Source organism: Elgaria multicarinata, chromosome 8 (genome assembly GCF_023053635.1).
Source record: "Elgaria multicarinata webbii isolate HBS135686 ecotype San Diego chromosome 8, rElgMul1.1.pri, whole genome shotgun sequence".
Classification (NCBI taxonomy): Eukaryota; Metazoa; Chordata; class Lepidosauria; order Squamata; family Anguidae; genus Elgaria; species Elgaria multicarinata.
The window spans coordinates 40,987,482-41,048,429 of record NC_086178.1 but is presented as its reverse complement, the minus strand read 5'-3'; the positions used below and the strand labels follow the sequence as shown (position 1 = coordinate 41,048,429).

The following is a 60,948-nucleotide window of genomic DNA, read 5'->3' as shown; positions in this document are numbered from 1 at the left end:
TACCTCTATATCCTGCTTGGTGTGGCTCCTGCTTTTTATATACTGCTTTCATAGTGCAATATCCTGCTTGGTGTAGATTAAGCCTATGTCTACTAGATCACCCCTGTCCACATGTTTACTGACACTCTCAAAGAACTCTAAAGGGTTACTGAGGCAAGGCTTACCTTTGTGGAAGCCATGCTAATTCTTTTTCAGCAGGGCTTGTCCTTCTATATGCTTACTAATTTTACCTTTAATAATGGATTTCAACCAATTTACCTGGCACAGACATTCCAGTCCTCTGGTACAGAGGCTGATCTTAGGAACATATTATATATTTTTGTAAGAAAACCAGCAGTTTCACATTTGACTTCTTTAATATCTCTAGGAAAGTACCATCTGGGTCAGGTGATTTATTAGCTTTCAGTCTGTCAATCCTTCTGCTCCAGATGAGGTCAGTAGAACCAGAAATTTCCTAATTTGGAGCTGTTAGGATTGAGGGGGGGTGTCTAATGGCAGATCCCCTTCATTACAAAGGTCTCTCCCCGCCCAAAAAAAGAATCATAATAGGCTGTCAGTAGTCAGGTTAAATTTGCTGTTACATCGTAGTTTGTTCAATTGCTTGGGGAGTTTCTAACCATTCCTGCTAAAGACCCCTCCCTTCAGTCCAGCTCTTGGAAAAAAATAAAAGGGGAATATTGGTGTAATGGAGCTATGGATCCCAGGATTGGAAGTACCAAAAAGCCCTGCACGTTTTTAGTTGCAATCAGTAGCTGAGAAAAAATGGATTCCCCAACAATATATTGTTGTCAGCTATCCTTGCGCTAGTGCAAAGTATTTTGGGGTAGCTTGGTCTTGAATGGACAATTAAGGCCCGTTTGCTATACAAAGAAAATAGAATAGGGGGTGGGAGAGAGGTGAATTAACACAGTTGCCACTACACCGCTGAAGAGGAAGCTTCCTTGGATTTACTTGGCCAAAGCACAGAAGGCAGAGGACTTAACATAACCTAGCAATCATGCTGGTTTGCACACGGGGAACATTTTAGTGAGAAATTTTCTTTTAAAACCATGCAGCTAAATGTTCAGCTATTTAGAGTGCAATCCTATGCAGGTTTAGGCAGAAAAAACCATCCTACAACTCTCAGCATTCCCCAGCTGGTATTACTAGGTAAGGAATGCTGGGAGTTGTAGGACTTTTCCCCCTGTCTAAACCTGCATAGGACTGCACCCTTAAAAAGCTTATTGAGGGAGGAGAGGAAAAATAAGAGGACGTAACAATCACACAGAGAGAATCCCAAATAAAAACCAATAGAGTCAAGCCTTTGAGAACATGTGTAGAGTACATTGCACAGAAAAGGGACTGTACTGTGCATCTTTGGAGTCCTAATTGGGTGTTACCAGGAAGACAAAGAACTAGTCCAATTCTCTAACAATACACAACACGGTCTCTCACTGCACCAGATAATAACTGCTAGGGTAAAACTAACTGTATACAAACAAGAATTGTAGTATTAAAAAATCTAATGGGATTTTACTTTCATCATTTGAAATAAAAATGTTGCTTAAACTAAGGAGAGAGAAATACAAAAATAACCCTAATCAAATACATTCACCAACTCTTTAGCTTAGTGATTCAGGCCTTTAATTTTATTCCTCTCCTTCTTAAAAGGTACAGGTTTTTGTTCTCTTTCAAACATGTGCAATTGTGGACCTTCCACTGAAGAAAATATCACAGAATTGGGCTTTCACAGCAGCACTTGGATGTTTCCATGCAGGAAAAACCTGCAGACACATGTTAGTTTGAGCGGTTTCCTTTGTCTATTCTACTTCTTGCTGCCAAACACACCCACAACCTCATTTGAGAGAGGGGTGATGTAAGGAGCAAAGAGCAAAGCTAAACAAAAGGAGAGGAAGGGAAGAGAAACAAGATCTACAAAATAGTATACATTGATAAGGGGGAAGGGAAAGTAACCATTCTCCCCATGCTGGCTGGAGATGGTTGGAGTTGTAGTCCAACACATCTGGAGAGCACCTGGTTGGGGATGAATGGTCTGATGTAGAATGGTCTTGTAACAGCAGATATATTCCTTAAAAAGCATCCAAACACGAGTTCAGAAAAATTGGAAAACATAATATTTAAAAAGTTAACATACAAAATTTAAAAACAATTTAAAACAGCTAAAATCAATTACAATGAGATACCAGGACCTGCTAAAACAACTGACATTAAAATCCAACCATATGCTGTCAAATGCCTGGGAGTAGAGGGCAGTTTTAAGCTGGTGCTGAACAGATGGTCATGTTGGCAACAGGTGAACCTCAGTGGGGCTATCATTCCATGGGAGGGGGGCTACCACTGATAAGGTCTTTTCCTAGTTATAAGAATAGTTCCATGATCTTGCAGAACTCCCATTCATTTCCCTGTGGGGCGTGGATAGTTTAACTTCCCAAGTGCAGTGACCATTTCATTTGAATGAGGCATGTACCCTGTCCAATGTGCCTCCTCCAAGACCCTTTCATTTGCTTTTGTCAACTGGACAGGCCCCTGGGGCTCAATTCTAGTTCATATTTAGTCAGATAACCAGAACATGGGTTACGATGAATGGCCCCTTTCTTTCTTTTCTGGCATGGGTGCTGTGCCTTTAATACCTGCAATGAGGAGCACAGATGTTTCAGACTTCAACTGCCATCAGCCCAGCCACCATGGCCCTTTGCCAGGAATTCTGGGAGCTGTCATCCAAAACATTTTGAAGGCACAAGGTTAAGGAAAGCTGATATAGAGTGAATGGGACCCAAACTCTATCTGTTGGATTTCTGCCTGTCGAGCAATTCTAGTTCTAGTGAGAATCCTGTTCCTGCTGTGGTACAATTCATCAAAAGAGTCGATTTGCTATGGTTTCAAAAAGGGCAACATATCTACCTTATCACTCAACAACAGTTTTGTGTGTGACAACTGTTAAGACAATCACCACTGTCTGTACTTTTTGCATTTCAATTTCCTCTGACAACAGAGTTCACATCCCTCCCCACTGCCACCTCCCCCACCATTCCGCTGCAATGTGTATATAAATTTGAGGTTAACATTTCATGCATCTGATGAAGGGGACAGTGTCCACAAAAGCTTATGCCAGCATCACAAGCTGTTTTGACTTTTGTTGAGCCGGTTTAAAGCAGTCTCATCAGAGCCACGCTTGCAACAAGCGAGAGGCTTCAAAGGAAAAAGAGAATACTTTGATTCGACACGTGATAACTAGGAAGCAAAGCAAGGTTGAAACGAGTGGGACCTCTTTTTGCGTTAAGTAATGCTACATAGCTAGTGCCAAAGGGAGGGGGGCAAGCCTCCTCCATAGCTAGATCCCTGCTAATGAAAGGAATGGTGTTTTTTTTTTCACTTACAAATTATAACTGGAAATTAAAATAAATAGGGCCATGGCAACTCGAAGCATGCTTATCAGAGAGTTAACATCACCAAAATCAGTGTAAGATTTACTTCAGAACTTCAGAGAAGAAAAGTTTAGAATGGTAGTGTTCGTAATTATTTAACTTTATTAAACACTTGTTAAAATATATTTTTGTCTAGGCATTTTACAATACTGATTTATTTTTTAAAAAAAATTCTAATAAAATCACCAATGTAAAATGAATAAATGTGCCAATGCATCACAAAATACAACATTACACTGCAAGGACTAAGATAATAAAGTGAAATGCACCGCTGTTTGTCTTTCAGAAATTTAACATTGGGGACAAAATTTGCCTTCCCTCCCAGTGCTCAAATGCACTTTTTTGTGTCTTTTTATTCCCATATATTGCGGCGCCCCTGCAGCTACTCTCCGATTCAGAGCTCAGGACCAGATCTACACCAATTATTATTATTATTATTATTTATTTATATAGCACCATCAATGTACATGGTGCTGCACAGAGTAAAACAGTAAATAGCAAGACCCTGCCGCATAGGCTTACATTCTAATAAACCAAGCCAGATATTGCACTATGAAAGCGGTATGTAAACGGCAGGAGCCACACTACTGCGTTATAGCGATATTGAAGTGCACTGACAACTGTTGGGGCCCATGACACATACCATATTCCGCTCTCATGGTGCTATATCCTGCTTGGTGTAGATCTGGCCCTGGTCTCTCCCTCCTCTCGCGGCTACGTCCAGCCAAGGGCCCCCACCCCGTCTCCAGTTAAAGAAAACCCACCCCTCTTAACGGGTTCGGTTAACGCGGCCGCCTCCACGTGGCCCCTTCTTCATCAGCGATCGCCTCGGCGCTTTGCATGAAAACGACCCGTTGCTTGCTCTCCCAGGGCTGATCCAGGGGGACTAGAAAAGTTGGCCTCGAGGAGTTCGCGACGGGGCGAACGCTGCGCGATGACTGAACAGAGTAGGAGGGGCAGCCGGGAGCTTCGCGGCGGTTTGATTGAATCCTCGTCCTGGGGGCTGGATGTCTCCAAACTTGGAAGGAGCAGCGCGCTCGGCTATCGCTCCCCGGCGTTGGGTAATGGAGTGGCCAACCGCTGGAGCACTAGGACCCCGCCTTGCTCTAGGAGGGAGGCGAGAAAGGTCTGCTTATTGCTTTTGCCCTTTCGGTGCCATCCCTCGTAAAACCTCGGTGGCCTTTTGCTTTCTGGCACAGTCCAAGGCAACATGAAGGTCGAATTTGCCCCGCTCAACATTCCCCTGGCGAGGAGAGGACAGACCGCCGCTGTGTTTCAATGGGTCTTCTCCTTCCTGCTATTAGGTAACCGAATATGCCTTAGGCGCGTTTGCTTTCGTTGTTTTTGCGGCCGATCTTAACCATGGGTGCTTGGAAGGAAATTCTACTGTTGAGTTCAGTGGGGACTTAACTTCCCAGCCATGAACGTAGTCATCCGCTTGAGGCTGGAGCAATCATGTACACACGTGCTTGGGAATAAGCCCAACTCAACCTAGTACAATTTATTTTTCCTAGTAAATATGTATAGCAGCTTTCCTCAACCTGGCGACTTCCAGGTGTGTTGGACTACAACTCCCAGTATCCCTAGCCAGCTGGCTGGGAGTTGTAGTTCAACACATCTGGAAACACCAGGTTAGTGAAAGTTCTCTTGGGGGAACCAGTATTAATGAGGTGATGTGGTCACTGTGGAGTTCTGAGTAATTCTGTTCACCTGAAAATGAATCTTTAGCTGGTACAGCCTTCCCCAACCCAATCCAGTGCCCTTCAGATGGGATGGACTGCAATTCCCATCAGTCCCAACCATCATGGCTATTGCTGCATGGCCAAGAGCTTGTACATTCTTGCTAGGACTTTTTAATACAGAAAACAATTCTAATATTGCAAGTTACAACAGGGAGAGGAACTGGAAGCTATGCAAGTACTGCTGAAGTTATCATGAGAGTATTTATTTATTATTTATTACATTTTTATACCACCCAATAGCCGAAGCTCTCTGTAGAATTGAATTCTATTATATGGACAGAGAAGAACAAAAATAAGTGTGGTTGTACCCTGACATAATGCTTCTATACAGCCCATTTTCCTATTCCTTGAATTTTTTAGATAGTTAGAAGTGGTACTGTGATTTGTGTATTTCCAAAACAAAAAAACAAATTCCATATTAAATTATTTTTATTCTTTGTTACTACTTCGCAGAGGCATAACCATGGCCTGCTCATTTCAACCACTTCATTGGTTATCTGAAATGAGCTGCTTCTAAGGCCTTAGCTAGACCTAAGGTTTATCCCGGGATCGTCCTGGGGTCATCCCTGTTCATGTAAATGACACACAGGATATCCCTGGAGCAGGCAGGGATGACCCCGGGACAATCCTGGGATAAACCTTAGGTCTAGCTAAGGCCCAAGTTCCTTCACTCTCTAGCCATTAAGCAATTTCTTACAGCTTCAATTTTCGAATCTAAATATTGGTTTGGCTTTTTTATCATGTTCTTTTCATCGTCTACATTCTAAATAATTGTTGATTAAGTCTTAACCACGATTGCTTGACTATAACCATAAAAGAAGTTTCTGCCTGCTGCTGAGATTTTTATTTGAATAAGGGTGTTTATCCAGATAGCGCTTTCCACCATATAGCATTGCTGAAAGCAAGGTAAATAGTTCCCATTCTACTGTTCGGACCAATATGGATTACACCACCCACATGTGACTTCTGGTGATTCAGGAAGCACGTCCTTTGATGTACAGTAAAACCATATTTTTCTATTGCTACAGTGTTGAATTGTAAACTAGCCTGAGCTTTGGAAAAGTCAAGGTAGAAATGCTTTAAACAAAGTCAACAAAAAGAAAGAGAGAGAGAGAAAATATACTTTGGTCATTCTTGACTGTCTGAACATCAGAGGTGTTATAGCTGATGAAAGGTTTCTTCTGTTGCAAAGTCTTATGTTTAAACCCCTGTCTTGATAGTTTTTTAAAGGCTGCCAAATGTACAGAACATTTTCATCATATCTGCTTGACGTCTGGGAAATCAGTCTTCATTGTGTGTGTACAGTTCCTTTTGTGAAGCCACAAGTGCTTAGCAATATGACTTCTCTCCTGTCTAGCTTTTCTATTTCCTGTTCTGAAAGCAGTCTAGTTCCACAATCCTAAATAAATTTACATGGAAGTAAGTCTCATTGATTTCAAAAAATAGTTCCAGGTAAATGTGTTTTGGGTTACTACCAGAGTCATTAAGATCTAAAATCATCCTGCATAAAGGAATCAGTCTAATCTCAGTAAATGGAAGTAAGTATGTGGAATAGCTTCTAGAGGGCAATCTAAACTCAAGTAATTCTATTAAACAATGTGCAAGAATCCCTGAGGAACAGCTCGCAGATTTGCATGTTGGTTAATGCTTAAAGCAAACTTTTTTAACTGCTGTGTTTTTTAGAACTGTATCATTTATGATAGCAAAGCTCTGTCTATGTACAGAGAGGCAGTAAGTCTATGTACACTGGTTGCTGGGGAACATGGAAGGCAAAAGGAAGAGGGGCTGACCAAGGGCAAGATGGATGGATGATATTCTGGAGGTGACGGACTTGACCTTGGGGGGGCTAGGGGGGTGCGACGGCTGACAGAAAGCTCTGGCGTGGGCTGGTCCATGAAGTCACGAAGAGTGGGAAGCGACTGAACGAATAAACAACAACAAAGTGTATAAATTAAGCAAAGCGGCAGTAATTGCAACTTGTCCTGTAAAGCATCCAAAGATCACTCTGATGGTGTGTACATTCTTTTGATTGCTGCTACCTGATTTATGAGGAGTCTTTGAGGCACTCCAATCAAGAATGAGTATACCATAGCACAGCCTCCCCAAATCTAACATCCAGTAGATGTATTGGACTGCAACTCCCATAATTCCCAGTCCGCATCGCCTTTGGGCATGCTGGCTGGGAATTATGGGAGCTGCAGTTTATTTTATTTATTTATTTATTGAATTTCTATACCACCCAATAACAGAAGCTCACTGGACGGTTCACAAAAATTAAAACCATGAAGTACAATTCAAAGTATATAACAAGCAACAGTATAAAAATACAATGTAAAAGTACAATATATAAAAGCACAACCAGGATAAGACCGAGCAGCAATGCAGAGATTTATACAGATTTAAAATACAGTTTTAAAACAGCAGGGTTAAAAGACTAAGATAATAAACTGTTAAAATACTGGGAAAATAACACATCTGGGGATGTGAGGTTGGGGGAGGCTGCCATGACACTCGGTAGTAAAATCTATGCATCAAATGCTTATAGACTAAGAGACTCACAGTTGTTTAGGGGTTCTTTAGATGATGACATGATGCTCCAGTTTCACTTCTCTTTCTTTCAGAGCAGTTTCTGGGTGGGGGGGTTAGAAAGGGGGAAATGAGGTATTATTTCTGAAAGCGCTGTTTGCACTTGCGTATTTGTGCTATTCCACTATAGCACAACACCACCTTGAGATTATGTAGTGGAAAAGCAGGAAAGGAAAAGCTCTTTGTGTAGATCTCAATTCTGCGATGAAACTGAAAGTAGATATAGCGATTAACAGCCTCATGTAGAAAAACTCTTAAGGCTGTAATCCTAGGGTGACCATATGAAAAGGAGGACAGGGCTCCTGTATCTTTAACAGTTGTATTGAAAAGGGAATTTCAGCAGGTGTCCTTTGTATATATGGAGAACCTGGTGAAATTTCCTCTTCATCACAACAGTTAAAGATGCAGGAGCCCTGCCCTCTTTTAAATCTGATCACTCTAGTATAGCTCCTGCAGCTTTAAGTGTTGTGATGAAGAGGGAATTTCACCAGGTTCTCCATATATACAAATGACACCTGCTGAAATTCCCTTTTCTATGCAGCTGTTAAAGATACAGGAACCCTGTCCTCCTTTCCATATGGTCACCCTAGTGATCCTAAAGCACACATATCTGGGAGTAAGTCCCTTTGAAGTCAGTAGGGCTTACTTCTGAGTAGACCTATATAATATTGTGCTGTGTTTCTACATACAGTTATGTGGTACATGTTTCACACATTTCAGGTATCTACACAGGGTGGTAACCTAGGTATACGATTGGGAGATGGGCTTGTGATCACCAGCTTTGTCATTGGAAGAGATCAATATAAATATACTTTATTGGAACATTTAATTTTGGTTCCTTTTTTCCCGACTTCCTGTTCAAATTTCTTTATTATGTACTGGAAAATGGAGATGGTGACTCCTAGAACACTGCAGAGAGGCAATTAGGCCTGTGGGGAAACTGGGGCTAAGCAGGGATTTCTACACACCTCTCAGCCCTTTTCCTCAAGAAAGAGGTGAAACTCAAAAGGTGCTAAGATAATTATTTATTTATAGAAGCGCTCCAACTTTTTGTCTAAAATTAGGAAAGAAATGGGAGTACTTCTGTAAATAAATAAATTTCTTCAGTACCTTTGTCTCCCTTTTCTTCTTTGTCCTAAAATTATTGTTTCCTTCCTGTGTTCTGAGTTTGGGGGTTGTATGCAATGGTAATCCTACTTACAGTAGATCCATTTGGCCAGTTCACATGACATGACACCCAACCATGGGTTGATTAACTCTCAGGTTACTGGGGCATGTGCCTTCTGCCATTATGAATATGTAACCCCAGTCAGGGGTTATTGTGGCTTGTGTCGTATGAACCAGGTTGGTGGGGGTTATTTGAGGGTTAAACAACCTTTGCATAACCTAAAAGACACCATGGGTTTTGCGAGGGCTATTCAACCCTCAAATAACTCCCACCACCCAGGTTTGGATGACATGACAAGCCATGGTAATCCCCGGGAAGGGTTGCATATTCATAATGGCAGAAGGTACATGCTGTGAGGGTTAATTAACCTATGGTGGGCTGTCATGTTGTCTGAACCAAGTCACTGAAATTAAAAATGTCATGACTAGCTTGAGACCCAATGTGTGGGGTAATAGAGTGTTGGACTGGGAGTTGAGATAACTGGGTTCTGGTCTCCACACAGCCATGGAAACTCACTGAATGACTTTGGGCCAGTCACAGATGCTCAACCTAACCTACCTCAAAAGGTGGTGGTTGTAAAGATAAAATGAAGAGGATGATGATTATGTACATCACTTTAAGTTCCTTGGAGGGAAGAAGGTGGGATATAAATAAAATAAATAAAAATAACTTAACTTATGGTAGACTCATTTATTTCAATGAGTCTACCATAAGTAAAATTATCATTGGAGATGATTTATTGTAGGTTTTCTATTCTTGCCCCTCAGATGTTCCTTCTTAAATTCAAAAATCCCAAAAAGTTAGTACCTGCTTGCCGTCAATACAAACAGTAATGAATGCTTTTCTTTCCATTCTGCACTCTGGTGTTTATCAGTGCTCATTTACTCAGAAGTGAGGTCTAATGATTTCAGTATGATTTATCATGTAACTGTACAAAGATTTTCCACCTGAGGGTGCCAGTGTTTCCTAGGAAATTTTGTCTTATTTCACAAACTAAAACAGATGTTTTCCAGTAGCAGGTAAGACAGGATTCAGCATATAGGTAGTAGGCACAGCAGGGTCAAATTCAGAAAACAACAACAATGCTATGTGCTTTCAGCCATATGGCAGATTGTCTTGTTTTGTTTTATTCTGTACAGTGCCATTAAAATTGATGGCGCTTTATAAATAAATAAATAAATAATAATAATGTGCAATGAATGCAAATGGAATTGTTCTATGGAAATCAAATCACTTGGAATGCAAACATAAAATAAAAGAAGTAATTTCTAAAAAGCTCTCAGTCCCATGGGATAAGGCTCTACCATTTTGTGCTGTCCTTGTTAGCCAATCCAAAAATGGTGATTGTAGGGTGACCATATGAAAAGGAGGACAGGGCTCCTGTATCTTTAACATGGCTTGCCGGGAGAGATTCGTCAACTTAATAGTCTTCCGGAATTTAAGAAAGCCATAAAGACTGATTTCTTCCGGCAGGCCTACCCACTTGAATTTTAAATTTGCCTTTTAATAATATGCTGCTTTTAACAATGTACTAGTTTTAAATGTTTTAATTAGTTATATGATGTTTGCATTTGTGTTGTACCCTGCCTCGATCCAGAGGGAGAGGCGGGTAACAAATAAAATTATTATTATTATTATTTGTATTGAAAAGGAAATTTCAGCAGGTATCATTTGTATATATGGAGAACCTAGTGAAATTTCCTCTTCATCACAACAGTTAAAGCTGCAGGTGCCCTACCCTCTTTTAAATCTGGTCACTCTAGTATAGCTCCTGCACCTTTAACTGTTGTGATGAAGAGGGAATTTCACCAGGTTCTCCATATATACAAGTGACACCTGCTGAAATTCTCTTTTCTATGCAACTGTTAAAGATACAGAAGCCCTGTCCTCCATTTCATATGGTCACCCTAGTGATCGCCTAATTCCTTCTCCTCCCATACCAAGAACCCCACCCACCCATGCGCTCAGCCTTTCCACCAGGGAAAGGCAAGTGGGGAATGTGCTGGTTTGGTTGCTACGTGATTTGGAAGCTATACTTCTATTAATGCAGCCCAAAATAGCATTTGCCTTTCTTGCAGCCATATCGCACTGTTGGCTCATATTCAGCTTGCAATCTACAACAATTCCAAGATCCTTCTCGTTTGTAGTATTGCTGAGCCAAGTATCCCCCATCTTGTAACTGTGCCTTTGGTTTCTATTTCCTAAATGTAGAACTTGGCATTTATCCCTATTAAATTTCATCCTGTTTTTTTCAGCCCAGCACTCCAGCCTATCAAGATCACTTTGAAGTTTGTTTCTGTCTTCCAGGGTATTAGCTATCCCACCCAATTTTGTGTCAACTGCAAATTTGATCAGCGTTCCCTGCACCTCCTCATCCAAATCATTAATAAAAATGTTGAAGAGCACTGGGCCCAGGACTGAGCCCTGAAGTACCCCACTCGTTGCCTCTCCCCAGTTTGAGAAGGTTCCATTGATAAGTACTCTTTGAGTCCGATTCTGTAGCCAACTGTGAATCCACCTAATAGTTGTTCCATCTAGCCCACTTTTAGCTAGTTTGTTAATCAGAATGTCATGTGGTACTTTGTCAAAAGCTTTGCTGAAGTCAAGATATATGACGTCCACAGCGTTCCCACGGTCCACAAGGGAGGTTACCTTATCAAAAAATGAGATCAAATTTGTCTGACAGGACTTGTTCTTGACAAATCCATGTTGGCTTCTAGTGATCACCGCATTGATTTCAAGGTGTTTACAGATTGACTTCTTTATAATCTGCTCCAGAATTTTCCCAGGGATGGATGTCAGACTGACTGGTCTGTAGTTCCTAGGTTCTTCCTTTTTGCCCTTTTTGAAGATAGGGACAACATTAGCCCTCCTCCAGTCATCCGGCACCTCACCCATCTTCCACGATTTTGCAAAGATAATAGACAAAGGTTCTGAGAGTTCTTCCGCTAGCTCCTTCATTACTCTAGGATGTAGTTCATCGGGCCCTGGAGATTTGAACTCATTCAAGGAAATTAGGTGTTCTTTGACCACTTGTTTATCAATCTCAAACTGTAATCCTGCCCCCTCAACTTCTGCTTCACTTTTTCCAGGGGGGTCATAGACCCGCTTTTGGGAGAAGACTGAGGCAAAGTAGGAATTGAGCACTTCAGCCTTTTCTTTGTCATCTGTTATCAATTTGCCATCCTCATTAAGCAGTTGAACCACCATTTCTTTCCTCTGTCTTTTACTACTCACATATCTGAAGAAAGCCTTTTTATTGCTTTTAGCATCCCTCGCTAATCTCAGCTCATTCTGAGCTTTAGCCTTCCTGACGCCATTTCGGCACTTCTGCGCCACTTCTCTGTACTCTTCTTTTGTAGCCTGGCCTTCCTTCCACTTCCTATATGTATCCCTTTTTGTTTTCAGGTCATCTCTAAGCTTTTTGTGGAGCCACATTGGTTTCCTCTGTTGTCTTCTATCTTTTCTCCTTGTTGGAATTGTTTGTAACTGTGCCTTTAAAATTTCCTTTTTTAAATACTCCCACCCATCCTGCACTCCTTTTCTCATTAGGCTCATTTGCCATGGGACCTTACTTATCATAGTTTTTAGTTTATTAATATCAGCTTTCCTAAAATCCAGAGTACGTGTATGGCTACACTCAACTTTTGTCTCCTTCATAATCAAGAATTCAAGTATGATGTGGTCACTTTCCCCCAGAGTTCCCGTAACTGCCACTTTATCCACTAAGTCATCCCTATTGGTCAATATCAAGTCAAGGATTGCCGATCCTCTAGTTCCTTCCTCCACTTTCTGTAGGAGAAAGTTATCACTCACACATGTCAGGAATTTCTTGGAAGGGCCACTTTTGGCAGTATTGGTCTCCCAACAGATATCAGGGTAATTGAAGTCCCCCATCACTACTACATCACACTTCCTTGAAACACTGGAAATTTTTTCTCAAAAGTTTCATCCTCGTCTTCTCCTTGATTGGGTGATCGGTAGTAGACTCCGATTATCATGTTCTTTTTATTCCTTGCCCCATTTATTTTAATCCAGATGCTCTCGATGGGGCTCCCAGTCTGATCCGCCTGCATTTCTGTGCAGGGATAGGTATTTTTAACATATAGTGCAACTCCACCTCCCTTTCTATTTCTTCTCTTCTTTTTAAACAAGTTATATCCTTCAATTGCTATATTCCAGTCATGGGAGTCATCCCACCAGGTTTCAGTTATACCCATCAAGTCGTATTTGCCTTCATGTAATAAGAGTTCAAGTTCGTTCTGTTTGTTTCCCATGCTCTGGGCATTAGTATATAGACATCGAAGACCATGTGTTTTATAGTCTGGCTTTGTTCCTACATTGTTGCGGACACTATTTTGGGGCACTATTGGAGCTGTTCTCTGTACTGTGGTGCCTTGGCCTTCATTCATTGTTGCCTCGAAATTTACATCTCCCGCCCCCGTAAGATTCAGTTTAAAGCCCTCCTGATCAAGTTCTTCATGCTGTGGCCGAACACATTCTTTCCAGCCCTTGTGAGGTGCAACCCATCCCTTGCCAGCAGTCCATGTTCCAAGTAGCGTAGCCCGTGGTCCCAGAATCCAAAACTCTCATGACGGCACCACCTTCGAAGCCAGTCATTCATCCGGAGTATTTTTCTTTCCCTTTCTATTCCTCTTCCAAGAACCGGGAGGATGGATGAGAAAACTATCTGGGCCCCAAAGTTCTTCAGTTTCCTTCCCAGAGCTTCAAAGTCTGAAATGATTTCTTCGTAGCTCTGCTTGGCGACATCATTTGTTCCCACATGGATGAGAAGAAAGGGGTATGTGTCCGTGGGCTTTATGAGCTTCGGTAACCCTTCAGTCACATCTCTAATCTGTGCTCCAGGGAGGCAGCACACCTGGCGAGTCCATGGGTCTTCACGACATACTTGGGTTTCAATCCCACGCAGCAGGGAGTCTCCCACAACGACTACTCTTCTCTTCTTCTTGGTTGACCGACCTTCTGCCTCTTGGTCACTGTTGCATGGTGTCTCCTGTACTTCTTCCTCTGCAAACTGTCCTTCAGTCTCATTCTCCAGAAGCTGAAAGCGGTTGCTTAACTCTAATGGTTCCACCGGTGCAGAATGCCTTCTAATTCTTCTGCTCCTAACTGTCACTCTTTTCCAGGGAGTTTCCTCTTCATTGGCTTTCCTCTCCTCAGCATACTCCACTTCTGCTTCAGCTGGCTGTTGCTCTTCAATCTCATGTGCTTCTTGTTGCTGTTGCAGTTCCACCGTTTGGTCTAAGAACTCCTCGACTTCTCTTATTCCTTGGAGGGTGGACACCCGCTCAAGTCCTCTCACTTTTTGTTCCAAAAGTGCCACCAGCTTGCACTTGTTGCAGGTATACGCCATATTGAGCTCAGGCAGAAACACAAACATTGCACATCCTTTGCAGGTCACCACCTCTAGGGACTCCTTTCCATCCATATTGTCGATTTCTGCTTTGGTTTTTTCCTTTTTGATTATAGTGGAATTGCCTTTGCTTTGTCCTGTCCTCTCAGAAGGTATACAACTATGAGTATGTCTTAAGGGAAAGTAAGATGTTTTGGTTGTTGTTGTTTTTTTGGTGGTGGTGGTTTTGTGGGGTTTTTTTTCTCTTTATGTTTTTCTTTGTTTTTCCCACCTCTTTTTTTTTCTTAGAGGCCTCCCCCTTGACCTCCCCTGCCGAACTCCCCCTGTAAAACTCCTGTTTGTTCTTCCTGTTCGCTCGCTCCCTGGGAACTGGCTTACTTTTCTAGCTTCTACTTGAGCTGGGCCAGCTGCTCTTCCCTGCTTCTGCTCAGCTCCAAGTCAGGAGCTGAGCATCAACATAAATTTGTCTATACCATCCTGAGACATTTCTCCCTTTTCCTTGTTCACTTATAGAATGCCACAGTGTATATCTGAGCAAGGGCTTGACCTGAATGAAAAATCTGGAGGAGTCTCCCCCTCCTTCCAATCCATGTGGTTAGTAGGGTCAGCCAAATTGCAAGAGGATCCTGCAATAACAGAGCTTTCGTGTCCTTATGAAATGCTTCTCCGGAACTAATAGCAGCTCAAAGCCAAGTGCCTGAATTTACCTCAGTTCATCTGCCTTGCTTTCTCTCTAGAGTCTGCCAAAGGCTACCCTGCAAAACAGAGCAGACAACTGTAGCAGTTGTTCTCTTATCAATCATCTATAAAGATCAAGGGCGCGGTGTCATGCATAGAGATGAATGTAACTTCATGGGGCTCAGTGCCTGGAAAAAGAGACGAAAGGAGTCTGGTCATTCGTGCTCAACTCAGACAAGGGCTTGTGAATATGGATGGAGCCTTGGTGAGAAGGCCTTTCCAGGGCCAGATCTACACCAAGCAGGATATGACACTTTGAAAATGGTTTGAAAACTGTATAGGGAGTGTGTCCTGGGCCCCAATCGTTGTCACTACTGTTATAAACGGTTTTAAAGCTGTAGTGTAGATCCTGCTCAGGTCTAATATAACTAATAAGATGCACTGTAGTATAAATAAAGAATAAAATTTTAAGAATAATTGGTGAAAAGGGATTAATCTTGACCATAGTCTGCCATTCCACTTGGCTGATTCTTTGTCAGCGAGGGGAATAAACTCTCTTGCTATCCCATCCAATGCTTTGGCAGATCCTACCCCATTTATTATTCATTATTAGAAGCAAAAGCCATGGCAGTGGGCAAGGGCTTCCTGTTTAATCCAATTAGTGTCATGTTTCATTTTACATGTGCAGAACACCCAGTGCAAATTAGGCAAAGGGGAGGTAACGTGCTCCAATACCATGACTTTGAGTGGAACGTTTCTATGGTATCTTTCTTTTTACATTTTTGATCCTTCATAAAATCCTACCTTTAACTGTCTGGATACAGTTCAGTATTCAAGCTGCTTAGATTAGGCGCTATAGAAGATGAGTACAACATGCAGTCTGGCCTTGAGAATTGGCAGCTAGAAGGTGCTTTCACACAGGCTGCATTTTGATACCGTCTTAACATTTCACAGATGTAATCTCCGAGATAATGTCTGAATGCCCACCCCTTTCTCTCTACAAGCCTTTCCTAGCCTAGTTCCCTTCAGATGTGTGGGACTACAACTCCCACCATCTCCAGCAAGCATAGCATTTAAGTTCTTTTTAATACATAAAACTCGCCTGATGGCCTTGGGATGTTTTGGACTTCAGCCCACAGCATTCCTGCCCATTGGAATGGGAGCTGAAGTCCAAAATATCCCAAAAATACCAGGTTGGGGAAGGCTGAATTAAGCTCCTTCCTTGTTTGCTAGCATCCTATATAACTGGAGAACCAACCTTCTTCACAAAATCTCCTCCTTATTTTCCCTCATCTGTAGTAGCTCCTCACAAATAGTACCTTCTCCACCCCTCATGGACAAGTTCCCCACTCTTTACCCCCACCCACGACTACATCATTGCAAGAACCTGTTTTTAGTACTACTTCATTTTCCTCCACTCCAGGCTTTCCCCCTCTATTTCCTTTCTAGGCATCTCACCCCTTATGCATGTGCTCAGAGTGCCAAGGCTTTACTGCCACCATCACACTACAATAGAATCTATTTTTTTGAAAAAAATATTTAAAAAATGTTCATCCCACCCTTCCTCTACGGGTTTCAAGGTACGTACATGGTTCACACACTATCTTGTGGGGTAGGTTAGGCTGGGAGATAGTGGCTGGTCCAAGGTCACCCACTGCAATTCTGTGCTGACTGGGAACTTGAAGCCTGGTAAAAAGCCAAGTCCACAATTTTGAGAAGGAATCATGCAAGAAGCCAGGGAATGTTTTTTCAGAACAGTGAAAGGAAAAAAAACTGAAATTAAATGCAAAAAGAGTCATGTTCTAGACCAGCCTTCACCCACCTGATACTCTCCAGATGTGTCATCCCCCAACTAGCATAGCCAAGCTGGCTGGAGTTGATGGGAGTTACAATCCAACAAATCTGGGTGGCTCCAGATTGGGAACGGCTGGTCTAGACATAGGCCTTAGCTAAGGATTATCCCAGGCAAATGGAGGGCTCATCCCTGCCTGCTCCCAGTATCCCCTGTGTGTCATTTGGATGTACAGGGATGATCCCAGGACAATCCTGGGATATAGGCCTGGCCTAGCCATGGCCTTATTCTCGGACTTGCATTTGTCAGGCCTGCTAAGCCTCATTGACTGACCGCTGACCCATTCAAGCACTTGATTTTGCTCTGAAAGGCATGTGGGGCTCAGAACACACTCTATATACAGTTGCTTTAAAGCAGTAGTGTAGATCCGGCCCTAGATGGGCAGCGTTGGCCAGATTGCTACCAAGTCACCTTTCACCAAGAATCTGCCATTGTCCAAGCCAAGGTTTACACAACCCGGTCATTAAGCTGTTTTCGATTAAAGCCATTTACAAAATCTCTTAAGGGCTTCTTGTTGATCTATTTGAGTCATGAGTTCACTTAGTAACTTTGCTCATTCGGTTAGACACACACAATCTGGGGTGTGTCTGGATTTGTTTGGGGCTTAGTGTGTTGGAATTCATTTGGTTTCACATTTGTCATTAAGGAGAAAGGGTGAAGTTTGCAGGATCGGCCCTTGCTTGGAACTATAGTGAAGTACGAAGCTTTTGTTGCTATCTGGATTGTGGAGGCTTTTGTGGATTCTTTGAATAGCCTTACCGGTACTAGTCATCTCTGCTTTGTGTGACTTTCATCTCTCAAGCCATACGGATGTGAAGCCACATGGAATCCTGCCAAAGGGTTGAAAGGGTGGTAATTCTGTCAAGCCAAGTGATACTGTGTTGAGTCATCAGCATGCTAGGAACTCACCCAGCCACAAATTGAATAAAAACATCTTGCCTTTTTAGGGTGGGAGTGGAATTAAACTGAGTTGCAGGATACTTTTCAAAAGGATTCATGATAAATATTCAAAATCAAGGGGAAAGAAGAAACTTTATCATGGCTGTGATCTCTTCTGAATGCCCTTCAGAAGTTTTCTTTGTATAATCTGCACATAGATGGACTTATTGTGCAAGCTCTGAATCTGTTGAAGTTTGGCATTCAAGACTCCTAATATTTATTCTTTCTTTAAAGCATATTACTAGTCCTCATTAGGGGGAAAGCCCTGACCCTATTTCCTACTTCCATGTCTTCCCCTCTAGCCTTTTCCCTGTTTTCTCTTTCCTTGCCAAATGTCAGATTATGGATCTTGGATACAGAATATATTATGCTGTATTTATTTTTGAATGGTTTACAATATTTGGACCTTAAAAATAAACAGACCTCTGCTGAGGGCCAAATTATTTTCAAGTTCCTTTCCTTTAAAACAAATTTGGGTTGTGATCCTATGTGCACTAACCTGAGAGTGAGTCCCATTGAACTCAGTGGGACTTGCTTTTAAGCAGAGATATAATTGTTAATTTGATTTCTGTTTGGTCCTTCCTCACAAGGAGCCCACAGTGGCTAATAACCCATGTAAAATAGTACAACATATAAACGTCATTAAAGTCATAACTCTAAAATTGCAAACATAATCAGATACAATAAATTCATCACGGCACAGACATCCATAAAGGAGAGCTTACGTGCTTATAGCACTAGTGTACACATAGAGGCTGTTCCTTTCAGACATTTGTGATAAATGTACGGATTGGAGGCCTCCAATCATCCAATGCAGGGCAGGAAAAGCGGTGGAGGCGATCTTCATCTCCTTATCCTCCTGCTCTGCAGATTTCACTAGATGGGTTTTTTTTAGCCATGCTGAGCAGTCATACTGGATGAGACCATGGGTCCATCTAGTCCAGCACTCTGTTCACATAGTGGCCAACCAGCTGTCGATCAGGGAACTACAAGCAGGACATGGTGCAACAGCACCCTTTTTCCCATGTTCCCCAGCAACCAGTTCATACAGGCTTACTGCCTCTGGTACTGGAGGTTCACTTAGCCATTAGGACTAGTAGAAGTCATTCCTTTAATCTGCCCTGAATCTCCCACCAATCAACTTCATGGGATGACCCCTGGTTCTAGCCTCTCCAGTCTCCTCCTTTCCCCACCCATCAGATCTCCCCTTTTCCTCCTCCTCCAAGGCTTTTCCAAGCTCGGAGGGCAGCTAGCATGGTTCTTTCTGCGCTGGCTGCGATGTGTGTGTGTGTGTGTAGAACCTCTGACTCTCCTTTACGAGATTGGAGTGCTGCTTCTGACCTCGAAAGGGAAATTCAAACAATTCTATGGTCCTTGGAACACTCACCCAAGAACCATAGGATTGTTCTCTAACTTACTTGACAACACAGCCCTTAACTTTCATTATTTATTTGGGTTGCTGTATTGAATGGACGTACGCATATGCACGCACACTAACCTATCTACCTTCCTAACTTTCCTGAACGAAAAAGTCTTGTCATATTTTTGAAACATATTAGGTTTCAGTCTTTTGGGGACTTCTAAAGGAACCAGTTCCCACAAGTTTGGGGAGTGGACACTGGGAATGCCTCTGTTGTTGCAGCCTCAGTGCTTGGACTTGGTACATGGAAGGAACCACCAAGAGGCCGTTCTTGGCTAAGCATTGAAATCACAGTGGGAAAGGAGAAGAAAACTATGTTGAGACAAAGCTGTGAATGTATGGTTGCAATGCTCACTTTCAATGTTTTGTGGTTCTTGTTTTCTTTTTAGCACAATGTTGCTGTGGAATCTTCATGTTTTTCCTCTTTGGAGATTACTGGTTTATCTCAGCGTTTTATGCACTCTGGCTCTACCTCGACTGGGAGACACCACAAACTGGAGGGAGGCGATCTAAGTGGGTTCGAAACTGGACTCTGTGGAGGTACTTTAAGGAATACTTTCCAATTCATGTGAGTAAAACCCCAAGTAAATGATGAAAATAATAATTATTGCATTTATATCCCACCTTTTTTCCCTCCAGGGAACCCAAGGTGGCGTACATAATCCTTCTCCTCTCCATTTTATGCTCACAACAACAACCCTGTGAGGTAGGCTGGGCTGAGAGTCTGTGACTGGCCCCAAGTCACTCAGTGGGTTTCCATGGCCGAGTGGAGATTAGAACCCAGATCTCCCGATTCCCAGTCCAATACTTTAGCTACTAAACCACACTGGCTCTCAATCAATGGGGTTTGCAACTTGGACCAAATTAAGTTCTGATTTATAACGTTCCACATCTGCTTTTTGTTTTGTTTGTTTTGCTGCTGTATATTTCAGAACAAAGTAGGAAAAGGTTGATGTAGTTTGCAAGTCATCCTGGGTAGTGTTCCTAGCTAGGGCTCAACTTCTGTCATTTCAGGAAAGTCAGTACATTAACGTGGAGAACATTGAAATATCTGGACAGACATTGTGAGGAACATTGTCCTCTCAAACCTATGCTACTTGAAATGGGGCACCTACCTGTGAGTAAATCTATCTGCAAGTGGGTGCCACGGCTTGCCATTTGAATAATTCATAAATCACTTGCAAATGAAGCCTGCCACTTATTCCTTCTCTGTTTTACCTATGAGCAGCCATGTTGGATCAGACTAAGGGTCCATCTAGACCAGCACTCTGTTCCATACACAGTGGCTAACCAACTGTTGACCAAGGACCCACAAGCAGGTTATGGGTGCAACAGCACCCTTTTGCCCATGTTCCCCAGCAACTGGTGTATATAGGCTTACTGCCTCTGATATTGGAGGTAGCACATAGCCATCAGGACTAGTAGCCATTGATAACCTTCTCCAGGAATTTATCCACACACACCCCTTTTAAAACCATCCAAATTGGTGGCCATCACTACATCTTGTGGTAGCAGATTCCTAGTTAGTTTAAATTTGCACAGTGTGAAGAATTCCTTCCTTTTATCTTTTATCTGTCATGAATCTCCCACCAATCAGCTTCATGGGATGATCCCAGGTTCTAGTATTATGGGAGAGGGAGAAAAATGCCTCTCTATCCTCCTTCTCCACACCATGCATAATTTTGTGCACCTATCATGTCCCTCCATTGCCTTGGTTCCCCCCCCCCCCCCAACTAAACAATCCTTGCTGTTCTAACCTTCCCTCATGGGGGAGATGTTCCAGCCTTTTGATCATTTGAGTTGCCCTTTTCTTGCCATTTTGTTATTCCCGTACTGACATCTTGCACGTGTGTACTGCAAATACAGGAAGACTAGCACAGAGATAATTCAGGACAATGGTGGGGGCAGGATAGAACAAGAAGCAGTGATGTGAACAAATCTTTCCTGCTGTAAACAGAATTATTCCAGGATTGATATCTCTCCTATTGAACAAGTTTAGATCAAAGTTCTGGAAGAAAATTAAGAAGAAATTAAACCAGTTCTGTTTCTAGTAATGGCTGGTTCTAGGTAAGGACTGGTGGGAAATTGGGAATTGTTACCCTAAAACATCATAGGCTGCAATACTGTGCACACTCACTTGGAAGTTTATTTATTTATTACATTTATATACTGCCCCATAGCTGAAGCTCTCTGGGCGGTTTACAAAGGTTAAAAACAGTGAGCATTAAAAACAAATATACAAAAAAATTTAAACCAACAAAAGCATAAAAACAACAACATACACTTAAAACAACTATTTGGGGGTCTGTTAAAAACTCAGCATACGTTGTTAATTGCCTAGGAGAAGAGAAAAGTCTTGACATGGCACTGAAAAGATAACAACATTAGCGCCAGGCGAGCCTCCTCGGGGAGATCATTCCGTAATTGGGGGGACACCACTGAAAATGTCCTCTCCCTTGTTGCCATCCTCCAAGCTTCCCTAAAGTCCAGAGGAGGACCTTAGATGTTGAGCGTAGTGAATGGGTAGGTTCATGTTGGGAGAGGCGTTCCGTCAGATATTTTGGTCCCAAGCTGTGTAAGGCTTTATGTAAGGTTAAAACCAGCACTTTGAATTGGGCTTGGAAATGTATAGGTAGCCAATGCAAGTGGGCCAGAATCGGTCTTATATGTTTGAACCTTCTGGTTCCGGTTATCAATCTGGCCACTGCATTTTGCACAAGCTGCAGCTTCCGAACCATCTTCAAAGGCAGACCTACGCAGAGCGCATTGCAGAGCATGGACAACTGAAGCTAGGTTACCCCTGTCCAGATAGGGGTGTAGCTGGGCCACCAGCTGAAGTTGGTCGAAGGCACTCCGTGTCACTGAGGCCACCTAAGCCTCAAGCGACAGAGATGGTTCTAGGAGAACCCCCAAGCTACGAACCTGCTCCTTCAGAGGGAGTGCAACCCTATCCAGAACAGGTTGAACACCCACTATCTGGTCAGCAGAACCACCCACTAACAGCATCTCAACCAGAATAAAACCGAGCAGAAATGCAGAGATTTAAAATACAGATATAATACAGCAGATTTTATTGTTGTTTTGTTTTTATCATTGCTTTATTGTGTTTTGCGGTTTTAAAATTTGTAAACTACCTTGGGAGGATTTCCCCTAAAAAGCAGCTTCTAAAACATTTAAATAAATAAATAAATAAATAAATAAAGGCTGTGCACAATTGCATGGGAGTAAATCCCCTTGAATGCAATGTGATTCATTTCTGAGTAAACCTGCATAGGGTTGCACTATAAGTATATGGAGTTGAGATGTCTGCATATGCTTGACCAAAGGCATTTTTGTTTCCAAACCAAACTGAGTAAACCTCTTAATGGGCATTTGTTTTAGCTCATAAAAACCTCAGATTTGGATCCAAGTCAAAACTACCTCTTTGGATTTCACCCTCATGGCGTCCTTGTCGCTGGAGCCTTTGGAAACTTTTGCACAGAATACACTGGTTTTCAGAAGCTATTCCCTGATCTGACTCCGTACCTTCACATCTTGCCTTTCTGGTTCCGATGCCCTTTCTTCAGAGATTATATTATGTGTGCTGGTAAGTAAAGCTAGGCCACCTTAACACTTAACTTCAGATGTAGTGTTTGTTTAAACCAACCTTTCCAACTGGGCCCCATCCAGATCTGTTGAACTACAATTCCCATCACTCCCAACATGTGGGTGACAAGAAGAGCAAAGTTGTGTGTGAGTGTGCAAGCAGGCAAGGACCCCTTACTTGTTTGTTAAATGCATGAGGGGGGGATTCCCCAATAGAGCCCTTCCTTAAGTTGCATTTGTTTTGGTAGGAACACATGTACGTCTTACAGAGCAATCCTACCTATCGTTGCAGAGACATCCGGCATTGGAGCCTCTAGAGAATCCAATGCCCTGCTGGTGAGAACCCAGCTTGGTGGATCAGACAGAAGAGGGGCATTTCCACTTGTTAAAAACAACTACAAATTCTACAATTTTAGGGGGCAGGTTATATTCTATGAAACCAATTGTGTGTAGAGGGGAGGAAGTTTGATCTGTGCTAACTCCAGGACTTGCATGAATCACCAGCTGGTTTGGGAACATGACTAGAGGCCAGGAAGGTCTGTGAACCTTGTAGATCCACAGTCTCTTCCAGCATATTCCCGGCTCACCCTGGTGCATCTCCTATCCTCCCTTTCTGACATCAGAGTTCCAACGCCAGAAAAGAGCCAGCACAGAAGTTTGCATGGCATCTGGAAAGAGGTATCTGTGTTTGGATCTCCCCCTCCGAAGGTGGACCACCCTCTCCATCCTTGGAGGGGGAGATCCGAAAAATCCTATGGCCCATGGACCCTGTTACAGACAGGGAGGGGGTTCTCCCCCGCAAATAATTATTGAAAGGCTTCCACCAGTCAGGATGAATTTCTAGTCTGTCCAGCTCCTGAAAACACAAGTGTGAGTTTTGTAACTGGCCATTCTTTGCATGGGGAAGAATTTTTGGTGAGACTTCCCTTTAAAAACAACACAGCCAAATGTCCCAATATTATTTGGGGTAGGGAGGGACAAACAAGGAAAGGTGATGATTTCACATACCGAATTCCAAATATAAGTAACTTAGGGCCTTGCTAGACCTACTGGATAATCCGTTTCCAGACATCAACACGCGACGGGGCAAGGGAAAGCCCCGTCGCAAGCTCTGCATTTTCCCCCCTTAAAGGTCCATGTGCACAGGAGTGCACCGCCGAAACAAGTAAGTCTTTTTTTAAAAAAATAAAGGGTACCCCTGCCCCTGATTTCTCACACACACAATGTCTGATGCCCCCTCGCTCGCTCACCCGTCCTCCCCCCGTCCGCCATGCCTTGTCCCCTGTCCCCCTTCTTCTCCCCCGTCCCCGCTTGCCATGCCTTGTCCCCATCCCCGTTCTTCTCCCCACCCCCCTCCGCCATGCCTTTTCCCCGTCCCTGTTCTTCTCCCCCATCCCCGCTTGCCATGCCTTGTCCCCTGTCCCCGTTCTTCTCCCCCGTCCCCGCTTGCCATGCCTTGTCCCCATCCCTGTTCTTCTCCTCACCCCCCTCCGCCATGCCTTTTCCCCATCCCCGTTCTTCTTCCCACCCCCTCTGCCATGCCTTGTCCCCCGTCCCCGTTCTTCTCCCCCATCCCCGCTTGCCATGCCTTGTCCCCTGCCCGCTCGTCCGTGCCCGCTCGCCATGCCCTGGCTCCGCTCTCCCCCGCCCCATCTCTCCTGCCGGGTCGGCTCTTTCCCCCGGCCCCCATCTCTCCCCCCCCCATGATTCTCCCCCCCCCCCCGCCCGATGGGCACAGCACTCCTATGGAATGCTGTGCCCAGTCCGTGGCTTTTCCCAGCTACTCGCGAGCAGCTGGGAAAAGCCACGGACCTTGCTAGACCTTCCGCAGCCCCGGCCTGAGGCCGGGGCTGCGGAAAAGTCGGGCCATAAGCGAATCCGCTTATCCCAGCTTAAGGGAGGCATTAGCCTGGCCTGACTCCGGAATCCCCTGTGCGTCATCTGGATGCACAGGAGGGAGACCGGGCCTCACACCGCGCTAATGCCTCGTCTAGCAATGGCCTTGGTCTAAATAAACTAAATAATACTCTTCTCAAATGGTAGAGTATTGTTGAAATAAGCAAGTACTTTCACCATGGCAATAGGAGGCCTGTGCGAAGTTAGCGTCCATCATAAGTAATTGTTTGCTTATGACATTTGTATATATCACCCCCATAACATAAAGCTATCCAGGCAGCTTACAGTAAGCAAGATTTTAAAACTCAGAGCTCCAGATGAATTATTTAAAAGCCCTAGGTGAACAGAAAAGTCTTTACCTGGTGCTAAAAAGACCGAAGGATTTTTATTGCAATAAAATTCAATGTGCATTAGAACTGGGTGGCAGGAGTGACACCACGGAAAGGTGTATCATTATTTTATACCAAAATGTTAATTCCTTCCATTCTAGTCTTTTTTACTGCTGTATTCAGATAGGGTACAGCTATAAGAAGGGAAACTTAAGAGTTTGTGACTCAGTATAGGAGTGCACAACCCATGGGCCCCCAAGGCCTTGACTATGCCCTCCCCTCCAGTGCTCCCTTCGCCACCAAATCCCCAGGTCAATTTCCTGCTTCTGCCACATCTTGCTCTAAACAGACTAGGCCTTGTTTCCTTGGCTTTGCCAACTTCCATGCGTACAGGCGCTCTAACAGAGGACTCTATGACTCCTGCCCCCTGAATATGGAAGCAAGTGTATCTTCCTAGCAGACTCTCTAGCAACCACTCTCAGAGGGCTCTGTGATTCGTGTCCTGAGCATATTGATGCTGCTGGTGAGAGTGATGGGTGCAACTGTTTAAAACAGTAAAGGTGCAATCCTATGCATGTTTAGACACAAAACTCCCAGCGTTCCCTGTAGGATTCCCCCCCCGTCTAAATATGCATAAGACATTGGGCTCATCTACACCAAGCAGGATATGCCACTATGAAAGCAGTATGGAAGCAGTATGTAAAATGCAGGAGCCACACCAAGCAGGATATAGCAGGATGAAAGCAGTATATAAAAGGCAGGATCTACACTACTGCTTTATAGTGGTATTGAAGAGTACTGGAGGATCTACACTACTGCTTTACAGTGGTATTGAAGTACACTGGCAACTGTTGGGGCCCATGACACATCTACCCCACGCAGGATATAACACTATGAAAGTGGTATGAAAGCAGTATATGGTATGTGTCAATGGGCCCCAACAGTTGTCAGTGCACTTCAATACCGCTATAAAGTAGTAGTGTGGCTCCTGCCTTTTAGATACCACTTTCATAGTGGAATATCCTACTTGGTGTAGATGAGTCCACTGACTTGCTGAGAAGGTGGAGGGAAAGAAAAGGGGGAAATGAGTTGGGAAAATATGCGTGAATTGGGGTTTGCTCTGTGGCTAATGTGGAAGGCTCCTCAGTGTTTCACACAAGGTTAAAAAAAATGAAGAAAAAATAATGAAGGAAGCAAAGTCAATTATTTTACATTGCTAGATCTGTATGTCACAGTGTGTGTGTGTGTGTGTGTGTGTGTGTGTGTGTGTACACATCCATGCATGCACATGCATGGTCCCTAAGGCAGTATCACATGTGAAAAAGTTGCAGACCCTGCACGGATAGCTGCAACCAACAAGATCTAGAAATAAAATTATATGCCTAATAAGCATAATTTCATGTCAGCTTCTCGACGGCCTTCTGCTGGATCTGTGCGCAAGATATTGGCCTAATATTTTGTAAATTTTTATTATAGCTATCTTTATAAATAGGTGAGATTCTCTGCTGCCACTGAGAACTTGTGCTGATATATGAAAGAAGTCCCCATTCAGATCAAGAGGACAGTAGAAAGCAGCAAGTGATAGAAGGAATGACCTGTTTTGTATGAATATCAATACCAGTTTCCTTTTATTTTACTCTGTAGATTCATATTGAACACAGAAAAGGGAAACAAAACCAGCCATGTGGGAACAAACTCCATGAGAGAACGGGCTGAAGATGTTTATTAGTAGGATCAAGTTTTCAATAAGGAGAGGAATGAACAGTTAGTGAGGCTCCAATCTTACATTTCTGGCAGGGTAAATCACCGTATGTAACTATTATCCATCATTTTCAGATTGTGGACATGTTTCCTGCATGGTCCCCAAGCCAGCAAGTTTAGAATATACCCTGTCCTGCAAATCAATAGATCACTCAGGTTTTCCAACATATGATAAGCCTTAGCTCTTACCAAAGTAAGAAGCATGTTTCTTATCTGATAATCTCCACCATATATCTGATGTGAGAGGGAATCCCACAGAGATTCTAGTCTGTACTTATGTCAGCCCAGGCAAGTTTCTTGGGAATATATTGGACCTACTGTCAAACTTGCAGCAATGCAGTGTTCGGACGGAGAACCCTTTGAGGGAACTGATGGCACCTCCTCCTCCTCTATGTACAGAAGCCAACCAAACTGGCAGTTAAATTTTACTTAAGCACTTGCTACCTCTGCTGTACATGAGAGCAGCAGGGTAGTTTAGGGTGCACGAGGCAGACTGTGTGGTACACATACAGCTCTGTCCTCCATCACCTTGCTGACACTCCCCACCCTTTCAGGACCTGCCACCTGAGGTAGATGCCTCACTCTGTCTAACGGTAGGGCCAGCCCTGAAGGTCTCCACATGGGGGCTGTATTCATGTCTTAGGACCTTGCTAGACGAGGCCTTAGCGCGCCTTCCAACCCGGTTTCCCTGCTGTGCGTCCAGATGACGCACAGGGGAATCCGGAGGCAGGCTGAGGCCTCCTCCAACGCGCCATAAGCGAATTCGCTTATGGCGCGCCTTTTCCCCAGCTCCGGCCTCAGGCCGGAGCTGGGGAACGTCTAGGGACTTCCGCGGCTTTTTGCGGCTACTCGCTTACTCACGAGTAGCCGCAAAAAGCCACGGACCTGCCTGGCACAGCGCTCATACGAGTGCTGTGCCCATTGGCCCGGGGGGGGGGAAGAGAGGGGAGGGCGAAGGATGGCAGGGTGGGTGGCACGGGGGCAGGGCGGGTGCGATCGCGCCGCGCGCCGCCTGAGCAAGCAGGTGAGCGGTGCTTGCCCAGGCAATGCTGCCCCATGCCAGGCATTGCCCGGGCAAGCGCCGCTCGCCTGCTTGCTCGGGATGCGCGCGGCGCGATCGTACCCGCCCTGCCCCCGTGCCACCCACCCTGCCATCCTTCCCCCACCCGGAAAAATAACCCCCAAAAAACGGACTTACCAGTCCTCCGTCTTCGGGCCGCACCCGGCCCCTTTAACAACAACAACAAAAATGGCGGACGCCGCAGGGATTCGACGTCCCTGCGCGTCGTGCGTGTGGAAGCCTGGGGGAGGCAAGCTAATGTTAGCGTGCCTTGGCCCCGCCTCTCTGCCGGCGTAAGCCGGCAGGTCTAGTAAAGCCCTTAGTTATAATTACCTCATGATTGCGGCCTACTAGTTTTCACACAAATCCTGGTGGCCAGAAGTACCACCAATACAAAGAAGGCACATTTCTTACGGTGCCTTCAGACGAATGTCACCTGGCTGCTATTTTCATGGGCTTCTGGAGCATTTGTGTGGGGACTGACTTAAGTGTGAATTGGTCCATCCGTGGCTGTTGGTAAACACAGAAAGCAGGACATCATCACCCTCACTAATATGTGTAATAATTTGAAAAGGAAAGACCATGCTACCACTGTTTCAAGGAGAATTGAATGGTGTACTTGATCAGTAACTAGATGGATGGCCATTGTTAGAAACATACCCTCTGATGACAGAATCCTTTCTTCAGTCTAAATATAGCTCACCATAGAACTGTGTGTCTTATATTGTCTTGCTGCCCTGCTGCAAAGGAACAATGGTTCTACTTGTGAGCTGCAAATTTCTGAGCAGGAGACGAGAGTTCAGATAATATTATTTCAGAATATACTGATGTATAATCCAGTAGAACACTTTGATAGTATAGAACAGTGTTTGTCTAGAAGTCTCTACACATTTTTACATAAGAGATCTACAACATTCTCAGTTTTTATAAGGTTTTGTAGCAGGATGTAGCAACAGAAACGATGGCTCCTGGCAGAAAAAATCCACACATGCATAGATATAAACCTTCCAACGAAAATTAAAATGAAATGCCTGCAAACAGATTTTAATTTGCACATAATGTGAAAACATTTGGGAATTGATTTGTGAGTTTTACAGCCTTGGCATTTGAGCTCCTCAGAAAAAGATCATTTGGAGAAACAGAAGTTTTGCAATGCTGCCATCAGTGTTGTGATGAGAATCTGGGTCTTACAAGATGCACCCATATGCTCACATTGGAGATTAGTTGAATGTCATATTTTTGCATCAAACTAAGCATAATTTTAAATACATATTTGAAGTCCATACTTGAGTTTCTCCTGTTTTTGTTTTTTTAAAAAACAAACAGCAGCAGTGTGTGTGAGTGTGAGTGTGGGTGTCTGTGTTCTGGTGTATATTTAACCCTTTCCTCCTGTCCTTTTTTCCCCACTGGAAACCCCACCCCCACCCACCCACCCAGCAAAGCTGCTATTTGCAACACACATTTAATTTCAGTATGGATTTACACACTACGGCCACTAATAGCTTTACAATTTCACTCAGAACAGATCAAATTGATCAGGCTTTCTGTTTTATTTTGTTTTACACAATCAGGGTTGGTTTCAGCCACCAAACGGAGTGTGTCTCATGTGCTAAGCAATGAAAGTGGTGGAAATGTTGCAGTGATAGTCATTGGAGGGGCAGAAGAGTCTTTGGATGCTCATCCTGGAAGCTTAACACTGAATATCCTCAAAAGGAAAGGGTTCATTAAGGTTGCTTTGAAACATGGGTAAGTTCCGCACCATACATTTTAATAGTAAATTGGTAACACTAGAGGTTAACTGAGAATCTGAAAAACTTGTGTTGGAATTGAGATAGGATTTGTGCAGGAGAGGCCCACCCATGAAGCAGAGTGAGGTGCGCACATCAGGCAGGTAGAGTGGCGAATTACACCATGCCATTCTCCCCTGCCCCCCAAATCCAGTAGGAGTAGCAGCAAATCAGGCAGGTAGAGTGGTGAATTACACCTTGCCATGCTCCTCTGCCCCCCAAATCCAGGCCTGGATTTGTGGGTCCAAAATAAGAAATAGATTGCTAACCTATATCTTAAGAGTGCACTTCATGGAATTTGTGTGATGTTGAAGCAGCTTAGGCCATCTGCCCACAACAAACTCACTTTCATTAGTGGTACCTCTCTCCCCAAACAAAGAATATATTTTCAGGTTATTTGACAGACTGAAAGCAACCACCGTTCTTTCCAAGCATGCCCCAAACATAATGTGAATTTGTAGCTCACTCCACTTTGTCGTAGGAACCATACAGAATGTGTATTTAGAAATTTAGGTTTGAGACCAGGCTTTTGAGTGTCTGCTTTGACCACCTCTGTCAGAGGTGTTCAACATTTTTCTCCCTCTCTTATAATGTTAGAACCCGGGGTCATCCCATGAAGCTGATTGGTGGGAGATTCAGGACAGATAAAAGGAAGTACTTCTTCACACAGGGTATAGTTAAACTATGGAATTCACTACCACAAGATGTAGTGACAGCCACCAAGTTGGACGGCTTTAAAAGGGATAAGTTCCTGGAGGAGAAGGCTATCAATGGCTACTAGTCCTGATGGCTATGTGCTACCTCCGGTATCAGAGGCAGAAAGGGCTTTCTCTGTTGTGGCACCCTGCTTGTGGAATACCCTCCCCTTGGAGGCCCGACTGGCACTGACACTGGCTTCTTTTCGATGCCAAGTTAAAACATGGCTTCAAGGGCTGAATTCTCCACGGTTACACATAGTTTAAATTGATTTTAATTGTTTTATTGCTTTTAACATTTTTCTACTGGTTTTAATTTAACAATTTAATACATTTTTAGCTGTGTAAATTATTTATATTTATATTGCTTTGATTTTATCTTTAAGCCACCCTGAGATCCCAGTGACAATAGGGCGGGATACAAATGTTTTAATAAATAAATAAATATATGCCAGTTGCTGGGGAACATTGACAGCAGTGTCCTTTTGCACCTGTGTCCTGCTTGTGGGTTCCTGATCGACAGCTGGTTGGCCACTGTGTGAACAGAGTGCTGGACTAGATGGACCCTTGGTCTGATCCAGCAGGGCACTTCTTACGTTCTTAAGCCCCATGCAGACTCTCCTGCTCAGTGTGGGGAGATTGGGGATAATTGAGGGTGGGGCTGACATGCGTGACCCCATCCCTCTTACCTGTGATTATGTTCAGCTGAATAGGGCTAGAGACAAACGTAAGTTCTCATGCACACTAGCAGTCATTTCCATATCTTCAACACTGTTGCACTGTTCAAACTTAAAAAGTCAAACACTCCACCCCATAGAAACTACTCTGAGCTTCCCCGAGACAGAGCATGATCTGAGTGATGAACAAAAAAGGCGCTTATCAAGGTTGAATGAGGCTCTATGTTCTGTAGATACATATTGAGGGGAAATGTAGCCCGAAAGACTATAGATGCCCCAAAAATTCCCCTCAAAGAGAAATAATGGCTACTGCTCTGGCTTCAGTGAATTGTAGTCTGTGTGTGCATGTATTCTGAGCATGCCTTGTAAGCAAACATGGGAGTTCTGAGTGGGGATAGAAGAAGAGTCTGAGGTAAAATTTGGGCTGTAGCTGGGAAGGGAGAGAGCTGAGGAAGACGGCTCCCTCTCAGGATCTAAGAAATGCCTTGAAAAAGACCCCTCAAAGCAATCTGGCAAGTTGGGAAAAGGGTCTTTAATTAAATGCCCCAAATTAGGTGCCTTAAGGCAAATCTTATGCTTGTTTAGGCAGGAAAAAAGTCTGGCTGGACCATGCTGGGAGCTGGCTTTTTTTCTAAGCATGACTAGGATTGTCCCCATAATTAATGCCTTAAACACAACTAGGTATTCCATCAGCCTCAACTCCATCCTACTGATCAGTACATTCCATCTTCCTCTATGCCCCTCAAACACTGAGGGTAACTGTTCAAAGGGTTCAGCTTGTATGTAGGTGAAAATAAAAAGAAAGGATTCAATGTGTGTAGAGCTGTGAAATAGATTTGTCCTTTCAAAAGCAAGAACCAATGGGTACTCATAGCGATACTTACAGTGCAATCCTATACCTGTCAAAAGAACTCAAACATAAGGCACGATGGGACTTACTCCCTAGTAAGAGTGCATAGGATTGCAGCCTTAACACAATTGGCTGACCGTCACTCTACATTAGTGAAACATTACCGTGACACTGCATATGTAGTAACTTCCTATTGCTTGTGTTTTTGCAATAGCTATTTGTAAATGCCCTATTAGCCAACAGCAGTCCTATAGACCTTTCCCTTCCTGTGGGTCTGGTTTCTGATTTCAAAATGTATTGCATCTTTTGTCACTTCTAATTTTATATCTGGGTAAAAGAGGCAACCAGCTGCAATTTCGTGAGCCTGACAACCAAAATCCCCTATTACCGTTTCCATGTAGGATTTTTGTGTGTGTCTCATCAAAGTCACTTAATTTTTTTTCATTTATGTAGTCAAGTAATTTGGGGATGCTTTGCAAATTAAGATTGGTGAAGATTCTACCACAAACCCACAGCATTTATACATGCATGCACTGGGCAGAATACTAAGCTAAATGGACCAAAGATCTGACGGTATAAGATGGCTTCCTATGACGAAGCACTCTGAAAATTATTTGTTTATTTACAATATTTATATACTGCTTCACATCTAAAATAGAATGTGGAGTGGTGCACATAGGTATAAACAGTAAAAAGAAAGAAGATTAAAAAGCTAATTAAATTTGTTCAATTTAAAAACAAAGGAACCAGAAAAACAGTGGCTAGTCAGTTGAATTGAGGAAGGCTTCTCAAAATAGAATTGTTTTCAGGAGGTACTGAAAGCATTACAGTGTTAGTGCCTGCCTGACCTCCAGGGGCAGGCAGTTCCAAAGAGAAGGGGCCACTACACTAAAGGCTTTTCTCCTGGTGGTTTCCAAACAGGCCATAGGTCCATATGGAACCACTAGGAGCATGCTCTCCAATGACCTCAGTGACCAGGCAGGTAGGTAAGGGAGAAGGTGCTCTCTCAGGTATCCTGGTCCCAAGTTGTTTAGGGTTTTGTACACTAGTACCAAAACCTTACACCTGGCCCAGTAGCCAATAGGCAGCCAGTGCAATTCCCTCAGCAAAGGAGTTACATGCTGAAAAGAGGCAGTTCCTGACAACAGCTGAGCTGCTGCGTTCTGCACTAGCTCTAGCTTCTGGAGCAGCCTTAAGGGCAGCTCCACATAGAGTGCATTGCAGTAATCCAGTCTTAAGGATAGAATGATAGAAGTGCTATATAAGATAGCAGTGGAATATGTAGAAATCACATATCAGGTTTAGGGATGTACGAAAATTTCATTCACGTTCCTGAACCATGCGAACATCATCTGTTCGCAACCCTGAATGAGAACAAGAATGCAATTCTTGGGAATTTTTCTTAATTTCCCAAACTTGCATTCAGTTTCAAAAATGACAGTTGTCCACTTGCGCGTATGCACATGTGCACAAATCCCGCCGCAAATCTGTATTTTCACCCTTTAGGCTATCAGAGGAAAGAGCATTTTCAATCAGGAAAAATGTGTATTTTTTAAAATGCCTATTTTCCCCAATTGAAAATGCACATTTTTCCTATCAAAGAAAAAAAAAGAGAGAGACTTCACTCAGGAACTGAAACGAGGTGAAAAGTGCTTCGATGACAAATTCAGAGAACCACAACAAGCTCAAGCATCACATGTTTGTCCATCCCTACAAAGGTTAGATCTAGAGTGGCACACTCTGGCTATTTACCACCAGCCAGAGGTTGGTTGTCAGAGATACTGCACCCTTTGCTGCTTCAAAAAACTTCATGGTCAGAGGGGAAACGGCCTTGCCTCATCCATCAGCCAAAGTAGAGGCCATCGCAAGGGAGCTGAAGGGAAACATACTCTTGTCTCTGTCATCAGCTAGAGGACTGAGGGCTGCTTGGTTGCTTGTGTGTGTGTCCTTAAAGCAGGGGTGCAGAATCTTTTTTTTAGCCTGAGGGCCAAATTCCATTTCAGGGAAGCTTTGAGGGGGCGCATTCTAGCAGTGGGTAAAGCCAAAGTGCCAAAAGTACATTAAAACTCCTACTGCCAGTAACTAGGTCTTAGGAGAGGCATTTCAATCTTTCTGAACAGGGAAAAAGCTGCATAAAAGCCCCAATGATTGGTGGCTGGAAGAGAGGGGATGGAAGCCAGAGGGAAGGGAGCATGGCCATTTGGGGAAAACCAGAAGGCCGGATTGGGACTCCTGGAGGGCCATATTTGGCCCCCAGGCCTGAGATTCTGCACCTCTGCATTTAAGGAAGCCTACCTGTCCAGATCAGAAGTTACTGCTGGGATGATGTAACATCAAAAATTGGTACCTGGATTTATTTGCTCTCCTCTTTTCTCCCTGTTCCAAGCTAGGAGGACCAATGGTCTGACTAGTTAAGGCAACTTTCTATTTCCAAAACTTAACTCCCATTGACTTCCATAATATTCAGTCACATCCTCTAGGTGGTTCCAAGTGTCTTGAACCCTCAATATTCTATTCAGTTGTATTAATGGAGACTTTGTTATGCTGCCTGTTGACCTTTTCCTAGAAGCCAGCAAATTACCACATGGTGCTTTTTCAAAAAATCTATCTGGCATTACAGTGTTGATTTATGAACTTGGGGCATTTGAATGTTATGTTTTGTGACATTGTTCTTGACATACTTAACCCACTGGCATGGACTACATTGATGGGAATGATATATATTAGTTGTATTTTCTCTTTCAGGGCTCAACTGGTCCCAGTGTTTTCTTTTGGTGAAAATGAACTATTCAAGCAAATTTCAAATCCAAAGGGGTCGTGGCTCAGAACATGGCAGGAAAAGCTGCAGAAGATGATGGGTTTTGCTTTGCCTTTGTTTCATGGCAGAGGGATCTTCCAATATAGTTTTGGCTTGGTGCCTTACAGGAAACCTATTCACACTGTTGGTAAGTTATTTTTTCAGATTTTGGCTTCATACATAGTCATTTAAATGCACACGTTTCTTGTTAGAAACATTAGCTACTCATCCTTTGCCAAGTATTCTCTCTGTAACACCTATGCACCAAAGTTAGAGGAGTTAGAGGAGGCAATTATTTGAAATAACCATTTCTCACCCTCCTAAGCTTTTGTTTGGTTAGTTCCTTCCACCTTCTTCTCCTCTTCTCCACTTTGATTGTATTGTGTGTACATGTAGGTAATGAGAATTTAGCATATTTGTCAATTCTAAATAGTCTATTTTCAGGGATAAGCAACCTGGTGCCTCCAGATTGTTTTAGTACAACTTCCCTCAGCCCCACCCAGCATGGTCAATTGTGAGGCATCATGGGGGTTGTAGTGTAAACTATCAAGAGGGTACTAGGTTGCCTACCCTGATGTACCTCTATGCATGTTTTACATCCCGATGCGATGTACTTCATACAGTGTTGGACTTGGACCAGAGAAACGTGGATTCATTCCCTACTCAGCCAAGAAGCTCACTGGCTAAACTTGGATGAATGTGGATCCCATTACTTCCCAGTATGATTACAGAGCCCATTAACTCTGAACCTAACCAACCATGCAGGGTGGTTGTGAGGATAAAATGCATGTCTCTCTGAGCTCTTTGGGGAAAGGTGCAGTTTAGAAATGTAATAATAATAATAATAATAATAATAATAATGATGATGATGATGATGTCACTTTAATCTATGTTGTTTTGGTTGCCTATGAAAAGCAGGACAATTTTTATCCCTGTTGGACATTTGAGGGCTTCTACTTTTTGTTTCATCTGAAGCATCAGTTTAGCTGGAAACATGGAATATTTTCCACCACTTGTAGGGGGGAAAAGTCAGAATTGGTTCTTGCAGAAGTCGGACAATGTTTGGACAACGGTGTAGTTTTAAAGTATTACGTAGCTTTCAACTTGCAAACTTCTAACAGCAATCTCTATTCTTGAGATATTGTAAAACCATTATGTCAATAGTGGGTTTTTTAAATATCAGCTACAAGAACCATTTTGCAAAAGGTGAAAGGGGAAGAGACAACTGGGAAACACTTCTGGCTCAACCTTTGATTAAGAGAAGTGCTCTTCTGAGAAGTGGAATTTTCTCTGTTACACTCCATAATATAATACGATAAGGCCACAAAGGATGTTGAGAGGTTGAATTGATTTACATGTGTAAATACCACTTGGAGATCATTGGAAAAGAAGCTTAAAAAGGGAATGAATGCTATCACAAATGACCAGAATCTAAAAGAATGACTGCATTTCTTTGATACTGTTAATTAAAATCTGACCAACAAGAGCTTTTGGGGTGGAGCTGGTACAAGACACTAATTCAAGCTGTTCTTTTATGAAAGCGATTGCGAAAAGAAAGGAAGGAAGATAGAAAACCCACTGGGAAATGCAAACAGTGCATCATGGATGTGATTGTTCTGGTCTTCTTTAAACAAAATAACTGTAACTTTTGGAAATGGAAAAGTATAAGAATAATTTACAATAGAGATGCTTCTTCATAACTGCCGAGCAAGAAGATGATCAGTTGTGCCATAGGCAACTTGTATATGCCATAGGCCATAGGCAACTTGTATATCCAGTGTAATCCTATGTTGTTTCATGCCCGTTGGAAGTAAAACGTAATGAAAAGACACCTTAAAGATTAATAGTTTTATTGTGTTATAAGCTTTTGATATGCATTCAGACACACAGTGAAGCCTCTTTAAATACCCATGCATTTAATAGGTTTAGCATTCAAACTTAGCATACAATATGTTTAGCATACAATAGTTTTAGCGTACAAACTTCTTTAAACTTAAAAAAACCCCACTAGCTTCGTACTCATATGGCACCATATGGAAACAGACAACAAGCTTCCCTTGACTGTAGATACTGAATGAGCAAAGTGCCCAATTAACAATTCCTGTAAAATGCTTTCAAATCTTTATAGGTCTGTGATTGGGTCAAGGGTGGATTTCGTTTTGGAAAAGCAATCAGGGGCCACATTTCAGTGATGGTCAGGGCCAAACACACCAGTGGATGGGACTGAAAAGTCCAATCCCCGCCCCAAATCCCATTGTTACCAATTTATAGTAGGAAGCCTATCTAATCAGATATAAGCATGAGCAGCATGTCTACTCAGAAGTAAACTGGACAACTCTTAGAAGGAAGCAGAACTGAATCATTTATCAGCTTCCTTCCCTTGCCCTAACTGAGAAAATGAGCCTTTTTCAGTGCTGTGCAGGGAGAGGCACTATCTCCAGTCTGCTGCTGATCAGAGATAAAGAGGTTTTTCCTTCATCCCAGAGGACAGGGCTAAGAGAAGAAGCTGCCAGGCTGCATGGAGAATGCCTGCAGGTCTTAGGAAGCCTGTGGGCTGGTGGTTCTCTATTCCTGTAATAAGTAATTGCCTGTAGTTAACACAGCCACAGCAGAAGTCCTTTCCACTTGCAAATTTGTTTTCCTGAGACAGTTTGGAAACACCCATTATCTTTCGATTGCAAATTGCTATCACACTTCATGCCAATTACCATAATCAAGTATTGTAGGTGGCCACATTGTACAGACAAATGTCTATTCAAATGGTCCATATTTAACAAGATGGCTTATGATGCTCTACCAATGCAGGGAAATTAGATTTTTGGATAACCCTTAAGGTCCATTGCCATTATGAAAGCTTTTAGATACATGGGTCATTGTCTTCTGTAGACAAGGAGAATTCAAACAAACCATGAAAATGGAAACCTAAAACAGCTGATGTTCTTGACTGCAGAGCAGAATGTTTACACAGTTGGCAATGTAGGGATTATAACTCTTGCTGAGTTTTGTTATTGATTATTGGTTTTGTTGTTGACTGGTTTTACAGTTGGGAATCCTATAGCTGTGAAACAGAATCTGAACCCCACCATTGAAGAGATTGATCAACTCCATCAGAAATATCTGCAGGAGCTACAAGAGTTATTTGACAAAAACAAAGAAAAGTATGGGATACCAGAGCAGAAATCTCTCACTTTTACCTAAATACAAGCACAATGATAATGTGATGCAAATGCTTGTTGTAAAAAGAAATCTTTTATGCCTTCATTCTCTCTCTCTCTCTCTCTCTCTCTCTTTGCACACTTTTTGTGTAAGAACATAAGAAGTGTCATGCTAGATCAGACCAAGGGTCCATCTAGTCCAGCACTCTGTTCACACAGTGGCCAACCAGCCATCAGCCAGGGATGAACAAGCAGGACATGGTGCAATAGCACCATCCCACCCATGTTTCCCATCAACTGGTGCACACAGGCTTACTGACTCAAATACTGGAGATAGCACACAACCATCAGGGCTAGTAGCCATTTATAGCCTTTGCCTCCAGGAATTTATCCAACCCTCTTTTAAAGCCATCCAAATTGGTGGCCATCACTACAACTTGTAGTAGTGAGTTCCATAATTTAACTATGCACTGTGTGAAGAAGTACTTCCTTTTATTTGTCCTGAATCTCCCACCAATCAGCTTCATGGGATGACCCCAGGTTCTAACATTATAAGAGAGGGAGAAAAATGTCAACTGCATTCACTGTGAGTTAAGAAAGACCTACTAGCTTTTTTAAAAAATAATAATCTTCATATGCAATCACTTTTTGTATGAAACTGATTTTATGAATTCATCTGTGCTGTTGAAAGAAAGAAAAAATCTTGCCCTCATTTTCAGGATTGATGGGCAGAGGTGGGCAGATTAGAGATCTAGAACTGCTGGTAGATCTCTTAGTGATTTGCAGTAGATCAGCAAGGATTTCGAACTCCCAACTACTTAACCACAACAGCAACAAAATGATTCCCCTCCTGCCCAAAATGGTTCTGTAGAAATGAAGAGACCTTGGGGTAACCAATGGGATTATTGTGAAGAAGGTCTGAAAAAGAAATTCCTGGGGTCATAATTCTTTAATTCTAAGCATATGCCTTTTGCCCCAGGCTCCGGTTGGTGGATCTTGGGGTTCTAGTAAAAAACAAAGTAGATCCTGCAGGCCTGAAGTCTGTCCATCCCTGCATTAAGAAACACAGAGTCCTGGAAACATTTGGGATCAAGCTTTTTTGAATCTGAATCATTTCTGATAACGGATTGGTACGATGAGAGGCATGTTCATGTAGAATAAGCCTTTGGCATGTTCCTTCAAGAACATTTTGTGTTTATGAACACCTTTTGAAACAAATATGGATTTTGGAGGAAAGAAAGAAAGAAAGAAAGAGGAGGTATGCTGTTGCACCATCCATATCAGGGTGGGTACAGGGTAGAAATTTTGCATAGAGTGTTCCATTGTTCATGAGTGTTTGTTTTTGTTTTCAAACAACTTGAGCAATATGTTGTGTTTATTTGACCTGACATATCGATTTTTGGAATGTGCCTAAGATTGGGTGTCGAACTTGTCAGGCTCCCAACTCCCATCATCTAAGCCAGCATGGCCAATGATCGGGGATAATAGGAGTTGTATTCCAATAATATCTAGAAGCCATAGTTTCCCCACCCCTTGAATTTGGCAGTTCATTTGCAGAATTTGGGTTTAGGTTTTTCTATACTGGAATTCTAAATTCATAATTGACAGCTGCTGAGGACTGTACTGCCCAACTGACCATGTCACCATAGTCTCTCATTTGAATTCCAATTCCACACAGTTAGATCATGCTTGACAGGCAGTGAAATTAGGCAGGCAAAGGTGGAGAAATTCCAGCCTCCTTTGAACAGCTGCATGAGTGCCCTTAATGGTGCAATCCTATGTATATTTTGATGGGAAAAGATCCTACAACTTCTAGCATTCCCCAACTAGCCATGTTGGGAGTTGTAGGGCTTTTTCTGCCATTCTGTCTCTACCTAGCCTACCTCATTCTATCTCTACATAACCTACAGTCATTCTGTCTCCACCTAATCTACCTCATAGAGTTGCTGCAGCAATATCATGGAAGAGAGAACCATGTATGCTACCCTGATTTCCTTTAATGCGTGTTAAAAATGTAATAAACCAGTGGTTGATATTATTATAAATTTGATACTAGTGGTACGATTTTACCTGTTTTTTTTTTTTTACACAAGTAGTCCCATGCAATCTATTTTTTAAAAAATTAACAAAAATGTGTATCAAAGGATCCACTTTGCCTCTCCTTTCTATAGGACAATAATATGTTGGTTTATAATGTATCTCACATGAGTGGTGCGCCTGTTACTTGATATTTTCCCCCTATAATTTCATGTATGATGCTTTATTTGACATCCTTATAATTGTTTGTGAATTGCAGTAGTTTTTCTGGATTTTCTGTGGCTACTGCTGGGGCTGAGGTGAATGTTTTCTGGTTTCACATTTGGCCTGTAAAGTACTAGTTGAAGGGATCTCCCCAACTCCACCGATCCTTTTCCCTAGTTTTTTTTCCCCTTGGGAATCTCCCCCGCTCTGCTTCTTTGGCAGTCATTTTTGGTTTGTTTGTTTTTCTCTTTCTGCTTCAGTAATCCCAGCACAGATTGGATTATGACGTACTGAACCTGATGGTATCACAAAATCATATAGCCACTCAAATTTGGTAATGTGCTGACATCACTAAGGGCAAGCTGGAGAAGGGAGCTAGCTCAGTAGTAGAACTCATGCTTTGCATGCGGAAGTTTTCAGGTTCAATCCTTGGCATCTCCTGGGGAGGCTGTGAATGTACCAGTCTGAAAGCCCAGGCTGTAGGATGGACAAATCTATCTGTTTTGTTTTCTCTCTGTTTCTCATTTTTGCAATCCTAAATTTGGTTCATCCTGAATATTGAATTTTTATTAATGTTTGCATGAACATCTGTATACATTTTGTGCACGTTTTTTTTCCAAATTCATACATTTTTGCATGCAATGTCACCTACTAGATATATTTTTTGCAATTAATTTCCTTAATATAATGCATTTTAATGTTATTTTCACTAATATACAGATGTATGTGTGTGTGTGTGTGTGTGCACTTCCCCAAATATACACATTTTTTGTGTACATTTTTTTTATAGAACTCAATTTGGAGAAGTGTGAACTTCAGAGGATAAGAGTTCATGTTCTGGTTAAAATGTGAATCAAACAAATTTCTACCCTATCCCTACCCCAGAGAGCTGCTACCTTTCAATGTACATTCATGGACCAGTGATCTGACAGATTCCTATGTTCCAAATGAAGGCAATTCAGAGCTAAGAGCAATGCCTCCTATACTAGTCACATCATAGTCAATCAGGGATCATTCTAACACTTTTGCCGACCTTTTTCAATATCCTACCACCCTATCCTTGTTTCAGCTCAGCCCTAATTAATATATTGTTTTTAAAAAAAAGATGTATGATTCTTGTGAATGGAATGCTAGGAACAATAAATTATTTTAATATCAATATGTGTGTGTTTACATGAACTTAATCCTCTTTGTGTGTGCTCTTTAATTTTCCTGTAGCAGCCCACTGATGAAGAGATTAGCTACACTAAAACAGTCTGAAGTTAATGCCTTTCCATGATGTTTTTTCTTTCATCACGGTACCCATATGAGAAACTGTTTATATTGGCAGCTACTCCACTAGGCTAATCTGCAAATGTATCATACAGTTCAGTCCCATTCAAAAGAGCTGGATGTTTGTGATTTTAGTATTCTTTCCATAATGAAATGTAAGCAGCATGCTCTGATGTGTCATAAATCAAGAAAAGACAGGAAGAAAACCAGATTCAAGGTCATAATGAAGTATTGTCTCATTATACTTGGGATGAATGATAGTAACAGCTGCTTCATAGTACGGCACCCTCAAATTTCATAATGGAAGATCAACATTGTAGCTTGTTACTATGGAAGTAGAAGGAGTGAAATATCATTTGGAATATGAGGAGATGGTAATGATTATTAGCATTGTATATTTTCAAAGCAGTCTTAAATATTAAACAGGTTATCCTTGTGCAACAGCATGGTCTTCATATTACAGCTGGATTCTTTTCTCAAGTAAACACCATTGTCTGAAGCCAGTTGGTCATCTCGCCCTTTGATATAGTCCCTAAAACAAAATGGATTTAACCAACTCCCATCAGCCCCAGCCAGCATGGCCTGTGGTCAGAGGTGATGGGATTTAAGGTCTAACAACATCTGGAGGGCCACAACTTCTGCACCCCTGACATAAAACTCTGGTGCCTTGAAAGCAGTCAAGCTTTGACAAAAGCTTGAAGGCCTCAGTATGCAAGTGTTTCGTCTACCTACCTACCAATGGAATGCCTACAAAGGCTGTTTATTTGTTTATTACATTTCTGTACTGCCCAATAGCCAAAGCTCTATAGGCAATTCACAAAACAAAGTGGGGACTATGGAAACCTGGGCCATAGCTAGACCAGGGGGGTGGAGGGGGAGGATCTTGCGATATGCTGATGACGAGATCCTCCCCCTCAGTCTACACCTGGCGCGCGATGTCCCATGAGGAAGAGAATGTCACACCCACCATTTTGTGGTGTTTTTTTAAAATTATTATTGAAAATGAGCACTCAGGCAACAAAGATAGGGGTTTTGGTTTGTTTTTTAAACCCTCCTGCTCCCCCTACCCCTGATGGGCATGTAGCTCCTGAGGTTTACCCGTGAGGAGTTGGGACAAACCGGGACAGCGGCCCACACGTCCCACAGTCTTGGGATAAACCGGGATAAAAGTGGTGCCAGTTATCCCGGAGAAAGGAAGGGATCATTCCTTCCTGCTCCCAGGATCCCCTGTGTGTCATGGGGATGCACAGGGTTGATCCTTGGGATAATGAGTCATGTAGACATGCCTCTGGTTACTCTAGACATCAATTGATTTATTAAGGACGCAGTCCTATTCAGCTTTAGACAGAAAAAAGCCCTATAACACCCAGCATTCCCCAATCAATCGTGTGTTGTATTCAAAGAGAGGCAGAGTAAAAATGTAAATCCTTTATTTAAAAGTATCCATTTGCAAGGCTAACAGCACTAGAAGTATACCTGACTAAGTCTCCCAATTACTATTCCCCAATTTCCTCTTATAGGCTGCCACCCTTCAGCTGGGTATAAACCCAGGTGTCTTAAAGATACAGTGCCTATGTAATCACCACATTTCTCCCCTTCTTAAGAAACCTCCATAGTCCCACAACCCAACACTACATATCATAATCTTTAGGCCAAGCAGGAGGTGGCCGTCTTTCTGGTTCACTTCCTGGTTGGTCAGGCCAGATTATTTGATGTACAGCCACACTGTATCCCATGTTGAATGACAAGGCTGAGGATTATGTAGGGAAATAATAAATTGGAGTGCTTTAAAGAAGTTCATTTACTTCAAAGCAAAAACTTCTTTTGCTGCCCTAATGATCATATTCCTGGATGTCAATGCTGAGTGTGTAGGAGGCATTTGGGTTAAAACAACTGCAGTGACTTCAGTCACTGCATATGATCACATTTATTGTTGTTAAATCTGAGACAGCGTGTTGAGCGTGTATACTTTAGAATAATTCTTGTGAATTTGTAATTACACTTTGATTTACATTAGCACTATTAGCCTTGTAATTGACTATATTGTACTTTTTGTGCTCCTTTTGTACTGGCTTGAGATCCACGATCTTTCATTCATAGACATAGATTGTTGTCTTAGCCGAGAGCCTCAAGGTCTGTATTCTTTTTACTATAAAGCTGCTGAGCTCCATGAGGGACAGCTGTCTGCCAGCATTCTCTAGCAAAACCATCTGTAGAATAACAATCCAGCTTTTCAAGTCGTTTCTTGATACAAAATGTATTTCCTGACCCTTGTGACAAAATTGCAGAGAGGGAAAGTTTAGGTGAATTTCAATGAAGAGGGAACGCGTGGAACGCTGACCACCGCTTGCCAATTGCTTGTTTCATTCTGCATATTTTTCCTATTGCATCAGTTCCTCTGAAATACCTCCTGGATCATATATATTTTTCTTCTTCCCGCAAAGCAATTTGGCGAGCTCTGCTTTCTTGTTGGGCTGTGAAAGACTACAGTTTGTTCTGGACCCAGAAAAGAACGTATTAATGCAGAATCAACATAATGCTTTTCCAGGGCCCGAATTAAGAACAAGAAGTTAGAAGAGCCCTCCTGGGTCACACCCAAAGCCTATTTAGTTCAACATTCTGTCGGCATACTGGCAAACCAGATGCCCCAATGGGAAGCCCACATGCAGGATATGAGAGCAATAGCACCCTCCCACTTAGGTTCCCCAGCAATGGGCACAGAAAGGCATACTGCCTCTCATACTGGGAGTACTATGCGCCTATCGTGACTAGTAACCATGGATAGATTTCTTCTCCACGAATTTATCTATTCCCTTTTTAAAGCCATCCAAATAGGTGGCCATCACCATATCTTATGGTAGCAAATTCAAACTACCCACTGTGTGAAGAAGTACTTCCTTTTATCTGTCCTGAATCTTCCATTATCCAGCTTCATTGGATGATCCAGGGTTCTACTTTTATAACAGAAATCCACTTTCTCCACACCATGTATACTTTTAGATACCTCTATCCGTTCTCCCCATACACTCACAAATCTTTTTTCTATGCTAAAGAGCCCCAAACATTTTCAGTTTTCTTTGTAGGAGAGTTGCTTCAGCCTCTTGATTATTTTTGTTGCACTTTTTCCAGCTCTGCAATGACCCTCTTCAGATGACATGCTAAGCCATGGTGGTTAAGCACATTCCAAGTTACACAGCATTGTATTGTATTGTTATGCTGTACAGTGTACACAGCATTCCAAACCACTGAGAAGAATGGGACTTAAGTTAGGCTAACATTTGATACAACCTTTTGTGTTTTGTGTACCAAATGTCTTGTTTAGTAATGCAGGTGTGGATTATTTACTACCCTTATAATGGGACCGAACATACCTGCTTTAATTTTCTTTTGCTCCACTAGATGGCACCTCTCCTTTTAATCCCCCATTTGTTCACCAAATTGTGTAAGGGAAAGAAGTACCCTGGAGGGAGCAGAAAGTGAAAATCCATTTGATGTGTCATCCTCTGCAATGCCAATGCAAATCTCTTTCTCATTCAGTGTCCTCTGCAAATTTCATCCTTCCGTACTGCGAAGTTCCATAATGACCTGTGGCCATTATTTTCCCATTAAAGCCACCACAGGGAGGGGTGGAGGAAATCTAATCTCATTGGCTGTAGCAAACTCTATGCACTATAGGAACCGTGGTATTCTCCTAGAAACTGCAGAAGTCCGGAGGCTGGCAAAAGGCAGCTTCTATTCACTTCAGTTCCAAAATTGGCAATACAATCTGTGCCATTGTTTTCCATCTGAAATTATTTTTCTTGTGTCTTCACTAAAGATATCTAATCAATTACCCAAGTTGGAGATATATTTGTTTAACTGATGGGCAGTGCAGAGTTGCCTACAAAAAACTCCCATCTATCTATTTACTAATGATGGACTGCACAAAACATGATTTTATTTAGGCTGCAGTTTGGCTTGCAGTTTAGATATTAATGATATTGAAATGGATCTTCTAAAATATATATGTCCCACACATTGTATCCCTGCTGCCTAATCTTTCATGGGCAACAATTTCATGGTGGGGATGGGGAGCAATCCCATTTGTTCTCCCGCACAACTTAAAAGGAGATGTAACCGTAAAAATGAAAATAAGAGCTTGATCTCAGTTGGTAATATGTTTCCAATTGTGTTGAACTGGAGAAAATCCCTTAATCTGAGTTCTGGCTCATTTTAAATTCTGATGAGCCACATCAAAGAGATGTTAAGGGCCTTGTATTCCCCTTAAGTGAACGCTGCTACAAAAAACATGTGTTTTAAGATAAACTATAGGGAGGAGCTTCCAATTTTATACTGGACACTACAGTAACTAGAAGACACAGCCTAAATCTTATATTCACTTACCTAGAAGAAGTCCCATTTAACTTGGTGGGGTTTCCTTATGAGTAGACATTATATTGCTAAACTCTGAATGTAAGCAAGGGTGGAGAAACATTTGACAAACAAGACATAGTAACTGGTCAGAAATGGAGTCATGAAAGAATTAATGTGAAGAGTACCCTTTTAGTAAGAGGATGGGGTGGTGGTATTGTCTTGGACTTGCCGCCATTCCTAATTCTAGTAGAACCACAGCAACAAAAACAATAGTTTAGTCCAGTTTCAAATGCATGTTTTCTGCCAAGCAGAATCCTTCCCCAAATTTTATTAAAGTACCAAAGATGGGATACAGCAGTAGGTTATTCTTTTCTTCATCCTACCCAGTTATAGGAAGCTAGAGTGACCAGTTGGAAAGGAGGACAGGGCTTGTGTATCTTTAACAGTTGTATAGAAAAGGGAAATTCAGCAGGTGTCATTTGTAGGCATGCATCACCTGGTGAATTTCCCTCTTCATCACAACAGTTAAAGCTGCAGGAGCCCTGCCTTCTTTTGTATCTGGTCAAGAGAGCCGGGCTCCTGCAGCTTTAACTGTTGTGATGAAGAGGGAATTTCATCAGCGGCTGCATGCATACAAATGACAACTGCTGAAATTCCCTTTTTTTTATACAATTGTTAAAAGATACAGTAGCCCTGTCCTATCCTCCTTTCCATATGGTCACCCTAGTAATATTGACTGGCAACAGCTGTCTGAGGTTTCAGACAGGATTCTTTCCTAGCTAGGGACTGAACCTGGGACCATCTGTATAAAAATATATACCATATTTGGGGCCTGAATTACCATGGTCCTCCTTTTCTTTCCCTCCATGCTCACTCTTCTTACTTGTTCACATTTGACTTCTGTCCCACAATTTTTGCCCTGTCCCTCTCGATTTTCTCTTTCCCCTTGACATCTTTGACTCTCTCACCCTTCCCATCTCAGACATGCTTGCTCAATTTTCTGTCATGCCGCTGCTTCGATTCCTGTCCATCCCAATGGAATTAAGTTCCTTCAACATTCTGCTTCTGATGGTTTTCCATGTTAAACTTTCACACAATATGGTGTTTTGCAATGCATATGTGAGCCTTAATGATGAAAAATGTCATGGCCAGGAGAAGGCAATCAAGCAATTACAACACCCTTCATCAACAGACCAGTTTATATGCCAAAGGGTTGCCTGAATAAAAATGCTTTTGCCTGCCAGCAGAAGGACAGGGGCCAATAGACAGGGGCCAACCTAGGGGTCCACTGGGGACCTCTCACACCTCCACCAAACATGCCTCTAATACTTAGGGTGACCATATGAAAAGGAGGACAGGGCTCCTGTGTCTTTAACAGTAATGTAGAAAAGGGAATTTCAGCAGGTGTCAATTGAAGTGGCTGAAATTCCCTCTTCATCACAACAGTTAAAGCTACACTAGGTATAGCAGAGTGGCCAGATACAAAAGAGGGCAGGGCACCTGCAGCTTTAACTGTTGTGATGAAGAAAGAATTTCACCCTCTTCAATTGACACCTGCTGAAATTCCCTTTTCTACATTACTGTTAAAGACACAGGAGCCCTGTCCACCTTTTCATATGGTCACCCTACTAATACTGAGACCCCCACTAAAGGTCTTGAAACCTGGACAGGCTCATATAGGAGAAGGCAGTCTTTCAGGTAGCCTGGTACCAAGCTGTATAGACTTAATAGGTTACCACCAGCACTTTGAATTGTGTCTAGAAACAGACCAGTAGCCAATGAAGCTGTTGTAACAAGGGAGTTATGTGCTTTCTATAACTGCCCTTGGTCCAGCTGACGTTTCTGAATAGTTTTCAAAGGCAGCCTCATGTATAGTGCATTACTGTATTCCAAACGGGATGTGACTAAGGCATACAGGACCATGGTTAGATCAAATACCTCTAGCGATGGGCACAGTTGGTAATCAGACAGTTCCTTGTCTGATTACCAGGAGGCAATTTTTATATACCTGGGGTGACTAGGCAAGTGTCTGTTTACAAGTCTGCTATAAAAACATTGCCTTTCTATTTTCAGGGTATCTGAAGAGCCACCTCCTCCTGCAAGGAATGGCTCATTCTTTATGATTGTCACCTCTGGCCATATGATTGTCACCTCTGGCCATAGTCACAAGAACATGGTTTTGTAAACTATGTTTACAAAAGAACTGCAGCAAGGTCAAGAACCATGGAATTGACTCAAGCAGTTGCACCATCTTAATTCTGAGAAAAAATTAACTGAACTTTAATCTGATAATAAATCATATGTTGGATTTCCAGAAATATCAGAGGCTTTCTTTCCTTCTTTGTTAATGCCTATTTTGTCTTTTCCTATGAATTCATAGGAACTATTCTCTATCAACTATTCTCATGCAATTTGATAGGAAAGAAATTGCTTTTGAAAAGAATGTCAATGGTGAAAAACATTTTGAGGAAATTCTCATGGGTTGGGGTTGCGTTTCTTGTGCTTACCTAACTTAGGAAGTGGCCAAAGAGTTGCACAAGTGACTCTTTCTCATTACACAATCATCCCTTGGCTTCCCACATTTCAATTAAAGCCCAAGAGAAGACTTATTTATTTATTTATTTATTTATTTATTTATTTATTTATTACATTTCTATACCGCCCAATAGCCGGAGCTCTCTGGGCGGTTCACAAAAATTCATGAAGTAATACCTCCAATAGGGCTTTTTTTCAGATCAGGAAGTGCAGGCAGTCTGAGGCCATGGCTAGACCAGGCGATATCCCAGGGATAGTCCTGGGTTCATCCCTGTACATCCACATGACACACAAGGCATCTCAGGAGCAGGGAGTGATGATCCCTCCCTTGCCCTGGGATATCACCATACCATTTTTTCCTGCTTTTTCCCATGGTCTCGGGATGAACCTGAGACCGCAGGACCTGTGGCCCACTGTCACGGTTTTGTCCAGGCTCCTTGCGAGTAACTGCAATGAGCCAGGACTTGGGCATGGCCACGGAGCTCCTCGGGGTGGGGTGGGATGGGGGGAGAGGGTGGTGTGTTTTTTAAAAAAACAAATCACTTTTTCGTAGGATCGCTCCTGCGCTCTTTTCGGATAAAAAACAAATCCAAAATGGCGGGCATGACGTCCTCTTCCTCCTGGGACATCACGCACTGCATGTAGATGAGGGGGATGATCTTGCAATCATAAATTGAGAGGCTGTAGAGCAATGGAGAGATGTTTAACAAAGGGGTGAAAAGCACTACCCTTGGCCACCTCACAGAGAATTAGGTAAATTCAAAAATACCACAAAAATGGATTACAAAAAACCCTGAGAAATGAGGTAGAACAATTGAAGCCTCTTTCATGGGGGAAGAAAACTTTCAGGAAATTGGAGGACAGATTTTGGCACAGCACTAGTTCCACCTCTTCCTGGGAGTGAAACACAACACTACCCCCCTCACATCTGCATTGTGGTAGATGCAAAATTGGGGCCAGCCTGACAACGGAGTTGATGCTGTTGCTACTTGCAGTGGTAACGCGCACGCGCACGCGCGCACACACACACACACTTTTATGAAAAAAGAAAGAAGTTGTGCTACAACCCCTGCCAATGGTGTGCCTTACCTGTGAGAAGCTGTTGAGAATTTCTCCAGGGTGAAATTGTCCCCCAAATTTCTCTGCCCACAAATAGAACAGAATTTGGAGAGGCCATTTGCACACAGCTCTAATATATACCTACAGTTTTGTATGCATATCGTATGCGTTTCAGTCAAACATTATCACTGGTAGTAGATGGCTTCATTGTAGCATTGTCAGCCTCTTAGTGCAGGAAGTTCTCTTGCTTTTGTTGATAGACAGTTGTCTGGTTTTAAAAGACCTGACTGACAGCAGGTTGATTGGAGCAATATTTGACAGTTCTAATCTGCATTATGTAGGATTAACCAGGCAGAGTAATTAACTTGCATAAGCTCTTTAGCAACACTAGGCATTTGGAACTCTTGTGTGTTCTTTGCGTTGAGATGGGAATATTTAAAAAGCAGGTAGCAGGCAGCGGCAGGGAAATGAAAATGAAGATGAAATACTTTCTAACAGAGGAGCAAGCAAGGTCAACTCACTTTGGCAGAACAGTTTGCAACATATGACCACAGATGAACAAATTAGGACACCGCCTATTTCCCAACCCACCTTATTTTACCTTGCATTCCACTTGGTGATCCTTTTTAGCCTTCATGTTTTAAAAATTGTGTTAGTGCATTTTTAGGTCTTCAAACTGCTGCTGGCATTTATCTTGGTTCCTATTTGTTTTTATTCTATTTTAAATGTATGGTTTTTATACTATGTTTTATTATGTTATTCTATTTTATGGGTTTAAAAATTGTTTTGTGAACTGCCCAGAGAGCTTCAGCTGAGGGGTGGTATAGACATGAAATTAATTAATTAATATCATGCACCTCTCCCCACTCCCAATCCTAAGGCTGCAGTTTTGTATACCAGCCTTCCCCAATCTGGTGCCTTCCAGATGTTGGACTACAACCCCCATCATCCCCAGGCCATGATGGCTGGAGATGCTGGGAGTTGTAATCCAGCACATCTGGAAAGCACCAGGCTACTATACACACTTCCCTGGGTGTAAGTGCCATTGAACTCATTGGGATTTGCTCCTACATAAACATGTTTAGACTGCATGAATAGTGCTACAGGTAAACTCCCAGTGTTGGGCGTTTCTGGTTGTACTCACGTTAATGCAAAAGTGATCACCTTGAAGGGAAACTGATGAATGTGAGAGAGTAACTGGATTTACTAGGAATGCCCAGACAAGACTATAAAATCCTCAACAAGCCAAGCCAAAAAATCATTCCAAACAATCAGTATTTTTTACTGCTCTGACACAGGAATTAGGATTGCCATATACAACACACATACAACATACACACACACCTGTTCACCCATGTTTGTACTGACTTATGAAGTAAACTCTCACCTACTGAACTTAGTACCTTTAAACTGATTGGTTGTTTTTCGTTTGTGACTATGCAATGTGCATAGTTTGCATGGACTTTGACTAATGATCTTTATACCCTTTCTACTCAACAGAGCAGGTTTGGGGGTGTTCCATTTTATATCTTTGACACTATCTTAGTCTGTTTGATTCATTCACAATTCAGAGACTGCTTCATGCCTGTTTACAGAAGAAAGAGGATGACCTGTAAGAGATCATAATGGGCAGGGCAGCACAGCACTGGGATGGGTGGGTAGGGACATCGTAGACTTCTGAGAAAGCATCTCACATGCATTAATTGTTAGTACTAGTATATAGAAACTATGGCAACACATGTAAGACATTTTTGTCTCCCCAAAAAAGTGTGTGTGTGTGTGTGTGTGTGTGTGTAAGCTTCCCTAAAGCCTATTCTGGTTTCTCTTTTTGCACTCTCCTGTGCTTTATTCACTGAGATTGCAGTAACCATTCACAAACATTGAGCAGAATGAAAATGAATGTTCTAAACCAATCTGGGAAAAGAGTCAGACAGCTGTTGCTTTTGGATGCACATGAACAGCTGTTTCTAATCTTTTAGAGGTTTCTTTTAGAAGAATGTGTGAGTGTAATATATAACTTCTACATCTTTTGTTATCTGTCCCATTTCCACCTGCTGCAAGATTCAACATAGTTTCTTTCTTCTTAAAATAAATTATCTATACAAAATATAGGCAATTGTTCTTAACTACAGCTTGTATCTCAAGTGAATCACCATTACTATAATCAAGAGCTCTAATTCATGTGCCAGATTTTCGTAGCAAGCGGGAGCGGGGGGGGGCAGGGGGCGGAGGACAACAACACTATATAATTGGATTTGATGTTGTGGGAAATATAAATACCGCATTGATAAGCTAGAACATAATTCTCATATTGTCTCCTTGACATGTTTGCCTTTTTATGACCGATGAACATAGGTAAAACATTATGTTCTTGGCATAGTTGCATTAAAAATACATCCAAGCCTCAGATTTGCAGCTTGATCCCAAACCTAGAACAAAGTCTCATTCATTTCTATGCAACCTTTTCAAGCATGATCACACTTAGGATTGTAAAATGAAATGGTTAAAATTGGTAGTTCCACATTATGAAGCTACATTAAAAGATTCATATATTTCTGATGCTATATATCTATGTGTTAACACACATAGGATGAAACCCTAAACATGCTGACTAGGGAGTTAGTCTCATTGAACACAGAAGGATTTACTTCAAAGTAGAGATGTGCGGATTTTGTTAAATCTGTTCTGTCTGTGTCTTGTGGACTATCAGGCGTCTTTTGTTCTGTTGCCCACTCATTAATGGAGGGGCTGTCTATTCATTTTAAAGCCCTACGATGGCTGTGCGGTGGCACTGCGTAATGTGGCTTGCACAACTTCAATGCAGAATAATAATAATAATAATAATAATAATAATAATAATAATAATAATAATAATAATAATTTATTTCTTATCCATCTCTCCGATTGGATCAAGGCGGGGAACAACAGCAAGCAAATACATAAAATACTGATTAAAAACAGCATACAGTGTTAAAATGGGACAGCGCCCTCTAGTGGGCATTTTATAGTAGAACTTCTGCACAACACAGGAAATGATGACCTATATCAGAGGAGTTCGCTGTTCTGAGCCTGTTTTAAATCGCTGAAACCAGGAAATAGAGCAGAAGGCACACAGGAGGATCAATGCATTGTCAAAATGACCTGCGAACCGTTAGTAGCCAGTTGCAAGCGCACGATAAAACACTCATCTGAAGAAGCCCATTATTAGATATCTGTCTTTATAGTATAAAGCCCCACTGGAACTTTGGCAACATAAGATTTCATTATTAAAGCTTTGAACAAGATGTAGGAACCAAATTTTGTGGCATGCTTGCTAGGTTTTGCCATCACTATAATTCTTGAATTTGCTCTTCAACAAAATACTGTTAAACAGAGTGGGTCAAGTGAAGAATCACACATTGCTGGTGACTCTTTCATGTCTTTTGGCAGTCAGTGTTCCTACATTTCCAAATGTAGCAGGCGCTGATCTTCCCTTACATTGGATGAATTGATAGACGATGTGTGGCGAGCATCACCAATGATGGTTATCCAGCTTCTGTTTGAAGACTTCCAGCTAAAACAGAGCAGTGGAATTGTTTTTGGGTTGCACAAGTGGTTGGTCCTGAGAGCACTGTGGAACTAGCAGAGGCGGAGCAGCGATGTTGGACACTGCTCTAGGTCTCTCCCCTCAATGCTTTAAGGGTGCAGCCCTATGCATGTTTAAAAAGAAAAGACTCCTATAACTCCCAGAATTCCCCAGAATGCATGGCTAGATGGGTATTCTGGGAGTTGTATGATTGCACCCTAAAACAACTAAAATGAAGTTTGCTGTCCTTTAGCTCAATGGAATACCCTGGCAAACCCTCCAGCCAATCCTCCGAATCAAATGGATGGAGTCATCCAGATAGCAGCGGGCTTGTTTCTCAATGGCAGGGAAAATGAGAGACAGTGAGAAGATGTAACAGTCATCCTAGTTCATACCATGGAGAGAAGGAAAAGGCTGCCTCTGGTGTCCTAGGCAGGGTTTGCACTACTGCTTTATAACAGTTTACAGCAGTAGTGACAACTGTTGGGGCCCAGGACACACTCCATCTAACTTTTTAAAATCTCTTTCAAAGTGTTATATCTTACGGCCAGATCTACTACACCAAGCAAGATATAACACTTTGAAAGTGGTTTGCAAATGGTAGATGGGGTGTGTCCTGGGCCCCAACAGTTGTCACTACTGCTGTAAACTGTTATAAAGCAGTAGTGCAGATCCCAACAGTTGAGTTGGGGCAAAAGCTGCTTTCCAGCCCTGACGATCCCAGCGGTCATCAAAAGTGCACAATGCATCCTGGTGGGCTGAGTGAAGTGAAGCCATTGGCAACAGAGATGAAGTGTTTCGTGACCTGGGTGTTTTGCTAGTATAAAATAGAGCACACACAAAGCTTTTAAAAATTAAATGAGAAACTTGTTCTTCTGCAAACAAAACACTGGGTTGTGCTGTAAACAGAGCTGTTAAAATAATTGCACAGTTAACCACAGAGTAAAGTTTCTCTGGCGTTGTAAATAAAGGTAGGAAGAGGGCACTTTGTGAAATGCATTGAGGCTGCGATCTGATAGGTGTGCACTGACCTGGGAACTCAATGGGGACAGAGTAGACATGCAGAGAATTGCATATTACTAATGTTGTGGACTGTTTGGATTTTTAGTGGGAGTCTTTTAATATTCATACTTTGAACTAAAGCTTGTAACGAGGAGTTGATTTTGAAAGCTGTTAGCACTGAAAGGCTATCTGATAACTTCAGCAGTGAAAAATTAAAGGATTATTTAAATTTGATTCTCCACTTATAGGACTGACTTTGGAGTTTTGTTGCACATTAGGCCAAGGCTCTGGCCTTAAGGCACATCATAAGGCAACCTTGGTGCAATTGGCAGCTCTGTGTGTCTGGTCTGTGCCTGAATGGGAAGTGCATACTAACCCTGCTAGATGACCTTGAGCTCTGATGGCAAAAGATAGCTATGATGTAAATGAAATAAACGTTGGTGTATCTGATGCTTTACAGCAGGGCTGTGGAACCTTTTTTCAGCCCAAGGGCCAAATGGCAGAATGGTAAACGCCTTAGACTGCTCTTTGATTCCGTGGGCATAGCCAAAGGCATAGCAGGCAGAGCTAAATGTGATTATCATCATTTAAATCCTACTAAGAAGTAAACAGGACAAGGTGTCTGCCTATCTACTTAGTAGCAATCAGGACTGGATCACTCAGCAGCACTTTCAAATAGCCTCCCAAATGTTGTTGTTTATTTGTTCAGTCGTTTCCGACTCTTCGTGACTTCATGGACCAGCCCATGCCAGAGCTTTCTGTCGGCTGTCGCCACCCCTAGCTCCCCCAAGGTCAAGTCTGTCACCTCCAGAATATCATCCATCCATCTTGCCCTTGGTCGGCCCCTCTTCCTTTTGCCTTCCACTTTCCCTAGCATCAGCCTCTTCTCCAGGGTATCCTGTCTTCTCATTATGTGGCCAAAGTACTTCAGTTTTGCCTTTAACACCATTCCCTCAAGTGAGCAGTCTGGCTTTATTTCCTGGAGTATGGACTGGTTTGATCTTCTTGCAGTCCAAGGCACTCTCAGAATTTTCCTCCAACACCACAGTTCAAAAGCATCTATCTTCCTTTGCTCAGCTTTCCTTATGGTCCAGCTCTCACAGCCATAGGTTACTCCGGGGAATACCATTGCTTTAACTATGCGGACCTTTGTTGTCAGTGTGGTGTCTCTGCTCTTAACTATTTTATCAAGATTTGTCATTGCTCTCCTCCCAAGAAGTAAACGTCTTCTGATTTCCTGGCTGCAGTCAGCGTCTGCAGTAATCTTTGCACCCAGAAATACAAAGTCTGTCACTGCCTCTACGTTTTCTCCCTCTATTTGCCAGTTATCAATCAAGCTGGTTGCCATAATCTTGGTTTTTTTGAGGTTTAACTGTGACCCAGCTTTTGCACTTTCTTCTTTCACCTTTGTCATAAGGCTCCTCAGCTCCTCCTCGCTTTCAGCCATCAAAGTGGTGTCATCTGCATATAGCAGGTCTCCTGCTTGCGAAATGCACACCTCAGTTCTGTCCAAAGGTTTATAGAGTAAAATAACTGAAAGATACGTTCCTGTCAATTGAAATTCTATCAATGTTTAATGGAGAATTTGCATATACAATCATAAGTGTACTGAATGAACTTGGATAGATTTGGCGGATGGAATTTTGTTCACACTTTCACACTAAGAGGGGATGGCTACTTAGATACCATCTTACATATTTGTATGGCTATGTGCGACTCCAGTATCAGAGGCAGTAAGTCTATATACACCAGTTGCTGGGGAACATGGGCAGGAGGGTGCTATTGCACCCATATCCTACTATGGGTTCCTGGTTTACAGCTGGTTGGCTACTGAATGAACAGAGTGCTGGATTAGATAGGCCTTTGGTCTGATCCAGCACGGCTCTTATGTTCTTATTTTTATTTTTTATTTATTTCATGGATCTGACATGGAAACAGTTCTATGATTGAACAAACTTCTTAGTCGACCACACACACTGAAACACATCAGGATAAAGTATTTCTATATCTCTGGCTCTGCAGCTGAGAAATTCTCTCCCCAGGGGCCTCTACCAAGTGCCTTCACCTTTTCCAGTTTTTAGATAGACTCTGAAAATTTTGTTTATTCTGTAATAAAATGTTTTTGATTCCATATGACTAAATTTATTGGTTTTATGCTGGCTCTTATATTTTATATGCCAATATGTTCCTAATCTGTTTTGTTATGGTTTGTCTTGAACTAGTTTTGTTATTGTTCCAATGTTTTATTATCACCTGCCTGAGGGAGGGGGAATGAAAGATGGGGGTACAAAAAAAATGACAATAAATCTGTACCAGTTTTTCTTTATTTCTAAAAATAATACTTGTCCCACCAGCTGCTAAATAACCATGTTTGCAAGTGATAATGGATGGGATGTTCCTCTTCCCCTGTGTTATACCTCAGCATCAGCCATCTGCCTGATGTCTGTGATTCTAGGGAATGAAGGAGGGTAAGTTTATAAATATTATAATAAATGTTTTCTTTATTTCGCCTGCCTGACCTCACTTGTTTTCAGCATTCAATCTTCAAAGCCAACCTGTAAAACAGGTTGTGGCTTCACCAACTTCAGTGACAACTATTACCAAACCTCTCTTTCGCTTCCACCACCCTGTTCTTTATTTTCTAAAAGAATGAGGGAATAATAAACCTTTTTTGTGTGAGTGTGCATACGTTTTGTCTACCTGAAGTAATGCAAATGACAAAATAAGAACAAAGTTTATTCATCCCACTTTCCTAATACTATCTTGAAACAAGCCTCTACTAAACCTCACTAACTCCTACCCTCACTAAGGCCTTGAGCTTAGCTAGACCTACTGTAAAGTCCGGGAGAGAGGAGGGGAGACCTCACGTTGTGAATAATGCGAGATCTCGCCCCCATTTACACGTAAGGTGCGACGACCTCAAGAAGAGAGGCGTCGCACCCGCCATTTAAATTTTTTTTTAAAAGGGTCGGCTGCGCACAAGCGACACAAAGCAAGTTAAAAAAAAAAAAGATTTCCCCGCTCCCCCCACCCTAGCCCCAATGGGCGCAGCTCCCGGCTCCACATGAGTAATCGTGTGGAGCTGGCTCAAGCTGCAGCAACAGGCCACACCTTCCACGGTCTTAGGCTCAGCCCAGGACCGCAGAAAAGCGGGCCCAAAGTGTAGGGCTGTATCCCGGGGCCAGGGAGGGATAATCCCTCCCTGATCCCAGGATCCCCTGTGCGTCATCTGGATGCACAGGGACGATCCCGGGGTTCAGCCCGGGATAAAGGCTGGTCTAGCTAAGGCCCATCTCCTTAACCCTGACTCCTCCTATCTCTGACTGACTCTCCTCTCTCTTTAACTCCTTGATTTTAACTAACTGCCCAACTTTCAAACTGTCCTCTCACTCCCCCTCCTCCCTCTCCATTCAAATCAACCAACCAATCAGACAACACCATTCACACTGCTCACCATTCTAACTCCCCCTCCCACTTACTCATCATTTCCTGAAAATAAAAGAATTGGCCACAAGCACATCCTAACCTGAACCAAACACTTAAATATCCACATATAAAGAATAACACAATTTATCATTTCGTCACACAGGTCTTATTGCTCTCTGGAGAATCCTTTCTGGGGTCTGTGTCATCCATTCAGGTGGAAAATTGCTGCCTGACAGTGTAAAGAACTAGGATTTTATTTGCAAAGGAAAAGAAATACTTGAAAGGTTGTCACACAGAGGAGGACCAGGATCACTGCTCAATCATCCCAGAGTTCAGGACACAGAATAATGGGCTCAAGTTACAGGAAGCCAGATTCTGTCTGGATATCTGGAACTGTTAGAACAGTTCCAGGATACCTGACTGTTAGAACCTGACTGGATACCTGACTGTTAGAACAGTTTGACAATGGAAACAACCATCTGTCAGGGATGTTTTAAGGTGTAGTCCTGCACTGAGCAGGGGGTTCAATTCGATGGCCTTTTAGGCCCCTTTCGGGAAGACTATGAGTGTGTTTCCACTTAACCTTAGGCCAGGTTTTATATTAATCATGGTTTGTTGCTTTAATCATGAATTGTTTTGCAGATGATCAAGCAAACAATGGCTTCTTTCCCCTATTTCTGGTTTGTTTCTCTCCCACTCACTTTGTCAGCTGTCCCACCCACTTTCAGAGCTGTCTCATTTTCAGGCCACTCTTTTCGGGTGCCTCTGTTTCAGAGTGGTCAGCAGTGCAAGGAAGCCAGGGATTAAAAATTAACCACAGTTTCGTGTTATGTCAAATCCCTAAACTGTGGTTAATCTTAGCTATGATTACAGAAACATGCTGTTTTCATACCACAGTTTGGCTGGTTTCTGAAAGCCGAGGTTGGCAACACACAGTTGTATGTGCCCTCCTGGCCTCCCCTCCCCTCCAAAATCTTTCTGGCCCAGTATACTGATCTATACACACAAACCACTACAGAAGTTCTGGTTTACTGTAAAAAATGGGCAGCACAGCAGCAAATGAGTTCTGTTTTTAAAGAAAAATCACCTTTTTTGCTGCTGTGCAGCCAAATGTTGGTGGCAAAATTGGCAGGGGCACAGCAGGGGAAGGGATGTGCCCCCCAGTTGGTTGCAGGGTGGAAAAATGACCCCTGGAAGTTGCCCATCCCTGCTGTAAACCATAGTTAAGATTAACCACCATTGGTCCAAAATTAGACATAACTCTTAACTGTACTGAGTTAAACACTGAAGCAAAAGTTTCCAGCCTCCCTTGCAGCCACACTAAAGGAAGCACACAAGCCCAGGTCTTGCCTAGGTCTGTTTTCATAACAATAAACCATAGAGAAATCTAATGTTAACTCCAGTTGTTCTAATTGCCCAGTATCAGGCTGCATACTCTTATATTACAAATAACTTCAGTTTTCTTGCTGCCATGCTTGTGTGTGTGTGTTTTTAAAAGCTATTTTACTTTTCTTTAAATGATTAATCACTCAATAATCTTCCATTTAAATAATTTGGAATGTATATGATATGTTTCGTAAGCCCAGCCACGATATTGCTTTCTGCTTCTTGAGGTTTTGTTTAAAAGAAGTGTTTAACACCTCCACCACAAAATACATGAATGTAAGGATAATCCTATAGATGTTTTTGAACAGTTTGTCCATTTGGACAGAATTTACTTTCCAATAGAGGGCACCTTCAAATAGAGGACCGTCCTCTGGAAACGTGGACACCTGGCCACCCTCCTGCCATGTGAACCTTTGGTCCAGATTGCAATTATTCCCTGCCCCTGCCCTAAAGTCCCCTTAGGGAAAATGTTCACACAACAGAGTGTGGCATGTATTTTGACCCTTAGCTTACCATGTCAAAAAGCAAGGAGATGGCATTTCATTTTTAGATGTCCCTACAATTCAAAAGTGGGACAGAGATTTCTAATAGAGTAAAGTTCAAGTGTGTTTAGCTATAACATGCTGGCTCAGTTTATGATGGCAACTTTGAGATCAATGTCCAGCTTAGAGTACACAAGAGGATTTCTTTCCTCGCTCTCTCTGAACATTTGATGCTTAATAGACAGTTTGGTTCAAGGCTTTGGCTAACACACAAAAGCTCAGTCTCCTTCACCTCTGCATTACTAGTCAGCCATATTTATACACCTTGGCAACTCCCTGGGAGTTACCTAGCAAAAAGAAGTAGGCACTTGTGAAGTAGACATTTAAAGCCAGAAAATGTCCTTCTTATGGATATTTGACCAGAATAAAAGGACCACAAAAAGTGAATTACTAAGGTAATATAATCAGTTATAAGGCTAATGGTGCTAATATAAGTCAAAATGTATTTATAAATTGACAGAAGTTGTTCTAAAATATATGCATACACATCACGCTGTCTGAATACAGTGAATAAAATCAATGCAATTGGCTTTTCAGCTCGAAAATATATGGGAAATAACAGTATAACGGCCAGTACAATGATTTTATCAGTACAATTGGTTTTTCAGCTCAAATGGTCATACATAGGAAACAACAGTACAATGTTCAATATAATTATTTTATGGCAGCCACTCCAGAATGTGTTGCCATTTCCACTCTTCTTCAGAAAACTATTGTATGAAGATCTGATTGTACAATAGATAGCCACTTTGCATCCTTCTCTTACTCCACTCTAAATTACAGGGCTGAGAGTTATGCAGGGAATCAGTAAATTGGAATACTTTAAAGAAGCTCATTTTCTCCGCTGCAAACACTTATGTTGCCCTAATGATTTCCTGGTCGAATCATACTCCTAGTTGCCAATGCCGAGCATGTAGGAGGTATGTTGTGGGTATGGGTATTGACATCATCCTTTCAGTAACTAATTGAGCATGAACTTGGTAAAGCAAGTAAATTCCTTGGGAAAGTGCCATTTGGACTCCCTAGTTGTACCTGTGCCAGTCTCCCCTGACATTTTAACCATGAGTTTCAATGCTGCCCAATAATTGTGCATGAGTGTAGCCATAAACATAGAAGATCATCAGGCCGGGTTGTTGGGGTGGGGTGGGGTGGGGTGGGGTGGGGGGAGAATTGCTTTTCCCTACCATCACACACTGTTGCTCTGCTCCCTGCTTCACTTCCACACTGGGAATGAGCTCAAATTACACGGGGGAGTGTGCAGAGACCACATGGTCCCAAAGGGTCTTCTTTGACAGTTTATTCTGTTGTTTGTTTTAACTCTTTTATAAGAGTTAAATTCCACTGGGTTAGGCTTAGAGATGGGTAAAGCTGGGGCTGTTTCGCCTGTGCTTCGTCTCCCCAGTGGAGGAAGGCACAGTGAGGGCAAACCTGCCCTCACCTAGGCGTCTAGACTCTAACCCACTATAGCAGAACACATATTTAAGCCTGCTGTCTTATGAATATTTTTGCCTCTTTGCTCACTGCTAGCATCCTCCCGATTGTCATCCTGTCTGCAACACATTGATTTCTGAGAACGGTGTCCAATCAGTTCCGACTGGCCCTGCACCGTCCTTTATATCCTCTTCATACCAGCGTTCCATTGGCGCCTCCGCCTATCTGAGAGAGCACCTTCTCCCTTACCAACCTGCCTGGTCACTGAGGTCATCCAAGGGCCTGCTCCTGGTGGTTCCACATAGATCCATCCTCCGATTGGAATCCACCAGGGGAAGAGCCTTCAGCGTGGTGGCTCCC

The 60,948-nt window shown here is 42.5% G+C and overlaps 1 protein-coding gene across 1 annotated transcript; it reads left to right on the top strand.

Annotated features, from left to right (window-relative positions):
- Positions 1-4,635: 4,635 nt before the first annotated feature.
- Positions 4,636-37,900, top strand: MOGAT1 (monoacylglycerol O-acyltransferase 1). Its single transcript, XM_063131501.1, has 6 exons — positions 4,636-4,729; positions 19,574-19,752; positions 22,566-22,770; positions 29,387-29,561; positions 34,570-34,769; positions 37,665-37,900. The coding sequence occupies exons 1-6, from the start codon at positions 4,636-4,638 to the stop codon at positions 37,817-37,819; spliced, it is 1,008 nt and encodes a 335-aa protein (XP_062987571.1). The 3' UTR covers positions 37,820-37,900.
- The last annotated feature ends 23,048 nt before the right edge of the window (positions 37,901-60,948 follow it).

Bases quoted from the DNA above. Each gene is read 5' to 3' on its own strand.
- MOGAT1 (XM_063131501.1), top strand. From the start codon at position 4,636: ATGAAGGTCGAATTTGCCCCGCTCAACATTCCCCTGGCGAGGAGAGGA. The intron at 22,771-29,386 runs GTAAGTAAAGCT...TTACACAATCAG, and splicing joins AGATTATATTATGTGTGCTG to GGTTGGTTTCAGCCACCAAA. The intron at 29,562-34,569 runs GTAAGTTCCGCA...TTTCTCTTTCAG, and splicing joins AAGGTTGCTTTGAAACATGG to GGCTCAACTGGTCCCAGTGT.